Below are 60,948 nucleotides of genomic sequence, written 5' to 3' on the forward strand. Positions count from 1 at the left end.
TGTTATTGTTGTTTTAGTTGTTTAGTATTGTTTATTGTTCCAGTGTTGTTATTGAGAAATCAAATGATATTTTGATTCAGGGCTAAGAGGAAGGGTGTGGTAGGTGATCTATTTTGTTTTCATTAAAAGATTTTAGGATATTTTACCTATGGTTTTCTAAAATTTCACAATGATATAATTTGGTAAGAGTTTCATTTTTGTTCATGGTGCTGGGCATTTAGTGATCTCTATCCATTTGAAGACTCACATCTTTTCGTTCTGGAAAATATTTTTGTACTATGTCTTTGATAATATTCTTCCCTACCCTTCTGCCTATCTTCTGGAACACTCATTACTTTTTGAACTTCTTGAATTCTCTAATTTTCTTATCTTTTCTCTCCTTATTGTCATCTGTTTTTCTAGTTTCTGAGAAGTCTCCTTGGTTTTATCCTTCAATTCTTTTGTTTGATTTCTTGAATTCTTACGATCAAACTTTAGAGTTTCAAGAGTGTTCCTTTCTTACTCCAAATTGTTTTTTTTATTTTTTATTGTTATGTTAATCACCATACATTACATCATTAGTTCTTGATGTAGTGTTCCATGATTCATTGTTTGTGCATAACACCCAGTGCTCCACACAGAACGTGCCCTCCTTAATACCCATCACCAGGCTAACCCATCCCCCCACCCCCTTCCCCTCTAGAACCCTCAGTTTGTTTTTCAGAGTCCATCGTCTCTCATGGTTCGTCTCCCCCTCCGACTTACTCCCCTTCATTCTTCCCCTCCTGCTATCTTCTTCTTTTTCTTTTTTTTTTCTTAACATATCTTGCATTATTTGTTTCAGAAGTACAGATCTGTGATTCAACAGACTTGCACAATTCACATTGCTCACCATAGCACATACCCTCCCCAATGTCTATCACCCAGCCACCCCATCCCTCCCACCCCCCACCACTCAGCAACACTCAGTTTGTTTCCTGAGATTAAGAATTCCTCATATCAGTGAGGTCATATGATACATGTCTTTCTCTGATTGACTTATTTCACTAAGCATAACACCCTCCAGTTCCATCCACGTCGTTGCAAATGGCAAGATCTCATTCCCTTTGATGGCTGCATAATATTCCATTGTGTATATATACCACATCTTCTTATTCCATTCCTCTGCCAATGGACATCTTGGCTCTTTCCACAGTTTGGCTATTGTGGACATTGCTGCTATAAACATTGGGGTGCACGTACCCCTTCGGATCCCTACATTTGTATCTTTGTGGTAAATACCCAGTAGTGCAATTGCTGGATCGTATGGTAGCTCTGTTTTCAACTGTTTGAGGAACCTCCATACTGTTTTCCAGAGTGGTTGCACCAGCTTGCATTCCCACCAACAGTGTCGGAGGGTTCCCCTTTCTCCACATCCCCGCCAACATCTGTCGTTTCCTAACTTGTTAATTTTAGCCATTCTGACTGGTGTGAGGTGGTATCTCATTGAGGTTTTGATTTGGATTTCCCTGATGCCAAGCGATGTTGAGCACTTTTTCATGTGTCTGTTGGCCATTTGGATGTCTTCTTTGGAAAAATGTCTGTTCATGTCTTCTGCCCATTTCTTGATTGGATTATTTGTTCTTTGGGTGTTGAGTTTGATAAGTTCTTTATAGATTTTGGATACTAGCCCTTTATCTGACATGTCATTTGCAAATATTTTCTCCCATTCTGTCGGTTGTCTTTTGGTTTTGTGGACTGTTTCTTTTGCTGTGCAAAAGCTTTTTATCTTGATGAAATCCCAATAGTTCATTTTTGCCCTTGCTTCCCTTGCTTTTGGCGATGTTTCTAGGAAGAAGTTGCTGCGGCTGAGGTCGAAGAGGTTGCTACCTGTGTTCTCCTTTAGGATTTTGATGGACTCCTGTCTCACGTTTAGGTCTTTCAACCATTTGAAGTCTATTTTTGTGTGTGGTGTAAGGAAATGGTTCAGTTTCATTCTTCTGCATGTGGCTGTCCAATTTTCCCAACACCATTTGTTGAAGAGACTGTCTTTTTTCCACTGGACATTCTTTCCTGCTTTGTCAGAGATGAGTTGACCATAGAGTTGAGGGTCCATTTCTGGGCTCTCGATTCTGTTCCATTGATCTATGTGTCTGTTTTTGTGCCACTACCATACTGTCTTGATGATGACAGCTTTGTAATAGAGCTGGAAGTCTGGAACTGTGATGCCGTCAGCTTTGCTTTTCTTTTTCAATATTCCTCTGGCTATTCGGGGTCTCTTCTGGTTCCATACAAATTTTAGGATTATTTGTTCCATTTCTTTGAAAAAAGTGGATGGTGTTTTGATGGGGATTGCATTGAATGTGTAGATTGTTCTAGGTAGCATTGACGTCTTCACAATGTTTGTTCTTCCAATCCATGAGCATGGAACGTTTTTCCATTTCTTTGTGTCTTCTTCAATTTGTTCCATGAGTATTTTATAGTTTTCTGAGTACAGATCCTTTGCCTCTTTGGTTAAATTTATTCCTAGGTATTTTATGGTTTTGGGTGCAATTGTAAATGGGATTGACTCCTTAATTTCTCTCTCTTCTGTCTTGTTGTTGGTGTATAGGAATGCCACTGATTTCTGTGCATTGATTTTCTATCCTGCTACTTTACTGAATTCCTGTATGAGTTCTAGCAGTTTTGGGGTGGAGTCTTTTGGGTTTTCCACATACAGTATCATACCATCTGCAAAGAGTGAGAGTTTGACTTCCTCTTTGCCGATTTGGATGCCTTCGATTTCTTTTTGTTGTCTGATCGCTGTGGCTAGGACTTCTAATACTATGTTGAATAGCAGTGGTGAGAGTGGACATCCCTGCCGCGTTCCTGACCTTAGGGGAAAAGCTCTCAGCTTTTCCCCATTGAGAATGATATTGGCTGTAGGTTTTTCATAGATGGCTTTTATGATATTGAGGTATGTACCCTCTATCCCTCTACTCTGAAGACTTTTGATCAAGAAAGGATGCTGTACTTTGTCAAATGCTTTTTCTGCATCTATTGAGAGGATCATATGATTCTTGTTCTTTCTTTTGTTAATGTATTGTATCACGTTGATTGATTTGCGGATGTTGAACCAGCCTTGCAGCCCAGGGATAGATCCCACTTGGTCATGGTGAATAATCCTTTTAATGTACTGTTGGACCCTGTTGGCTAGTATTTTGGTGAGAATTTTTGCATCCATGTTCATCAAGGATATTGGTCTGTAATTCTCCTTTTTGATGGGGTCTTTGTCTGGTTTTGGGATCAAGGTAATGGTGGCCTCATAAAATGAGTTTGGAAGTTTTCCTTCCATTTCTATTTTTTGGAACAGTTTCAGGAGAATAGGTATTAATTCTTCTTTAAATGTCTGATAGAATTCCCCTGGGAAGCCATCTGGCCCTGGGCTTTTGTTTCTTGGGAGGTTTTTGATGACTGCTTCAATTTCCTTAGTGGTTATAGGTCTGTTCAGGTTTTCTATTTCTTCCTGGTTCAATTTTGGTAGTTGATACATCTCTAGGAATGCACCCATTTCTTCCAGGTTATCTAATTTGCTGGCATAGAGTTGCTCATAATATGTTCTTATAATTGTTTGTGGTTCTTTGGTGTTGGTTGTGATCTCTCCTCTTTCATTCATGATTTTGTTGATTTGGGTCATTTCTCTTTTCTTTTTGATCAGTCTGGCCAGGGGTTTATCAATCTTGTTAATTCTTTCAAAGAACCAGCTCCTAGTTTCGTTGATCTGTTCTACTGTTCTTTGGGTTTCTAGTTCATTGATTTCTGCTCTGATCTTTATTATTTCTCTTCTCCTGCTGGGTTTAGGCTTTGTTTGCTGTTCTTTCTCCAGCTCCTTTAGGTGTAGGGTTAGGTTGTGTATTTGAGACCTTTCTTGTTTCTTGAGAAAGGCTTGTATTGCTATATACTTTCCTCTCAGGACTGCCTTTGCTGTATCCCAAAGATTTGGAACAGTTGTGTTTTCATTTTCATTGGTTTCCATGAATTTTTTTAATTCTTCTTTAATTTCCTGGTTGACCCATTCATTCCTTAGTAGGATGCTCTTTAGCCTCCATGTATTTGAGTTCTTTCCGACTTTCCTCTTGTGATTGAGTTCTAGTTTCAAAGCATTGTGGTCTGAAAATATGCAGGGAATAATCCCAATCTTTTGGTACCGGTTGAGACCTGATTTGTGACCTAGGATGTGATCAATTCTGGAGAATGTTCCATGGGCACTAGAGAAGAATGTGTATTCCGTTGCTTTGGGATGGAATGTTCTGAATATGTCTGTGAAGTCCATTTGGTCCAGTGTATCATTTAAAGTCTTTATTTCCTTGTTGATCTTTTGCTTAGATGATCTGTCCATTTCAGTCAGGGGGATGTTAAAGTCCCCCACTATTATTGTATTGCTGTCAATGTGTTTCTTCGCTTTTGTTATTAATTGCCTTATGTAATTGGCTGCTCCCATGTTCGGGGCATAGATATTTACAATTGTTAGATCTTCTTGGTGGATAGACCCTTTAAGCAGGATATAGTGTCCTTCCTCATCTCTTATTACAGTCTTTGGTTTAAAATCTAATTTGTCTGATATAAGGATTGCCACCCCAGCTTTCTTTTGGTGTCCATTAGCATGGTAAATGGTTTTCCACCCCCTCACTTTCAATCTGGGGGTGTCTTTGGGTCTAAAATGAGTCTCTTGCAGACAGCATATGGATGGGTCTTGTTTTTTAATCCAATCTGATAGCCTGTGTCTTTTGATTGGGGCATTTATCCCATTTACATTCAGGGTAACTATTGAAAGGCATGAATTTAGTGCCATTGTATTGCCTGTAAGGTGACTGTTACTGTATATTGTCTCTGTTCCTTTCTGATCTGTGCTGCTTTTAGGCTCTCTCTTTGCTTAGAGGACCCCTTTCAATATTTCTTGGAGGGCTGGTTTTGTGTTTGCAAACTCCTTTAGTTTTTGTTTGTCCTGGAAGCTTTTTATCTCTCCTTCAATTTTCAATGAGAGCCTAACTGGATATAGTATTCTTGGCTGCATATTTTTCTCGTTTAGTGCTCTGAAGATATCATGCCAGTCCTTTCTGGCCTGCCAGGTCTCTGTGGATAGGTCTGTTGCCAATCTAATATTTCTACCATTGTAGGTTACATATCTCTTCTCCCGAGCTGCTTTCAGGATTTTCTCTTTGTCTCTGAGACTTGTAAGTTTTACTATTAGATGTCGGGGTGTTGACCTATTTTTATTGATTTTGAGAGGGGTTCTCTGTGCCTCCTGGATTTTGATCCCTGTTTCCTTCCTCACATTAGGGAAGTTCTCTGCTATTATTTGCTCCAATATACGTTCTGCCCCTCTCTCTCTTTCTTCTTCTTCTGGGATCCCAATTATTCTAATGTTGTTTTGTCTTATCGTATCGCTTATCTCTCAAATTCTGCCCTCGTGATCTTGTAGTTGTTTCTCTCTCTTTTTCTCAGCCTCTTTATTTTCCATCATTTGGTCTTCTATATCGCTGATTCTTTCTTCTGCGTTATTTATCCTAGCAGTTAGTTCCCCCATTTTTGATTGCACCTCATTAATAGCCTTTTTGATTTCGACTTGGTTAGATTTTAGTTCTTTTATTTCTCCAGAAAGGGTTTCTCTAATAACTTCCACGCTTTTTTGAAGCCCAGCTAGTATCTTTAAAGTCATGATTCTGAACTCTAGGTCCCACATCATACTAATGTCTGTATTGAGTAGGTCCCTGGCTGACGGTACTATCTCTTGTTCTTTCTGCTGAGGTGATTTTTTTCGTCTTGTCATTTTGTCCAGAGGAGAATAGATGAATGAGAGAACAGAATGCTAATAGGTTAACAACGTCCCCAGCAAATATACTCTATACAAATCAGAAAAGACCTGAAACCAGGGGGAAAGAAAGGGAAAGAAAGAGAAAAGAAAGAAAGAAAAAAAAAAGAAAAAGATTAAAAACAAAAACAGAACAATACAAAAAAACCCCGAATATGATCAAATATGATCAGGCTAGTGCATAGATCAGTGCCACACACTAGATTTTGGGCGTATTTTAGTCTGTTAGAAAAAAGTGCCTCCTAAAATTTTAAAGGAAGAAAGACTTATATATGTACAAAATAAGGGTTGATATAATGAAGGGATGGAAGATGACTGTAGAGATGAAAATTATAAAAGATTTTATAATAGGAATTGATACGATAAGAAGTTGTTTGAAAAAATAAAGAAGAAGATTAAAAAAAAGGGGAGAGAATGTGATCAGGCAGGAGACTAGAACAAAGCCATACACTAGTGATTTAGGGTATATTTTGATCTGTTAGAAGAAACTGTATCTCAAAATTTTAAAGAGAGAACAACTTATATATATATGCCAAAAATAAGGGTAACTACTACGAAGGGATAAAATATGACTTTAAAAATGAAAAATAAAAAATGTTTTTTTAAAAAAAGGGATTGATAAGATGTTGGTTGAAAAAGGGAAAAAGAGAAATTAAAAAAACAGTTAAAAAAATTAACTTTGAAAAAACTAATGAATCATGGTAAAAAAAAGCCATGAATTCTATGTGCAGTATTCCCCCAGCGCTGGAGTTCTCCCGTTCTCCTTGATCGGTAAACTTGGTCTTGGCTTGCCGGCTGTTCGTGCTGATCTTCTGGGGGAGGGGCCTGTTGCTGTGGTTCCCAAATATCTTTGCTGGAGGCGGAATTGCCCCGCCCTTGTTCGTCGGGGCTAAGCAAGCTGCTCGGGTTTGCTCTCAGGAGCTTTCCTTCCCTGTAAGCTTTCCGTATGGCTTTGGAGGACGACAGTGAAAATGGCGGCCTCCCAATCTCCGCCCCAGAGGAGGCAAGAACTTGGGGCTCTGCTCCTCAGTGCGCCCCCAGAGAAAAGCAGTCAATCACTCCCGTCTCCCTGGTCTCCGGCCGCACTCCGTGCTCACCCGGCCTGTGACGGAGCGTTTCTATCTCTGGCACCTGACCCCGTGTGGAGTCTCCAAACCCAGCAGATCCCTGCGGTGCGCTCCCGCGCCGCTCCTCCCTGGGGAGGAAGGGGAGTCTCCCCGGCTCTGCCGCCTGTTGGGTCCCTGCTGGAGGAGCAGTAGCCCGACTGGGCCGCGGATCACGGTTTATGGCAACCCCGAGCTGAGAGCCCGCGCCTCGGCTCCATCTCTGCAGCCGGCTTCCCCGCTCCGATACCTGGGAGCTCTGCCGCACTCAGGCACCCCCGGTCTTTCTGTGACCCCGAGGGTCCTGAGACCACACTGTCCCGTGAGGGTTCCACCCCCCGCTTAGCCACTGGAGCGACGTCCCTCCGCCGAGCCGACTTCTAAAAGTTCCGACTTTGTGCTCCGCGGCTCTATCACTTGCCAGAAGCGGCCGACGGAAGCCCCCTCCCCCGCCGTCTATCCTCCCGAATAACCCCTCGGATTCACTTCTCCGCACCTCCTACCTTCCAGTAAGTGGTCGCTTCTCTGTTCAGAGTTGTTGCTATTCTTATCTTCGATCTCCTGTTGAGTTCGTAGGTGTTCAGAATGGTTTGATCCCTATTCAGCTGAATTCCTGAGACCAGACGAAATCCAGGTCTCCTACTCCGCCATCTTGCCTCCATATTGTTTTATATATACACCGTGCACACATGTCGGCTCTCCTTTTTTCCTATTTACTTGTTTCAGTCTCCCTCTTTTTTTTTTTTTTAAGATTTTATTTATTTATTTGACAGAGAGAGACACAGCGAGAGAGGGAACACAAGCAGGGGGAGTGGGAGAGGGAGAAGCAGGCTCCCCACTGAGCAGGGAGCCCCATGTGGGGCTCGACCCTGGGATCATGACCTGAGCCGAAGGCAGACGCTTAACGACTGAGCCACCCAGGCGCCCCAGTCTCCCTCTTTCTTTTTCTTCTTTTTTTTAAGATTTTATTTATTTATTTGACAGAGAGAGACACAGCGAGAGAGGGAACTCAAGTAGGGAGAGTGGGAGAAGGAGAAGCAGGCTTCCCGCCGAGCAGGGAGCCCGATGCGGGGCTCGATCCCAGGGTCCTGGGATCATGACCTGAGCCAAAGGCAGACGCTTAACTACTGAGCCACCCAGGCGCCCCAGTCTCCCTCTTTCTTTTTGGACATTTTCCTTAAACATCTGGCAGTCCTTGACCGTCCATTCATATTTATGAGTAGGTACTAAAAAGCTGATTGGAAGCAGCCTATAGAAGGGCAGGACTTGACTGTAGAGAGAACTGGCTACAATTCTTTTGCTTTTTGTCAAATCAAAATTTTCCAGAGCTTCTACCTTCTGTGTCAGCCTCCACCACTCAGGTACTTAGTACCCTGTTTCAGAGTCTTTCATAGGTTGTGTGAAGGAATTCAGCTTGTTTTGGGTGCCCTTCTGGGACTCTGCGAGTCTGCCAAGTCATTCATTGACTTCTCACTTCCACTTTCTCTCTTCTACTTTTCCCACTTTCTACTTCACTGTATATGCCTCAGATGTCTCCTAAGTTTTATCAACGATTGATTTTGTATGGGGTCTTCGTTCTTGTGTTTTTTGAGATGACAATGGGACAGAAATGTCTATACACTGCCATCTGAAAACCAGAAGTCTTCTAGAACCATGCTTGTTTGGAAAGGTTTGATGAATATTTGTGATTTTAATCTGAAAAGTTGAAGACAATTTGGTTAATTTCTAAATAGAATTTTATAATTATTGGGTTGGTAAGGAGTGTTATGTCAGGAAATTTTGCTTCATATTAAATTTGCATGATGGCCGTAAGTGCCATATATGGGTACCATTCCCAACACACTTATACAGCGAGGGTTCAGGGTATAAATGAACTTATACCAATTAAATGTACTGATGGCCTAATAAAACAAACTATAAAACTTTCTGCTATAGACAACCACTCCTAAACATCTATTATCAGCAGCAAAATAGCTACAGAGTAATGTCCACAATGAATGTCTCTGACCAATTGCCAGTGGAGATGATCCAGTTCTTCTTTCCCATTTCAATAGTACTTGCTGGGCATGCTTAGTTACTTATGATTGGCATACTGGAAATTAAGCTGAAGGAGATGGAAGATTAGGATAATCAAAACGAGGACATCAAAATGACAGTATCAAATGTCAATATATTGAATATGCAATCATCAGTGTGTATTTACTGAGCAATCTCTGTGCCTGTGCTACCAGTTCAAAAAAAAAGAAGGCATGACACATTTTCTCCTGGAGGTTTCCATTCACTTAGAAGAACCACAACATACACATGAGCCACAATGATCAAATAAGACAGAAGACAGAAGTGTGGCAAAGTGCATCTTCTTGACACTTTGCAGTGTGTAGTGCTGGCAAAATTTGGGGTTGCCAGTATCCAGTCTCTAGCTTCTTGAGTGTTGAGAAACAATTGCAGCAGTGGCAGCCCAATACCACAATTCAGTGACAAGGCAATTGTGGTCGTGGCTACTATGACTTCCCAGTCCCAGTTCTGTGACCCCTGAATGGCAGCTTAGGCAGTATGCTGGAATTTTTTTGTCTCAGTAGTTCAGGTTCTGGCTTCCTGATCTCCACTTTCCTGATTGTGGCAGAGGAAGCAACATTCCTGATAGATCAGTTCCGCAATGTTCTGGAAGTCACACCAAGAGGTATGCCTTGAGTTCACACCTCCATTGCTTCCAACAGTTGTTAAAGTATCTAATCTCCTATATTTAACCCCCCTTTCTGCTTAAGACACCTAGAGTATGTCAGTTTCCTACATTGAACCCTGCCTAATATAGGACTAAAGTTAGGAATTTGAAGGGTTTGAGAGAACCAGTTATATTAAATATGTAATTACTTTAAATGTTTAGTGGAACTTGAACTACTTAATATGCCAAATGTTGAGGATTTAATCTTTTAAATGTAAGTATTAATTGAACATTAATCATAGAATAAGTAAAAGTAATGGATCTTATCTTTATACAATATACGATAGGATTAATAATTACGAAGATGTTTAAGTTGATCTTAAAGACTTAAGAGAAACCAGATTTTAAAAACTTAAGAATTTTAATATATTGAATATCAATTAAAACATAAGTAAGTATAAATAGTAACCCCCTCCAACAGAAATCTCCCCCTAGACATTAAAAAAATACAACTGGAATTTAGCACTATCTCTTCAGTCCCTCAGACAGAATCTAATATTGGAGAATACTCAATGAAATTTGTTGAGTGGATAAATGAGCAACAATACCATGAGAAAGATTTATCATAACAATTTTAATGATGAAGAAAGTGAAGTTCAACTGCGTCTCTTCCTCTCTGGGCTCAGACCTAGTTTGCAGGGCCATGGCTAAACACACCAAGAAGGTTGGAATCATTGGTAAATAGGGGACACGTTCTGGTGCCTCCCTCAGAAAAATGGTGAAGAAGATTGAAATAAGCCACCATGCCAAGTACACTTGCTCCTTCTGTGGCAAAACCAAGATGAAAAGATGAGCTACGGGGATCTGGCATTGTGGTGCCTGGACCCACAACACCACTTCTACCCTTACAGCAAAGTCAGCCACCAGAAGACTAAAGGAGTTGAAAGACCAGTAGAAGCTCCACCATTTGAAACACTGCTAGCCTATAGTAAATGGGTTGTCATGTAACAACAATAACAAAACAGAAAGAAAGTGAAGTTCAAAACAACTTACCACTAGATCAGTGGCCTTTAAAATTGGGTGTATGCCCCCAGGGAGTATGTGATAAAATACCGTATGTTTTTGTTTGTTTCTTGGTTGGTTTTTTTTGAGAGAGAGAGAGTGGGTGGGGAGGGGCAGAAGGAGAGAGAGACAGAGAATCTTAAGCAGGCTCCACGCTCAGCGGGGAGCCCAACATGGGGCCCAACATGGGGCTTAATCCCACAACCCTGAGATCATGACTTGAGCCGAAATCAAGAGTCAGATGCTTAACAGACTGAGCCACCCAGTCACCCCTAAAATACCATGCTTTTTAATCAAATATCTTATTATGTACACAATATAATAGTGTACAAGTCACGTACATAATATATAAAAATGTACACACATGAGAGGTTTGTGTTCAAAAATGTTTTAATGATGGTATGAGTGGTCAGGAAACTTTGTACGTTACCGTGGTGGACCAAAGGCAAACTGTCCTCGGTGGGTGTCATGTTTCCTTATGTTTGTACACCTGAAGTCCAGCCTACAGCTTGGCATAGCAAGACTGTTCGCTAAATGTTCAGAATGAGAATGAATAGACCAACAGATGAGTCGATGAATACAAAGACATTCATTTAGATGTCCCGGATAATATAATGAGCATGTGAAGGTGTCAGGATTCAAATTCAGATCTGCTTACCTCCAAAGTCTGTACTGTTAAAATAACAAAGGTTGTTGCACAGCACAAGAGCACATGAGACAGATCAGCAATGAGGAACCTGAGATGTTTTTCCAAGTTTTTTAAACACACACACACAGAGATAAGCCCTGAGCAACAGAGAAAAGCATTACATTAATCAGGGGGTTTTTATCATCCTGTCAGCCTTTCCACAAGGAAGACATTCTTCAGAAACATAGAAAGGTAAAAGAGCTACATCACATTTCCTCCAATTATATATTTGGGTGGCACTAGAGGATGCGTCCTGCATCCTCCTAGAGGCCAGGGACATTTTTCTTTCTCTATGTGATCCGTGGAGGGAATTTCTCAACTTCTTTTCTTTTTTTTTTCAGCATAGGCCACATCTCCCCCCTGAAAATGAACAAAAAAAATTAAGAACTTCAACCTACTTTCTACTAAGCTATAACCCCACAATATCAAGTTAGTCCTAAGACAAAGTTGAGTTTCATTTATTCCTCCCTCCAAAGAATAGTAAAGTGGACCCACATCTGAAGCACAAATGTTGATAATCCAAGGGCACAGGTGCTCAGAGCCTGAATAAGAAGCAGTGTGAAATTACTGAGAACTTCTGTGTGCAGGGCACTCTACTACTAGTTGATTTCTACATGTTAACGCATATAATCTTTACAACAGCCCTAAAAGCACCATTCTTATCCCCATTTTATAGATGAAGAAACAGAGGCTTAAGCAAGTTAAGGAACTTGTGCAAAATCACACAGCTAGTAAGTGGTATAGGGGATTTAAACAAAAGCCCATCACACCAGACCAGAGTTCTGGATTCCAGAATCAGATATGGAGAGGAGTGTCTCGCCCCACCCGTGGTTGCCATTAGATAACAGGTAACAAGTAAACCTTTTGTGAAGCCACTGAAATTTGTGGGTTTGTTTTATTATTGTAGGCTTACCTAAGAGAAGTTGGTTGATATAGGGAGTTTTTTACTGTTTATAGCGGTGTAAACTTTGGAAACCACTTTAATAACTTGGGACAATGCAAATCATGCTTAGTGAGAGCCTCTATTGCTTTATTCCCAACCAAGTCCTTCCTCTGATTTAGGACAAAGGCTCAAAAATGATAATCACTCTGCAGACAAGACTGAATCTGTGGGGGTGTGGCTTTGGCATTCAGATAGTTGAATACAAATTGCTGCATCAACATCTAGAGAGAGAGGGATGCCTGGGTGCCTCAGTCAGTTAAGCGGCTGCCCTCAGCTCAGGTCATGATCCCAGTGTCCTGGGATCAAGCCCAGCATTGGGCTCCAGCCCCGCATCGGGCTCCCTGCTCAGCGGAGAGCCTGCTTCTCCCTCTCCCTCTGCCTGCCGCTCCCCCTGCTGTGCTCTCTCTCTCTATGTCAAATAAATAAATCTTTAACAACAACAACAAAAACATCTAGAGAGAGAGATTTTCTTAAGGGGCCATCAGAGTATTTGAAGAGTACGTTGTCAGATGGAATTGTAACTACAGCCCCAGATATTTGTATGTATACTTGCAAACTAAGAGTTTATAAGAAACTTTCTGGAACTGTGACTTGAATCATTATTAAAAGACATGCCTATAATTTGTTTTAAATCTGTATTTAGTTGAATCTAAAAAAAAATGTTGAGTGATAACCAGTTATTGTATCCATAAAGGTAAAAGATCTGAATAATCCTTTAGACTGTTTCTTTTGTGTTAAGAAGCCTACCTAATGGGGCTTTCTAGTTGCACAAATTTAAAGCAACACCCACTTGCTCATTCTGAGAAAAACTATAAAGCTTTTTTCTAACTGCAGATATTTTAGACTGAGAAGCTGAATATATTACTTAGGCATATAAATTGTGCTTGGTGAATACATGCTATGCCACTGTAAAAAATTTTTTTTTCAAGATTTTATTTATTTATTTGAGCGAGAGAGGGAAAGGCAGCATGAGCAGGGGGGATGGGCAGGGAGGAGGGTCAGGGGGAGGGACAAAAGGAGAAATGATTCCCCGATTCCCCCGAAGAGCAGAGAGCCTAAAGCGAGGCTCATGCAAGGTTCTCGCGACGCTCTGATCCCAGGCCCCTGGGATCATGACCTGAGCCAATGCGTAACCAACTGAGCCACCCAGGCCCCCCAGCACTGTAAAATTATTAAGGGGACTTAGGAATGTACAGATAGAAATATTTCTTATCTCATTACTGATGTAGATATGTTTTTGTGGGGATAAGTATGTTATTTAAGAGGTGGCTTCCACTGTATCAGAAACTGAGATCCAAAGACTACATAAAGGATATCCAGACTTGTTTTTTTTTTAATTTTTTTAAAAGATTTTATTTATTCATCTGAGACGCAGAGATACAGAGAGAGAGAGCATGAGCAGGGAAAGAGGCAGAGGGAGAGGGAAAAGCAGGCTCCTCGCTGAGCCGGGAGCCCGATGTGGGGCTCGATCCCAGGACCCTGGGATCATGACCTGAGCCGAAGGCAGATGCTTAACCATCTGAGCCACCCAGGCGCCCCTCCAGACTTGTTTTTCATCTCTTACTAGAGGAACTGGAACTGGAAAAGGAAAAATGTACTGGACTATGTTTGGCTGGCAAGGTTCATCCTTGACTATGTACTGAGAATGTTCTACATGTGGTGCTAATTGTGAACAATCCAGACTTCAGAAAATATATCCACGTTGGCTCATTAAGACCTGATGAAATTGTTCTGATGGAGGTGGAGGGAGAGGTTATATTCCTGCAGAAAAGAGAGGAAGTTCCTCTAAAGGCAAACATTCTCACTCTCAATCATCTTATATAAAGATAGATCCCAAGATGGGAAATGGAGACTTTGAGGCAAAGGAAAGAATTTTTTCTCCCCTGGAGGCTGGAGTCCACAAAGAGTAGAAAATAACTTGGAAGGAATTACGGCTGGTGAGGCAGAACGGCTCCTAGCCACATGGAAGCAGGTGCAAGCCCACCCAGGGGCATGGGTCTAGATTGTCAACTACACAGCCATCACCTCTGGGGCCAGCATGGTGGTGCCAGCACCAGCCTGAAGGCTGGTGGGATCCAGAACGGTAGAATATAATCTGCAAATTTTGGAAATTTCATCAGCAAATTCCACAGTGAATGGGCAGTAATAGATATTTACTTAGAACAAAACCTGTTATGAACTCTGCATGCCACAATTACTTCAATGCAAGAACAGTCACAAACCTGCACTCTTGACTGGCAATTCTGAGTCAACTAGACTATGAAAGAATGCAACCCAACGGAGCAGAGCTGAGGAACACCTCCTCTTCAAAGCTGTTCCCACTGGTAGGGCAGTTGGTTTCCACCAGTCCTTGGTACCCTATCGCTAAATTGTAGTAATGGCTGATGAAGCATGTGTAAAAAAAAAAGGTATTAATTTTTAAAAGTGTATTACTTATGGTGATAAATATTAACAATGTAGAATATTACCTATGACAAAAAACACCTGGGGGGGGGAATGGGAGAGAGGGAGAGAGAGAGGCCATGACAACAACTGAATTTTTGAATTCAGTTTAAGTAAAACTCACAAAAGCCCATCATTTTCCTCTTGGTCAGAGATTGGTAAACTTCTTCCGTAAAGTAAGTAAGTAAATATTTTAGGCTTGTGGGCCATGTAGTCTATGTTGCAATGACTCTGCTCTGCAAGTAAATCTAGAAAAGTAATTCTGAGAGTTTTCAGCTAATCTGGGATACCTTTTAAAGCAATAGAGAAAAAAACAGTGATGCTTTCAAAACCTCAAATAAAAAATTTTATTGAAATCATTTCTAACATACTTGGTAGCATTATTAACCTCTAATACCAGTATTACTACTAATAAACCTAGCTAACACTTATATAGGATTCATGCTATAAGATTTGTCAAAAATGGTTAGCATTTTTGGCAAATAAAACATCTGCCATGTTTTTTATAAAATTCCTTAAAGAGCCATTTACTCCAATTAGGAAATGTACAACATGAATTGCAGTTTTAATTTTTTTTTTAAAGATTTTATTTATTTTCTGACAGAGAGAGACAGTGAGAGAGGGAACACAAGCAGGGGGAGTGGGAGAGAGAGAAGCAGGCTTCCCATTGAGCAGGGAGCCCGATGCAGGGCTCGATCCCACCGCCCTGGGATCATGACCTGAGCGGAAGGCAGATGCTTAACGAATGAGCCACCCAGGTGCCCCTGCAGTTTCTAATTTTTAAGGGGAAGAACTAAGCAGAAAGAGGGAGTCATAATATTAATAGGAAGAGGAAGATGTGGTGAAAATACATCTCTTTGTAACAGATCATTTTAAGAGCTGGTTTCTGGCAAAATCATATCCTATTGTTATTAATGATGGGAAGAATTAGCCAAAAACAAAACAAGAGCAGTCAAAGAATAAGGGAAGCCAGTCCTCCAATAAGATTACCAAGACTATATCATTAGAGGACTTACTTGGGCCTGTAAAGTGGCCATCATTTTTATATTGTGAAATGAAAACATTCCTTGCACCCATTGTGTCTATCCACTGGTAGCAACATGATGAGGTTTCCATAGAAACAACATTCTGCTCATCTAACGGCCCACCTCTTGCAAAAAGCAGTCAGTAAATTGTCAATAATATTCATTTTAACAGAGATTTTACTGGTAATAAAGAAGTTACAGCAGAAATATGTCCTCCATATAGTTTACTAGAGATGAGACAAATAGAAATGAAATAAAAAGATATATACTGTTTCTTCCTTTTTCAGAGACTGTTTAGCACTAAAACAAGCAGAACAAGGGAACAGAGTCATGCAAATCAACTGTTCCCGGAGGGAACTACTGTACACAGTAGAATCAAGTACTCCTAATCTTTGTGACTCTTCACCCAGTAAAAATAACAGTTATCCCCAAGGAAGACAGTAGGGATTGAATTACACATTTATATGGAAAACAGAATTTCCAGATTTGGAAAGTCATATTTCAGTGCAAATTAATCTACAATATTCCCTATCCACAATAATGCCTTTAGAGAAATGGTACTGGAGAGTGATTTTGCTGATTTTATAAATAATTTTCCCCAGTCATTTTGAAAAATAATTTTATTGAGTTATAATTTACATACTATACAGTTCACTCGCTTTGTGTACAATTCAATGATTTTTCAGTATATTTACAGAGTTCCATAACTATCACCACAGGTTTAGAGAATTTAAGTGTTTGGCAAATAACTGAAAAACTGGGTTGTGTGACTTCAACCCTTTTTTCTTCCTCAAGTAAATATTTCCAGGGTAAAATATAGTGCTGACACTAGTATATACTTACTAGATTAAATTGAAAGCATTTACAATTTTTTGAGGAAGTAACTTTTTATAAACAGCAACAAGTGTTGAAAATAAGGCAACTTTTGAGGATTAAGCTAGTAAAATATATACTTCATAAATTATCTGGCTGTGGGAAAAATCCCTAAAACTGCCAGTGATTGTGTAACTGAGGAGTTGACCGACACTCTGAACCCCTAATTAAGATGAGAATGTAATCTCAGGAGGCAAACTGGAAGGGGCTGGAAATCAGTTAGCAGAAATCTAATCAATTGCCTAGTATGCTGTTTATGTGAAGATCAGCCTACAGGAAGAGAATTGCCAGGGCTCATTGGGTTGAGCATCTGACTCTTGATCTCATCTCAGGTCTTGATCTCAGGGTCCTGAGTTCAGGCCCTGTGCTGGGCTCCTTGCTGGACATTGAGCCTACTTTAAAAAAAAAAAAAAAAAAAAAAAAAGAATTGCCAATCTTTACCCAGTATCATTATCCAGGGAACAGACACACAAAATCCAGGGGGTTATGAATTTTCCTGTCTTCGAATAGGTATACTCTGAGGCAGGGTGGGGGTCATTTTTTCAGGTCTCACCACTGTCTGAATGAGATCTCTCAAAACAATTTGCCTCATTTTGCTTCGATTCCTCATTTACTAAGCAACTGCCTGATTTGTTTTCCAGACCTGCCAAAACAGTTATTTTGGCGTGCACAATCTGAGCATCCTGGTTACCAAAAATGAATCTGATTCCCACCACCCAATAAATGAACAAATGGTTTGGTTTACTTGCTTTCTGTTTTTTTACTCTTGTGACTAAAATATGTTAATCGACTCTAGGATAATGATATTAAGATCACACCCTCAGGACATCTGGGTGGGTAAGTCTGGTTAAGCTTCCGACTCCTGGTTTCAGCTCAGGTCATGACCTCAGGGTCCAGAGATCAAGGCCTGTGATGAGCTCCGTGCTCAGCGGGGAGTCTGCTTGAGACTCTCCCTCTCCTTCCTCTGCCCCTCACCCCTACACTCTCGCTCTTCTCTCTCAAATAAATAAAACAAAAAAATCACAACCTTAACTGTAATAATCACCAAACTAATGTCATCCTGGGAGACCGTGATAAACAGCCATTCAGACTTTTCCTGCTACAGCCTGACCTCATCATGGACCCCAGAATCTATAATTTGGTTACATTCAAATACAATCAGTCAATAGAGGAACAAGAATGTCCTATTCATTCCATATTAAATTCTACTTGTATTCCTCTGAACTGAACATCAGAATGTAGTGATTGCCTGAAATTGGACAGGAATAAAAATCAAAGCAAAATCACAAGTTTCTTATTTTTCCAGAACGAGAATGTCTTGAAATTAAAAGCACCTATGTTTAAATCACTTCAGTTATCATTAGCTTAACATTAATCAACAGAAGATGAGCCTAAATAACTCTTAAGTGGATGGATAAAATAAAAGAAAGTGTGCTCACTGAACAACTGTCAAATGAAAGAATCAATACATGATATGCATGCAATTTTAAAAAAAAACCTCCTACTTTTCTCCTGCTAACTGAATAGGACAGTGAGAGAAACTGAATAAATTTGTTGAAATAGTGTCTTTTTTGGTCAGCTTCCCATTTTAAAAATTATCAGCTTTTTTTTATTAAAAGCTCTGTTTCAAAAATATCACTGAAGGATAATCAATGAAGGATGGTCTAAAAGATAGACAATCTGGTCTCCCCTCTAAAATTTTCAGAGGTTCTCTTCCCTTTGGGAATCTACAGACCCCTTTAAGAATCTGATTAAAATTTCTTTTTTTTTTAAAGATTTCATTTATGTATTTGAGAGACAGAAAATGAGAGAGATAGAGAGCATGAGAGGGAAGAGGGTCAGAGGGAGAAGCAGACTCCCTGCTGAGCAGGGAGCCTGATGTGGGACTTGATCCGGGGACTCCAGGATCATGACCTGAGCCGAAGGCAGTAGCTTTAACCAACTGAGCCACCCAGGCGCCCAAGAATCTGATTAAAATTTCAAATCCTCTTTGCAGAAAAAGTACATGCACATATATGCATAATTTTGGAAACCATCACAGAGAGTTCAAGGACTACCAAAGATCCTCTATGAATCTGTTCAGGATCAAAGTGAATTTGTTATTGTGGGATCACGCAGAGACATTTGTAAAATGCACTCAATCAACTTTCAGAACTAAGAAAACATGGCCTTCTCCTAAACAACCTATTTATTTTTTTAATCTCAAAGGCACTTAGGATTTTTTTTTTTTTTTAATTTTTATTTATTTATTTGAGAGGAGAGCGAGAGAGCAGGAGAGGGGGCAGGGGAGAGGCAGAGGGAGAAGCGGTCTCCCTGCTGAGCAGGTATCGGAGGGGCTTGATACCAGGACCTGAGATCATGACCTGAGCCAAAGGCAGACGCTCAACCAACTGAGCCACCCAGGCGCCCGGGGAACTTAGAATTTTGAATATACTTGTGTTCCCTTCTTTACTATGACTTCTGGGATGACTGGAGTCAAATTTGCAGTCCATCTTTAGTAATTGGCCAGGCAATTACTGCAGGCATTTTGTATAGTAATCTTACCCATGACTTCATCTTAATTCCTCTCCCCTTATTTTCCCATTTTCCCTGAGATCTTAGTCCAGTTTTAATGTTTTAGGGTATCTCTGCCTCACTTCCTTGGGGACTGTTGCAAACAAACACATACATAATACGAAAAAAATCCTCCTTAAGCTCAGGGTACAGATGTTTTAGCATATTTATGATTGCAGGGTTTTCTTAAAATTGAATGCATTACTAATATTTTATTTTTATTATTTCTTTAAAGATTTTATTTATTTGACAGAGAGAGAGAGCACAAGTAGGCAGAGTAGCAGGTAAAGGGAGAGGGAGAAGCAAGCTCTCCGCGGAGCAGGGAGCCCAACACGGGGCTTGATCCCAGAACCCTGGGATCATGACCTGAGAAGGCAGCCGCTTGACTGAGCCACCCACGCACCCCTCATTACTAATATTTTAACATCCCAACATTTCACATAAAAATCCAGATTTCTTATGTCTCTGGAAAAAATGTAACAAGTTCTTATCTCCCTGGGCCAGCATGCAAGTGGGATCAGTCCTGAGCAGCAACTGTGTTCTCCAAGGGTCACAGTTCTCACACAACCACTTTGCTCGTCTATTACCTGAGAGGCCTGGGGATGAGTTCAGAAAGAAAAACAAACCTCAGGATTCTGCAAACACACACACACTTTTTCTTTATCTATGAATCACTGGACCTCGCCTCTGCGCTAGGCCTAGTGGTAGGCGATTAAAGAGAAGCTGAGGTCAGTCCTGGCTGACTCATCAGGGCTCGAACCACCGCCACTAGATCAAGCCACAACCTCAACTGAACTATACAAAGTTAAGTTTTGAACCGACGGTGGAACGGTACTTGGTGTAGAGTATTTACTAAGGAATCTAAGCTAGGTTGCTCTAAATTAAACACTTGTCTAAGCAAACCACGGCCTGCGCAGAGGAGAAAGGGCAGGAAGACAAAGTCACGCCTGAGCTCTGACTTGAATCATAAGCAGCGGCGCTCCCAGACCAGCTGCACTCTCCGAGGATGTTCGCGTTTCCGGAGCAACCGCCAGGTCCCTCCCCCCTCAGCTCCGCCCCCAGCAGTCTTTCCCGCCAAAGGCCGTTAAGCCGCAGAGCATTGTGGGACAAGGCTCAAGGCTAGGTTTCAACCAATGCTTTCAAGGCGCGGACTTGTTCTAAGAGACTCATTCCTGGAAAATCGACTATCTCTTAAGACTCGTCAGGGATTAGTAACCCCTTTAACGAGGAATCTGTGTTTAATTTTTACCAAACGGCTGGTCATTTCACTTGCAAACCACTCCGTAAATCGGGAACGCGAGGAACTTTTTTTCTCCCTTCTCGCGGAGGGTCACGTCGCGCATGCGTGAGCGTACCTTTCGCAGCACCCGTTACGCTCTTGCGCGTGCGTACTGAGATCGAATAGCCGCTTCCTCCCGCTTCTCTTCCTCCCTCCCCCCATATCCGTGCGCCGAGCTGATAAAGGCGCCATTTTGGAGGGGCCGCGGGAGACGTGGTGTCGCTGCGGGCTCGCTCTGCCGTGCGCTAGGCTTGGTGGGAAGGCCTGTTCTCGAGTCCGCGCTTTTCGTCGCCGCCATGTCGGGAGGTGGTGTGATTCGTGGCCCGGCAGGGAACAACGATTGCCGCATCTACGTGGGTAACTTACCTCCAGACATCCGAACCAAGGACATTGAGGACGTGTTCTACAAATACGGTGCTATCCGCGACATCGATCTCAAGAATCGCCGCGGAGGACCGCCCTTCGCCTTCGTTGAGTTCGAGGACCCTCGGTGAGGGGCCCGGGGCTTGCCGCCTTGAGGCAATAAGTTGTAGTAGTTGGGGAAGGCCTTGATACAGAGAATGGGGAGGTGGGCTCTTAGGTTGGGGGTAAGACGCTATCGCCCATGCAGGAACCGAGTAAGGAGCCGAGTCGCTGTGGCTTCTCTGGTGGTTGGGCCCACGGACGTCCCCAGAGTGGACTCTCTCCGAGCGGGAAACTGAGGCGCCGAGGGCTGGTGTAGTGGTCGGGAGCCTGGCGTGCTTCTGGGTGGGGGAGGGGCCGTTCCTATTATGCGGCGCATGTGGGCTCTTCCACGCTGGTTGCGCATGTGCGGGGGCCGTTAGTTCCTGACTGAGTTAGCTGCCCCTCCCCGGCCTTATTCTTACACTTTTTGCTTTCTGTGATCACGCAGAGACGCGGAAGACGCGGTATATGGTCGCGACGGCTATGATTACGATGGATACCGTCTGCGGGTGGAGTTTCCTCGAAGCGGCCGTGGTACAGGCCGAGGCGGCGGCGGGGGTGGAGGTGGCGGGGCTCCCCGAGGCCGCTATGGCCCCCCATCCAGACGTTCTGAAAACAGAGTGGTTGTCTCCGGTGAGTTTACTGTTCGTGAGGGTTGTTGAGAAGGGACAGGAACCACTTTTAAGTTTTTCCTTGAGTGACCAGTTGTGACAAATGCAAGTTTTTGCGGTAGGTCTTAAATTACTTAAATTTCTTGGGTGAGTCTAGTAAACAAGGATTAATGTAGTGGAGGTATACCAATACACTACTTACTTACCGTTAAGTTGGATACCTAGAACATGAAGATCTTTGCAGATAATTTTGGACTTTGGATTCCAGAATTTTAATGAACGGCTCTTTACCTAGGGTCTTGAATCTAATCATTTATTTCAAAGTAGTTTTTGTTCTAGTGTAAATTTTAAGTTTAATGTGAAATTTAGGGTGATTGGTATTGAAAAAATACTTTTTTAGGACTGCCTCCAAGTGGAAGCTGGCAGGATTTAAAGGATCACATGCGTGAAGCAGGTGATGTATGTTATGCTGATGTTTACCGAGATGGCACTGGTGTCGTGGAGTTTGTACGGAAAGAAGATATGACCTATGCAGTTCGAAAACTGGATAACACTAAGTTTAGATCTCATGAGGTAGGTTTTACACTTACTCTTTTCTTTGGCCAGAATTGGATACAGTGGTCTTAACAGTGGAATTTGAAGGTAAGATTCAGGCAAGGGTGTCCAAGTAAAGTACCAGATTCCTGGTTTTAGTTACGTTGTATTCGTTCAGCATGCCTGAAGACAGGTGAAAGCTTAGATCTTTCAATCGAAAGTTCTGTCTATTCAATAGGGAGAAACTGCCTACATCCGGGTTAAAGTTGATGGGCCCAGAAGTCCAAGTTATGGAAGATCACGATCTCGAAGCCGTAGTCGTAGCAGAAGCCGTAGCAGAAGCAACAGCAGGAGTCGCAGTTACTCCCCAAGGAGAAGCAGAGGATCACCACGCTATTCTCCCCGTCATAGCAGATCTCGCTCTCGTACATAAGATGATTGGTGACACTTTTTGTAGAACCCATGTTGTATACAGTTTTCCTTTACTCAGTACAATCTTTTCATTTTTTAATTCAAACTGTTTTGTTCAGAATGGGCTAAAGTGTTGAATTGCATTCTTGTGTAATATCCCCTTGCTCCTAACATCTACATTCCCCTCATGTCTGATAAATTGTATTTTAAGTGATGTCATAGACAGGATTGTTTAAATTTAGTTAACTCTCCATGCTCTTCAGACTGTGATATTGTGTAAATGTCTATTCTGCTCTGGTTTGTGTGAACTGGGATGTTGGGGGTGTTTGTGGTTATCTTACCTGGGGAAGTTCTTATGTTTATCTTGCTTTTCATGTGTCTTTCTGTAGACATATCTGAAGAGATGGATTAAGAATGCTTTGGATTAAGGATTGTGGAGCACATTTCAATCATTTTAGGATTGTCAAAAGGAGGATTGAGGAGGATCAGATCAATAATGGAGGCAATGGTATGACTCCAAGTGCTATTGTCACAGATGAAATTGGCAGTATTGACCTTATACTAAAAGGCAAGGGTTAAAAGTGATTATATATATATATATACATCTACCTTAAAACACTTGCAAACATCTTATGCAGTTATCTTTAGCTGCAATTGCTTTGCTCTTTAAACCTTGGCAATTGTGGCAAAATTACATTGCCCATTTTGTAACAATTTATTTTGCTCCCTTCCCCCCTTTTTTGTTTTAATAGGGACTAATGTGGGAAGAACTGGCTAATTTGTCACAGTGCTTAGTTACAACTGTTAATGTGTGACCTGCTGTTGGTGTACATGTGGGTACAGGGTGTCTTTAATTCCAACCAGATAGAGTATAATATCAATACTGCTAAATCTGCATGTCCTCTGTGTGACTGATATAGCGTTGCTATTTCATTTTTTTAAGACAAAATGAAAGCAAAATAGAATTCCAGTGTATTGGTGTAGATAATCTAGTTGGGAATACTTTTAAGTCTCACCTTCCCCTTTAAACTAATACTCATAATTGACTCATGTTTAAAACACTTTAATTTACAAATTAAATTGCAGATGGGAGCACTAGGTTTAGTTTAGACTTAGGGTGGGTAGCAATACCAGTAAACTTCTCAACTACATAACTTTTTGCAACCACAAAACCTGTAATACGCTGTACAGTAACAAGTGTTGGCATTATCAGTTGAACTGTAAATATAAAATGCTTCTTCCAATTAGTCTCTATGATGATTAAGTTTCTAAAATTTATCTGAACACCATTCAGAAACTTGTTTTGGGGAATTTGATAGTTATTGATGTACATCTGTTAAACTGATGACAGACATAACTCATCATTCCCCAGAAACCTTTTTTGATTACAGTATCTAACATTTTGCCTCCTCTTTTTTGGTTTTGCTGGTTATAAAGGTTTGGATTGGAGAGGGCTCACTGGATCCCAATCCTTGGAGCTGGATCATTGGATTCAAATCATAATGTGGATAGGATAGGGAGGATGAATTACAAGGATTCATGGAGCGGGATCAGATTACCAGGAACATAGGAGTGGATTCCTGCCCCAACCAAACCGCATTCGTGTGGATTTTTTTTTTTTATTCAACTTAATTGGCTATTCCAAAGATTTTTTTTTTTCCTATTTTTGACGATTGGAGCCCTTAAGATGCACGATGGAATTGTGTTTTGCATTTTTTGGTAAAAGGAGCAAAGCGAGGACCTGGAGATAATACGCTGGAGCAATCTCCTTGGAAGGATTCAGCACGAGTAGATGGTAAACATTTAAAGGGGAAAGGGGGGGTTTGTTTAAAATAGTAAATCAGTAAGTCACTTCTAAATTTAAAGAACAAAATTGGAGTTGAAGAATAAGTAGGTTTCCAATTGGCTATTGCCGTTTTTCTTTGAAAAAAATAAACATTTTTTAAAAAACTATGCATGGTTGTCCTTTTTCCTCTTCATGTAAAATTTTAATTGGGTGACTAGTTTATCAGTTAATACTTTGATAAGATTCTGTTATGTGTTAGTAAATTAAAGGTTCTTGAAAGGTAATTTCTAATAAATGGCCATCTTATTAATTATAAGTCTTTTGGGGGAGATAAGGTAAAAATAAGGCAATTGTGTATATAATATGGTAAATGGGGGGTGATCTAGTTTCTGAAAGATAATCTCCCGTACTTTGATAAAAGTGATTAAATTTTATAGATGTTTATTTTTTGGTGATCATCTAGACAACATAGGCTTTTGTGCAGAATTGGGTAGTGACTAGTTAATGTTAACTTGGGGATAGCCTTTGAGATTTTCAAGCTTTTCTCAAAAATTGGTAAGTATTAAATGTTATAATTCACAGATTAGAGCTCTTAACACAAATGACATTTTTTCTGAAATGTGAATAATACACTAGAATTTTAACTGCTTATTTATTGTTAATAAAAAGCTGGGCTTTCTTTAGAATTTTGCCTTGCAAATCCTCAACCATAAGATTATTCTGTATCCAAAACATACCAAAGCAGTGATTTATATCTTAGTCTGCTAGTTCTTGTATCTTTTTATTTGATAGCCCCTCGGTGCTAAATTTTCAATGAGTTGGGGGAGGAGATTTTTACTTAAAATCCCTAATCTTTTTCTTTTGATTTCCTCATAGCTAGTCAAAACCATCAAAACACTTTTTTCTGCACTCAAAAGAAATAACTAAGTCTTAACATTTGCCTTGGATGCTAATCAGAGCTGGAAGCTGAATTTAAGACCACTATGCAGGTGACATAATTTGAAACCTAGGGAAAACTAGACATAATCTTGGGAATAGAAGAAATGGGCCCCAGTAGATAAGGGCACATTTGCATAAGGGCACCCAATCAAAACATTTTGATGGACCTTGTGGAATGTAAGGAGGAAGAGAAGGGACATTTAAGTTCAAAACTAAGATTCCACTTACAAGTAAAGAACTGGTTTAGATAAGGAAGTTTGTAGTTTTTATGCAAGAATTGAAAATACAATGTTCAAGAAGTGGAAAGATTTTTACTAACTAAAGCCGTTTCATGTATAGAATATAAGTACTTTTTAAACTAATTTTGGAAAGGTTAATGTGAGCTAGACTTAAGCTTGTGTTCATTTTGCCTTCACTGAAGATTGAGAGCATTTAAGCTAAGTTGAAAGCTGTGTTCTACTAAAAACTTAGTAGTCCAAATCTCAGAATTGAAGTGAGTTAGAAAATATCTGATAATAGGCTGTCTGAAGATTAGAGGACTTGGCTACATATTTATAGAAGGTAGATGGGCACTGGACCAGACAGCAAAAAGCTGTGAGGGCAGATGCAGACTTTTTTCAGTCTTAGGAAATGGGCCTTAAACCTCTATCCATTTTGGCAGCTGTTAGAAGGGTGTTGCACTGTTTTGGAACCAAAAAAGTAGCCCTGAATTGTTCCCTTTTTCTCCCTATTTATGTCCCCTTAGAATAGTGTAGGGAGCCTATAATTAGCTTGTTATTTTCTAACCAAGGAAAAACTTTTAAGAAGCAATTATTTTTCATAACGTCAGATTGAATAACCCATCTTGCTGTTCAGCCCACATCCTTCTGGAAACAAAAGGTAAGAAACCCATTTTCTGATTCCTAATTGTTTGGGATCTGAATTTTATTTTTAAAATTTGTTTAATTTTTTTAAAATACTGTATGAACAGATTTTCCTTGTTAAAAATGTTTTTCCCCTTAAGTTTAATATCTTCATAAATTGAGTGCTCCTGTGTCCACTTATTGTAGTGTTTTAAGTTTGGTATGATTCTAGAATTTCAGCTTTCTCCATTTTATCTTTGAAACCTCTTGCTCATTAGGACTGATGTGTGTTTTCAAGTTTCTGTGCAGATGAATTTCTCAATGTGTCTTTTCACTTTGTATATGAAGTTGTACTGAAATACAAATTAAGTTCTATGTATGTATTTACCGTAAATAGTATTAAAAAGAGACTATTAGGCTGAAGTTCTGTTGTAACAACCAGTCTGGTTTCATTTAGTTCCATCCCAGTATGAAGATTTCAAAGGCAGAAAACCGGTTCACAATCTCTTATCCAAAAAATTCTGAGAACTTTGTTGTTGAATGGGAAACCTGACCAGAATTGATGCCCTCATTTTGCACTTATTGGGACTGCACAGTCTTCTGCAGAAATACTGAGGTTTCGTTACCCCCTTGCCATAGGCTTTGCTGGGGGTGTTAGATGATAGAGTCTATATATATACACCATACTTTATTTTATTATATGAAGTGTGAATGGCTCTGAATTTCAAATACACCTGCCCCCTTGAGTTTGGATAAGAGATTATAGAACTCTTACAGAATATAGGGCTAAGGTTCATGTGAGTGAAAACCTGTTAAGTGTGGATCTTTTCTTAATGGAGATCTAAGTTTCCGGTCTTTTTAGGCTGAAGCAGCCACGAGAAAAAAGGTATGACCCACATTTCTTTATATTCTATTGCTATAGTGGACTCACAGTTGTACTCCACTGAAGGAAATACTCTTACCATTCTAGTGTATGTAGTGGTATATTCAATTCTTGGGGGTAATTTTTTTTCAATACTTTACAGGAATATTGATCAATATAAGAGAAACTGAGATTGGCATGAATTGATGCAATTATAAGGGAACATCCTGAGTAAATAATCCTGGCAAAAATTTGCTTTTTAAATAGAGGCCCAAGAAGTTGCAGTTATACTTAAACCAGCACTTATTCCTGTGATTGAGGACTTTGGGGATGCATCTTGATAACTTCAAAAGCTATACCTGAAGGTGGTGGTGATTTTTGTAGGAATCAGGGAATTTTTCTATTAAATCACTTGGTGCTTCTGTAGTACCCCCCAAAAAATAGCCTTTTCATGTAGAAGTTAATAGGCAGAAATAACCTCATAGTAAACATTTTAATAAGTTCCTTCAGCTGGATTATTGGGGAGAGAAAATTTATGCATAGCCTTTGCATAAGGAGTTGCTGTTTTAGACAGGTGTACAAAACAACAGATGAAATAATATTTAAGATCTTGAGTTCAGATTCTGGGTGTCTTTATCTCGTAAGTACAAAGGAGTTAACATTGAACCAAGTTAAATGTCTTAACTCCTGCTACCTTGTGACTTAGTCTATCAACTGTTGATAGAACTATCAACGTGAAGGTAGTAGAAATTGAGAACCTCTAGAATGCTGTACTCTTCACCAAATACAAGCAAGACAACTTAAAGGGATGCCAAATGGCTAGTAAGTTTTGTTTTTGCTTTTTCAACCATGGTCTGTTCTCCCCTGTTGGATTAAATGCTAGGGAAAACCTTGTAGCCACTAGAGGGAGCTATTATATAAAGTAAACCAGGAGAGTATCTCTATTGCAAAGAATCCCTAAAAGGAAGGTGGAAACCAACTATCCTAGTTCTGTCAGCTCCAAAGTTAGGTGGGGTTTTTAGGGTGGGTAAGTTTTCTTCCTGTAATTTAACCTGTGCCTTCTCATCTGTTGAGTAAGGATCCATTTAGGTCTTGAACAGAGCTTTATTAGCACTGAACCTCTAAAGAAAAATAAGTTCAGGGACATAGGAGAAAATACTGAAGACGTGAATCTGCTTGTTCTTCTGCCTCCCCTGTACACCTACAGGTATGGATCAGTGAGGCCAGAAGTGTAAGAATTGGGTACAGGAGTACATGTGTGCTGCAAATGGCAATCTAGGCATAAAATTGATCTCAGGAAAAACAAACATACTTTCAGAGATCTTTGTCATTTTTATGGCATGAAACATTTCTGGAATCTTCTCAGCATTACTAAAATACTTAATGAGTGTTAGTTAAAACCCTGCTTAAGTTGACTGTGTTTGTATTTTTGTTTTCTAGGCCTTGCATAACTAGGCACAGTATCTTGTGATCAGAAAGCCCATGCGCATAGTTCTCTTGTCATGTTAATGTCATTTTATATTAAGACTGAAATTTTGGGGGAATTAACACGAGCATTTGTCACTTCCATCATCCCCTTCCCTATGACCTTACATTGGCAAAAAATGTAAAGGACAGAAACTTCCCTCCTGTTTAAGAATACCATTGAAGTTTCTTAGGCCCACTTGATCTAATTTCATCAAGAAAATGGTATGGTAGTGTTTCTTCCTAAAACATTAATGTTAGAAACTTGGCTGCTTTGAAGAATAAGATACTAAAAGCAAATAAAAGTATTTTCCGGGAGAAGAAAATCAAGGTCACACAGTAGAGCTTGTCAGCCCGCTTGACATTTTCTGTGGCAAGTGAGGCCACAGAAGGTGGTTGCTGACTAGCAGGCTTGGTGCAAGTTGGATTGAGAATGCTCTAGACTGGTAATTTCCTATCCTTAATCCTAGGAATGTTAGCTATGAGGTCTCCTTAATTTAACTTGTGAAGAGACACTCTATAAAAGCAAAATTGGACAATTGAAAATCCAGCATTCCCTTTGTAAGAGAAAAAGGCTAAACTTGGAGATGTAAAGTGCCAGGGGCATGGCAGAATTGTGTCCTGAGTTGCTGAATATTAGGGGAGCCTTAACAACTGAAGTTTGGGATAAGCTTTCAAATTGCAGCAATAATGGTTTAAAACAGGAAGAGACTGCTGCATCTGGTAAACAGAAAACCTACAGCCTCTAAATACGACTTGGAAGTCCTGGGCTGAATCTCTTCTGCCCTTAAAGTGGCTGGCTTAGAAATGGGAATTCTACCATCTACTATATGGTCAGTGAATGCCAAGTGTGGTTAGAAATTCATTAATATCTTCATCCCAAACCCCAGCTGTCCACCAGCTAACTGTTGACTAGGGTAATTTTTTTTTTTTTAATGAAAAATTACGTTCTCACTTTCTACTATAGTTACTTGAAACCTCAATGCTTGGAGGTTATTCTTAAAAATATGGCAGCTGAGCCCTTTAGTAACCTAGCCCCTAGCCTACTTCTGTAATCTCATTTCTAGCCCTCCCCCTGATAAACTTCATATCCCAGGACTTGACATTCTCCAGCATTTCTTATATTTGGTCCTACTGTTTCTTTCTCCTGCAATGCTTCTGTCTGCTCATTTAGAGAAGTATAACTTGAACACTGGATAGTACCTCAAAAATCACCTCCTGGAAACTTAATACCTATCATACAGACAGAATCATTACTTTGTGTGTGGACATAGACTCGTGTATTTTCCTCTAGTATAGCCATGTCACTTAGCTTGCTTACACTATCCAGCCATCTACTTCAGCTTTCTTGCATCATGAATTTTTATTTTCTGAGGAACCAAAACAGTGTCTGGCACAATAGTCACTATAAGAACTCACTTAAGAGAAAAAGCACTATTGGTTCTTCCTCTGTTCGCAGAGTATTGCTACTGTATTTTAAAACTGCCATTCTGCCTTGATTACCAGTGAGTTGTTATGTATCTGTCTTTTCTAACAGGTCGTAATCTTTCTTCCTCCCCCTTCCAGGTACATAGCACAAAATAGCTATGCACTGAATAGACACTCAAGATAATTATTCAATTGCTATGGAAGAGAAACCTAGAGATTTGAATTATTTCCCGTTCTGAATATCTTGAATAAGTAACCAGTAAATATAGGTCTAAATTTCTTTTGTGTCTAAGTTGGGAATAAATCTTTAATTGATATTTGTTGTGTAGTAGTAGAAGTTAAATATTTGTATGTAACATTAAAATATCATTTTCCATTCTCTGACCTCCTGGAGTGTTTCTAGTTATTTTTGGAGACTTTTTTTTTTTTAAAGGAATTTGAATTAATAAATCGAGTGACGTCCACCTTTTAAGATGTGAAATGTTGATTAGCAGTACAGCAAGCACACTACAACAAAGAAAACTAAAAATGGCTCCTTTGTCCTCTAAAACTAGGTACTGAACTTGCACCAAGGTCATAGTTAAGTTCTATGACTTTATTTTTTTAAGACTTTATTTGACAGACACAGAGAGGGAATGCAAGCAGGGGGAGTGGGAGAGGGAGAAGCAGGCTTCCCGCGGAGCAGGGAGTCCAATGCGGAGCTCGATCCCAGGATCCCGGGATCATGACCCGAGCCGAAGGCAGATGCTTAATAACTGAACCACCCAGGCACCCCCTAAGTTCTATGATTTTCTGTAACCAGTTCTTAGCCACAGTACCATACATTGTATCTATGACTTGAACTATAGTTTTATTTGCCACATCGAAATGCTGTTTAGTTTTGTGTTCCATCTCCATTTGCCATACCAGCATACTTACCTGTGTACCCAGATTCATTACTGAAGTGGTTTCACAGACTCTAATATCCATCCTGGCCATCAAGTCTGATCTTCTTAAAACATTATGTCAACTCCCCTAATACAAATCAACAATGGGTTATAGTCTGCCTTTCCAACTTACCACTATTCTCAATCACATCTTCCCTTGCTCTGGTTGGTCTGGTAAATACTGACCATGCTTGTTTTTGCTTCTGTGTGTTTATAGACATTTCTCTTTCTGTCCTCTCACTTAGCAGTTACCCTGAAGCTTCAAATCCTGATCAACTTCAGTTAAGCTTAATTCCTGAAACTAAAAAGTAAACTTCTAAGCCCGTATAACAGCTCTCTTCTCTGAGGCATTTAATTTCAGAATCTTTATTACTGTTGAAAGTTTTGTGTTAGTTTTTCCTGCCCAGTGAGGTTTGTGTAGTATTTGTATCTCCCATTCAGCCAAATGCAGCGCTGACAGTTTAATAAATGTGAAGAGATGGAAAGAACTTTTACTCCTTAAAAGCATCACAATAGGACCCTGTTCCACAAACTTCTGGGTAACTGGGTGGATTATTGGAGAAAACAATGGTAATCTTAATACTGCATCAAATAATCCCTCCTCAGATGTGATGCTAGGAAATCAAGTTTAAATGCCAGCCTAAGGGTGCCTGGGTGGCTTAAGTCTGGTTGAGTGGTTGAGCATCCGACTCTTGGTTTCAGCTCAGGTCGTGATACCTGGGTTGTGAGGTTGGGCTCTGTGCTCAGCCCAGAGTCCACTTGGGATTCTTTCCCCCTCCTCCGCTGCCCTCTCAAAAGAAATGCTAGCATAAGCCATGTATAATGGGGGAAGTAAATGTCCCAAAGATCAGTCTTGGAAAGTCAAGAAGAAAGTTGGTCTTTTGCAAGCTGTGCATACTTTTTGAGTATTGATCACCAAGAATTGGTGCTGTTAGGTCTAAGAGTAGAGTGGTTCCCTCTTGCTTCCTCCTGTGTGTCCTATTTACATCATTCTTAAGCATGATTCTCAACAGAAGAATCCTTAAATTACTTCCAAATCTAGTGGTCATACCTCTGAGAATTCCTGCAGATTTGGGGGTTGGATTATTTTGGTTCTTTATTAGTGAAGACATGGGACACTCTGGTGGCATCATAGGTGAAGGCATTGATAGGTGAAGATTAATACAGAGTTTAGAAAAGGGGTAGTGTATTTCCTTGGTTTGGGAGTCAGTGAATGTGACTCCAGGACTCTGACCCTGGTTACTTAATTGTCTCAAAGCCAAGAGACTCAACAGACCTTCCCCCACACACATACCCTACAAGCATCCCCATTTCTTTTGTCTCTAATTCTTCCACCCCTTCATGGTCAGCTAAAGGCTTAAACATTCTTGGACTAATTGCACTATATTTCTGATTTGCTTTTCTTCATGTTTATATAGGGTCGTGTATAATGTATGTATTTGCATATTGTATAGTTTTCATGTATATGTGTTTTGCTTCCCCTGGGTACATGGTAAACTCTGAGAACAAGCACTGTGTTAACTTTTTGACACTTATTCCAAGATGGCTGGTATGCTAATGTATACCTTAATGTTTATGAATAAATATGTTCATGAAATCTTAGGTGCATTGCATAGCCTAGATAAAATAATATGGTCCTCCAAACATTGGGCTTATTTCCAAAGTCGTGGCTTCAAGGGTTCATGCCCTTGCTACTTCTTTTTATGGAAAGTTTTAAGGGAAAAACGCAAGGGCATAAGACAAATACCTTATTCTCAAGGAAAGTGGTAGCCAACGTCCATGAAATAACATTCATTTTAATGCTCGGCTGGTATTAGCCTCACTTTGCAGTTTGAGGAAATAGGTTCAAAGATGTGAAGGTGACGGGCCCAGAACTTGAATCCTTGTGACAGATTTATTACTGTTCTTTTTTAAAAGCCAACCTTTTACAGCAGGGCGGTTTATAGGGGCAAGTTAAATCTTTGACTCGTGAACATCACCTGTAATATCCACCTGATGCCACCAGGGTGTCCCATGGTGCTGTCTTTTATCGTGTTCCTACCCCGGTTGTTGGGGGCTGTTCTGAAGGAGTTCATTTAGACTCAGTGGCTGAGGCCCAGAGCTCAGCAGCAAGAAAGTGGGGTGTTCAGCTCCCTGACTTTCTAGTATGCAGTACCGAGCCAGCATCAGAGATGCCCTTGCCCTCTTTTAACCCCTCCAGCCAGGCTGGCCTCACAGGACAGCAGGGCCTGGCTAGCAACTCTTAAGTAGGCAACAGCCCCACAAAGGAGAGTAGCTTAGAAAAGACCCCATATACGGGTAAATGTCTATAAACATATGCATTTGTTCCAGTAGCTGAGTACACACAAATTTATAGTAGTAAAATAGATCCACGAGAAAGATTGAATTGTTTTTACTTACCACTCTAAGTAGAAGAATTTTAAAAGACAATGTGTGAATTCCCACTCTTCAGTTTGCAGTAAAAATCTGCGTTACACTTAGTCCTGAGTGTACAACCCCTTAGGCTTGAGTTTTGATACTCAGCAATCCTACATGATAATCTTTGGTGTCAAAACTGTCACGTGGGAACTAATGAGGTGAAGTCTCCTACTTAGTATTAAAGAGCACAATACCCTCTTAAATTTTTTTTTTCTTCCAGCGCTCTTTAAGCACTTTGTCTTAACTAGTCTATAATTCTCAAGTTTTGGTTTCTCTACTTGAAGAGATCCTTAAAGTATTCCCAGTGACTAGTACGGTTCCAGGCATTTTAATACAGGTGTTCAATAAATACTTGCATACTGAAATAGTGAAGCCTGCACAATAGTTACAGGATAGTTAAACATGAAGCATTTCTGTAAGGAAAAGAGTCTACATTAGGGATAGGGAGGTCTTTGATTTGTCCTTAAGATGATTAGAAGCCATTATGAACTGGGGAAGTAGTCCCTGGGGTGTCCTGACTGGCCTTTCGAAATCTGAAATACGTTTTTCTGGGTTGGAATTAGCACAGCCTGAATTTGACTTTACCCATGCAATATCTAAGACTGGGTGTTCACCAGGGCTCTTAAGAGCCACCAGGATAGACTTACTAAATTAGAGTAAATGTTACTGATGGGAGATGTTGGATTGGTGGTGCCCTTTCCCCTTTCTGCTCCCTGCCTACACAGGTGTGTTGCCCTTCTCAAATTCCCGTGGTTTTTCAGGAAGTAACTGGAATAAATCCTAAACCTACCTATAGTAGTCCAGCATCCTTTTCAATTTTCTCATCTCTTTAGTGAGAGAGCTAATCACAGATTATAGTACCAATTTAGACCCTTCCATGTGCTTTGCTTAAGTGATTAGAGTAACTATCTGAGCTAAATTAAATCTATCAAACGGGGGCTTTCTCAGCCTTCATGAATTTTGCTGAGTGTACTATGTAAGGGACTGGATGAATGACGGTAGGAATAAAGGTTATCAGTTCCAATGCAGATGGTTCTAATGTCCTTGCGAAGCATCACTGAGGGATTTTTTCATCCCATATTATGAATCTAGTTCTAATAGATTGGTCTGAAGACCCTCTTCCATATGTGAAGAGTAAGTATATTATGCCTTTACTATCTAAAGTGCAAACTACTAAAGGCAGAAATAATGTGTATCTTAGAATGCCTGTTTCTGGGATTACCTTACACCCAGTGCTCAGGCAGCATTTTCACGGTTTGGATTGACTACTTGCCATCTGCTCCCCTGAGTATTCACTGCTGAATGACAGGAGAGAAAGTGAAAGGAAAGGTGCAGTGGGAGAGGAAGCTGGAAAAATAAGAGGAAACAACTGGGAGCTGAGGGGGGCCACTTAATGTTAGGTCAGTAAAACAAAAAGCAGAGGACAGGGTCAGGCTTTGGGGGTAGAGGGCTAATGTATTTCTGTGAACTAGTTGAGGAGAGCCTTGTATGCTTTGTTTAAAAGACTAAAGTTACTTCAGAAGAAAAGTCTAGAATCTGACCCATCGTCCCTGTTTACCATAGTAAATCGTTCAAGTCAAAATCAACACTGTCCTCTAGGAATTCTGGTCTTTGTTCTTCAATTCTAGGAAAGAGCTTCCTGCCGCTGCTCCCGCAGTCAAGGGTGCGATGCTTCCAGTAGTGTTTGTGGATAGCTGGTAAGCTTGATGTTTTATTCACAGCTTCAGGGGTAAATGCTGAGTACAGCTGTTGTCCCTATGTTGAGCTTTAACAGCTTGTCAGGTTCCTGCACCTGCTTTTATGCCTGGGCCCAATGACTGAACTTTAGGCAGTGTCTAGTTCAGAGACTTCTCAGGGTCAAGAAACATCTTTAAAGGAGTGAATTCCCTCCCCTGTGTAGCCTTAGTCAGATTTTATGCGGTTCTGGCCTTGTGTTGCCATCTTTTGGCATTGCTTTCTAGAACAGAGCAGCCTTCCTAAAGCTTAGTCTAGATAGTCTTGTGATGTCTTATCTGTGTCTTCGGTCATCACTGCTCACTTCCGTCACACGGGGAACATAATGCATCAGTTCCTCAACACCTGTTTCGTTATTCTGTTCCCTTTCTTACTAGGAATGGAGGGATCCTCAGCAGAACATCAAATTGAGCTAATGAGCCTTTTCCTTAATTCTAGGCCCATGAAAGGGAGAGGGAGGATTAATAACTCAGAAAGAGGGAACCATAAAATCCGCATATACTAATACGCCAACTCTTAGATTTTAAGAAACAAAATCCTTCCTGAACTCTGGACTACCCCTAAATCTGGTGTGAAGAAATTACTAAAGAGGTGTATCTATTGGGGTTTGGGTAGAGAATATTCACTTGATTTATGTTTTTGCTCTGCCCCTCCTCTTCACAACATTTGGATGGGCACTAACAAGTAGTAATCTTTGCAAATGAATGGTTTTTCTGATAATGCAGATGGGTAGCACAATTCTGTTCAGTGTCATTACATCCTTTCAACCAGAGGAATGTGCTTGGGGTGGAGGCTAGAGCCACTGAAAAAGAGGTTTATCTCTGTACCAGAATAACTTCACGTAAGGATTTAATTTATGTTTTTAATATTAGCATGATGTAACTGAGCTAAGCTTTTTAGTCTGGTTCAGGCCCACCAAGTTTGTGTGACTTGTTAGGTATCAATTTTTTTTCAAGCTTAGCCATTACCCTGAGCTTGGGGCATCTGAGGGCAGGGAGGAACAGGTGGCTAAAGGAGAAATGTTGGTGCCTGAGAGTACGTTTTCCAGTTGTATTGAATTTCTTACTTGGTGTATTTTTGACCTGTCTTAGTTTCTTTCCTTCTGTGTCCTATGCTATTTTGCTTGCTATTTGTTAGATGTCCTCTGTCAGCCATTCAGGAGTTTATAAAATGGAAATTAGTATTTCTACTCAAATGCTTTGTGGATAGAACCGATAGGTTTAGCATTGATTTCTGGTAGCTTCTTTCTAGTAGAGGAGTTAAAGTGATAAATGCGTTTCCATGGCTTTGGACTTGTTTTTGGCACCTTAGGTATGTGACCCTTCTTAGAAGCTGTTTTAGGGGTGCCTGGGTAGCTCAGTTGGTTGAACCTACTTGAAAGAAAGAGAAAAAGGGAAAGAATTGTGTTTTAAACCCTCAACTACTAGTTGAACTAAATGTCTACCAGGAAGATGGGTAGATTTGCTTCCTGTACTTTTGTTCTCTGTGACTGTCCAGCTGTCAAGGAACTTAAATAGGTATTCAGAAAAAAAATTCTCCATTGTTTCCCCTTCCTCACCTTACCAGTTAAAGCAGAAATAACTAGTGATGACACTTTAGGTGGTAGAATTGAAACACAAACCCAACATCTGACCACATGGGCCACAGGTAATTGGTTTAAGCCCTTAGTGTGGTTATGAAGTTGGGGTGGACTGCAGGGGGGGTGAGGAGATTACTTCTGCTTTCCTCCCAGAAGCTTCCCTGGGTGGTGGTGTTTTTGTTTTGATTGGGGGGACAGGGGGGTGTTCCCTTTGGTAAAATGTACTTCCTTTCCTCCCCGATTGCATTGAGGCTGGTAATGAAGGGTAACATTTCTCTCTGGTCGTTGTTTTTTTTTTCCTTTTTTTTTTTTTTGTATTTGCAAATATTGCATTCTTGGTTTTTACTAGTAGATTGGTTCATTGTCAGTTCTAGCTTTTTTTGCATGAAGATTTAGTCCATTAACTTGCCAGATTTGAAGGCTCTTCTAACTTCTTTGAAGTAGATCTTCCCTGCTGAAAGTTTTGGATTTGATTTGTTTTCAGTTTGTTGAGGAGTCTTGCTTGGGGACAGGTAATTGACAACAGCAGAGATGTTTTCTGTTCCTAGGATTCTAAATCTAATTATAATCCTTAGTACTCACAGATTTTAAAATCCTCTCCAAAATAGGAAGGAAATATCCTGTTGCTTTCTAATGTTTGCTAAAACTTGCCTTTGAAGAGCTGATCATTTTTTTTTTAAGTATTTAAGTAATCTCTACACACAATGTGGGGCTTGAACTCACGACCCCAAGATTAATAAGAGTCGCATGTTCTTGGACTGAGTCTGCCAGGCACCCCTAGAAGAGCTGATCTTAACAGGCATCGTCCTTTGTCTTATTAACCTTCTGACCATTTACCTTAGGGCTCTTTGGAAGAGGTGTGGGGGTGGGGGATGCTTTGGTGGCTCAGTGGGTTGTTTGACTCTTGGTTTCTGCTCAGGTCATTGTTTCCAGGTCTTGGGATAGAGCCCCATCAGCTCCCTTCTCAGAGGGGAGTATGCTCAGGATTCTCCATCTCCCCAACCCCACCCCCCACCAACCCCCACACAGGGCTCCTGCACACGGTGACTCTCTAAATCTTTAAAAAAAAAAAAAAGCGGAGGGGGGGGATGAGGCATGGTAAAAAATACTGGTCACTTTGAAAGAGAGAGGAATAATTAACTGGCTCAGTTATGCGCCGTTCCCAGCCCCAAAGTTAATCTAGAACCACTAAATAGCACCAAAAAATATTTACTTAGCACTTGTTATATTACAGGAAATGTTCTAAGCATTTTACATACATTACTCATTTAATTCACAAGTCACCCCTGTGAGATAGGTACTTATTTTGTCCTCATTTTCCAGATGAGGAAATGAGACCCTGAGGTTAAGTGACAGGTTATACAAGCTGGGGCAGAGGAGATGGGAAAGAGGAACCTGAACAAGATGGGGAGGGGATCTGAGTTTTATTTGGGTGGATATAGGCACACTTTTTTTTTTTCTTAGGCACCAGATTTTCAGTTCTCATATCCGAAGGTAACACCATTGATTCAACCACTGAAAGTTGTTTACAATAATCAGGATGAATTTACTGTCTTTAGACATCACTAGTCTTTTGACTGGACCCCAGTATGGTCTATGGAAGCTGGCTTGTGAAGGGACTCATTTGTTTGTAGTTAAGGATATTGACTGTCCTAAGGGTAGAAATGCCCCTTCTAAGGCTGGAGTCTTTGATCTTACTGGTTTCATTATATTCCTCAGAACATTTGGAGCTGATTATTTTTGAGTAATTGTTCCAAACTTTTAGATATTTTCCCATTGGAAAGTATCCTAAGGTTTAAAATTCCATCTAAATTTAAAAGTTACTAAATTTTCTTTTTAAGAGAGAGTTTGGGGAACAATCAGGAATTCTGGTTTCCTTTCATGGATAGAGAGAAAATTAGCCATTTTCCTCAAGAAAAGTGACACTTCTGAATCCCAGCTCTGGACTGTTTTCACTTGACCTCTACTTCCTGTTAGTGGGAAAACCCCTCTCCAGAGGTGCTGGGAGAAGATTGCTGGAGAAGGGTTTCTAGATCCCAGAATAAGAAGTTCAAGAGAGTCCAATTGTCATTAGGATAATGGTCTTCATAAGTACTAGTTTTCATTATCCTTAAGCTTCATTTTCAACACAATTTGAAAGGCAGCAAAGTAGGAGAGGCTAAACTGGGGAGGAAGAAAACTTGGTAGTTGAATTACATAGACCTTGAAGTGAATGTGTGTGCAAGAAGCAGAGACTTGGATTCACTGAATGAAAATGAAATAACAGGCAGTGTCCAAGGTCGGAACAAAGGTTTTAGTTTACCTAGTTAATTCCTTAGTTTTACATCTTAGTTCACTCCTTATCTTGCATGTGCATATAAACCTAAAACATTTTTTCTCCCCAAAGAGAGGAATGGACATTTTTATCGGAGACCTAGGGGCCACTGTAGCAGCTTAGCTGAGGGATGTGTGAGAAACACATTTCATCATTTTCTGTCCCCTCCTGTCTTAGGCTGACCTGGTCCTTGATGTGCTACCTGCTTCTGCTACTGATCCATACTGCAGAACTCCTCATTCATCCCCAAGGCCTCCAAGCAATGTCCAATAGGGAATCGACTCTAAAAGGAACCAGACCAACGTTTCCAGCCCCTTCATTCTGGTGACTGAGGGAAGGAAACAGTGGGAGGGGTTATACATGTGTAGTGGATAGAAGGGAAACACAGACTGTCAGATTACTATATCTCTTTAGTTTCTTTTACGAATAGAATTCTGCAACCGTATTATTTCTATTGTGTAAGTATAGGGGAAGTTCAAGATGGTGACCTTGATTAGAATGTGTCCGGAGAGGAATAAATGGAGTGTCTGAGATAAGAGACAGTTGGTTATGAAAGATGTTGAAGTCTTGAAATAATGTGACCATCTGAGGAATTTTTTTAAGCCAGGGTTTATAAAAATATCACTGATACAGCCTGCCCCCTCATTTCCCGCCACAGGAGACTTCTTGGACTTGAGACACTTGTTTAATAATAGCTTGTCTCTGATATTCCCAGTAGCTACCTCCCTGTGAGGAAAGGATAGCAAACGTTCAGGACATCATCATACAAAGTTCCAGTAGCAGTGACACCTACGCGGAAGACTTGGAACTGCAAACAGAGGCTGGGGTCACCTCAGTGACATCTGACGCCGTCCAACCACAAGTTTGATTTTTGTTTTGTGGGGTGAGGGAGCAGACTGTACTAAAGGACTAAAATGATTTCTTGTCTATACTTTCTCGCTTGTTTTTATTTTTTAAATTTTTTTGGCGGGAGAGAGGGATGTTCGGGTAAAATTTCATATCCTATCTGGAGTTAAGGGGAGGATGGGAAAGCTCAGCCCTTCACCCAAGAATAAGCCAGTAATGACATCTCGACGCGTGGGAAGTGTTTCCCTCAGCTGGGAGGATCTGAGGCTGCACCCCAGTGGGATTCCTTGCTAGAGTTGGAAGGCCACTCAGAGGTAGACGCATATTGTAGCAGGAGTGCGGAGAGTTTGGCTGGCTGGGGATGAAATATCAGAGGGGAGGGACATGCGAAGTCCTAGGGGCTTCCCCCAATTTGGAGGCGCGGGCTGTGCTGTGCATATGGGACTGAGGAGCCGGGTGACCGCCGTGGCCTGTGCCTTCCGCCGAGGGTCTGACAGGAACGCGACGCTGCTGGGCACCGCGTTTGAGTCCCGGGAGAGGGCCCAGCCATGCCCAGCGAGCCCGCGCCAGACCCTGGCGTCCTCCATCTTCTCTCCTGCGCTCCCCCTGCTCCAGCTGCCTGAGCCGCGGACCGCAGCACCACACACCCCCGCGGGGGGGGACGCCGCGCCCCATCCCCGCCCCCGGCCCCACCCCAGCCCCCCCGCGGGGGCCCTGACCCCACCGCCGGCGGGCACTGGCTGAGCTCCGAGGCGGCGAACCTGCGGCGGGGACGCCCAGAAGGGGTCCGGGCGGCTGGGGGCGGCGGCGGCCGGGTCGGGGCTCCCCCCCCCGCCCGCGCTCGCCGCGGCGGTGGTGCGTCCCGGAGGTTACCGGAAGTGGCCGCGCTCGGCGCTGCCATGTTGAGCCGCCGCTGCCGCTGCCGCCGCCGCCGCCGCCGCTTTGTTGTCGCCTCCTCCGGCTGAGGAGGCTCCCCGAGCGGGGGGAGTGGGGAGGAGGGGGGTCGGCCGCCGCAGCCATGGAGGCCAACTGGACCGCGTTCCTGTTCCAGGTACTGGGGGCCCCCCCCGGGGGGGCACGGGGGGACAGGGGGGCCGGGCCCCGGGCTGGCGGGCGGGCGGGCGGGCGCTCCTCCTCCCCTCCCTCCCGGCTCCGCTCTCCGGCCCGGCCTTAATCCCCCTTTGTTTTTCCGCCCGCCCGCCCCGGCGGAGCGGGGCTGCTGAGGTGAAAGGAGGCGGCCTCACGGGGTGCGGGGGAGAAAGCAGGCCTCAGGGTGAACCCCGGGCCCCCCCAGCACACTCACGCACACACCCTTCCCTCCCGCCCTGAAGGGGAAGGGAGGAGGCCGGTCGCTGTCACCACCCGCGGCCCAGAGAAAGGAGGGCGCCGGGCCGCTGGATAGCGCGGGCCGCTTGGCCACAGCGCGCCCGCCCCGGGCCCGCATCGTGGGGCGAGGGGGGTCCCCAGGTCCTACTCTGAGACCCCCCCCACACAGACGCACTTCATCCATCTTTCGCTCGCTCTCCTTCCTTTTCACCTCCCTCTCCCCTTTTTGTGTGTGTGTGTGTGTGTGTGTGTGTGTGTGTGTGTTGACTTTCTGACCCCCCCCATCCCTGCGAATAGCGGGTATCCCTGGGTTCCCCGCCACTCCCCCTTCCCGCCGCCCCCCCGTGTGTTTACCCTGTTGGGGGGTGTTGTGAGTGAGTATCCCCTCCCAAACTTTTTTACTGGATTTACATTTTTTCTCTCGTAAGCCTTTGCCGAGCCTTGGCAGCTGACACCCTCTCCCTCTGTCCAGCTCTCCCGCCGTCCCATTCAGCCCGGGGAATCCCCCAGCCGGGCCGGGCCGGGGGGAGCGGTGGGGGCCGGGACTCCAGGAGGCCCGACCTTCTCCCGGAGCGCTTTTCCCTCTCGTCCCACCTCGAACGTTTCCTCCAGCCAAGTGGGGGAGACGGAAAGTGGAGAGAGCAAACAAAGTCGGCTTACAAAGCCCCCAGATGAGTCATTCGTTGGGGTGTTGGTCTACACTTTTTGCAAGAAACTTGAAAGTGCCTGTAGCCGATACGTTGGCAGTCTTCTTGCCCGCCCGTTTTAGGTGGGGGACCCCTGTTGGGAAGACCGAGGCTTATTTTTTCCCTGCTTCATTTCTATTTGCAAACGAAGCACTTAGTGGGCAGTAGTGATGAGCTCACGGGGAAACTTCGGAACCGGAGGAGGTTAGGAAGCTTGTCACTTTAAATGCGTTCTTCCCGCCTCTCTGGGTTATTTTCCTTCTTTGAATAACTTCGTGAAATCCCAGACGCGTTGCTTGGGCGCTTGAGACCTTTTGAAACTAACCAGAAATGGATGCAGAATTTTCAAAAAATCCTCCCAGTCACTGGACCCATCCCAGTGGAGTTAATACAGGAATTGGATAATTCAAACATTACCTATTGTGTAGAGCTGATTTATTGTTTTAAGACATATTTTCTTTCAAATGTGAGTAATTTGATTTTTAAGTAGTTAATTGAAATATTCTGGCTTCTTAAAATTGAAAATACGCAAAATTATGGAACTCACAAACTTCTTTTTGTCATTCTGATCTGGTATTGTTTTATCATGCTTTAAGTCAACTTAAAAATGCATTGGGAAAGATACGATATATAACTAGTTGGCATCCAGATTGGTGTAAAGGTGGCAAATGCCCTCTCTAGAAAAAGCTTTCAAATGGTCATTTAAAAATGGGATTAACGGGCCACCTAAGTGATTTTCATGTGAGGAATGATTTAGATTTACCGTATTAGTTACCATGTTAAACCTGCTGTCCGTAAACTTCATGGAGATTGAAAAAAAAGAGAGTTCTTTATGTAAAGAAAAAAAAACCTATAACTAATTTTTGGAAAGTTAGTTGAACAATCTTTTGGAATACTTTTATTCTTTTTCTGGATAAGACAAATGCCAAGCATTTATTGATCAACTTGTTAATTCGATTTTATATTATTTAATTTTTTTCAGCAATTAAAATCTTTTTTTCCACCTGATGGAGAAGTGTGAAAGCTAATAATTGATCCTGGGCTTGGCAATGTGTGCAGTGAAAATTGTTGGAAAAATAATTTAGAGCCAAGGACAGTTGAATGGGTAAAGAGAATATTTCAGTCTTTTCTATGGAAAGGTATGAATAGACTTACTCAGTTTCAGTTTTAAGTAATTTTTACTGGGGAAATGGGAGAGTTAAACTCTCTTGTTTGTTTCCTAGAGCATACTATTGAATTTATATTTTAAAACAATTTAATACCTGCTTGCTTTCCAGATAACCTGGTGGAAAGTGAAAGCCATAGCTGTTAAGATGTTTGATGGATGATTCTCCTAACAGGACATTCAAGATATGACTCACTGATGCTAATTTGTTTCAGTACAAAATTTTTTGCCCTCTGGCACTGGAGATTTCATGGTGCTATATCCTACTACCCTGGGTGATGAAATAACATTTCTGTTTTGTTTTTTTGCCAACCCCAGAATAAGGAAAGCTTGGGCAGGGTTAAAAAAGCCTAAAGTTGAAAGAGATGGGAGATAAAATAAAAGCTTTGGTTTGATGATACTAGTCAAATAAAAGTCTACCCAGAAGTTCTTTTTTTTTTTTTTTTTTAATCACTTAACTGAAGGCAGGCCATGGTTGTTATTTTACTCTGTCTCTCCCTCAGAGAACAAGTTGGGGAAACCCAGTTCCCCTCTTAGAAGGCTTCATGTAGAAGTGTGGGGATCCTAGGAATCCTCAGAGAGTGATTCCCGTAGTGGTCGAGGCATTCTACAGCATTTCACCCAAGAAGCAGGGACCTGGTGTGACCCTCGTGTGAGAGTGAGCTTCAGCAATGCTGTAAAAATACTTTATGTTGCCACAGACATCTGAATTGGTAAAATGGCAGTAAGTGCTTTTAGTACTCCATCGAACTAATGGTTGTTTAGAATTGAAAAATGCCTCTAAACACTATAAGTCTGAACTTTGTCCAGAAGATTTGCATTCCCTATTATCTGATCTGTTAGCCTTTGAAATTGTATATCTTGAGCTATCTTCAGCTATTAACTGTTTGTATACTGTATGGAAACTTGGGTATCCTACAGCCAGGTTGGAAAGGGGGTAAGATTTGCATCCAAATTCTGTGAAGTTTCCACTCATGTCTCACGGGCAGACAGATTTACAGGAGCTCCATAAATTAAATTAAAAGTGGACTGTAATTCGGTATAATCCCTGAGTCCAGAAAGATACTCATAGGCAAGCACACAATTTCTGTGAGTACTTCCAGGACTCAAAGGGGGATTCAACCAAAATTATTAAATTGGAACTGGTAACTTTGAATATTACACCTCCTAAAGATTTGGAGGAGACTTGGTTCCAGGCTTAGCTGTTGTACTGCCATCAAGTAAATATGGAGCTGTGTGGTAGATATTCTTATCCATTAGGGGAGAAGAAGCTCTGTGTGAATGTGTGTGTCTGTCTCCTTGTTTTAATCAAGTTAACTGTAGGACTTGTGATTATAGAATGAGAAGGCTAAATAAGTGACTAGAGTGTCTTTAAGATGATAGGATGGGACCCTCCTAGGATGTTGTGTGCTTAAAATATTTGGAACTCTTACATCTGGGTGCATGTATCCTTTTAGGATTACAGAACTCAAGCATAGGGGCTTGGGCTCACTGTCAAAAAAGTTTCAAAAATAACGTTGGTAAAGTACAACGTATCAGGAAGAACTATTTCAGGAATTTTTTCCATCATTTCCTAAATGTTTTATCAGTCTGGAGAATTTTGAAAGAATCAAAATCAAGAGAGTAACTATTCATAAATACCAAGAACCTGATCCACAATGAAATTTTGGTTTCAGTGCAGCTAAAGAAAATTTCCAGACAGTGTCCAGTTCTGGAGTGGAGAAGGACATTATAACAGCAAATGTCTAATACTTTAATGAAACATATAAGTGCTGGAAGAAGATGAAGATGAAAGGAATTTTAATTATTTACAGTTTGTTTTCTCTTGCTAGTCTGTCTTTGAGAGTTTAGGGTTTGAACAACTAGTGTTGTTTTAAAAGGATGCAGATTTCTAGTGTAAGATTAAATGAACTGAGAAACAACTGACGGGTGTTTTGCTGTAGGCTACCTTCACAGATGCCTTCCAGGCTGATTAATAGCAGGTTTCATTTCAATCAAATCTTTTAGTAGGAAAGTTAAGTGAAAACTTTAAAAGTAAACTTAACAAATAGTGCATATATTCAGAGAGCTAAGTTTCTTTTATCACCTAGCAACAGCCTCCTTCCTTAGTCACTAAGTGACCTTTCTAATGGAAAGGGACGATGATTACGTGTATGTGTGTGAGTGTATAGTGTGTGCATTACTGCAGTAAGGTACTGGCAAATACTTAAGTCTGGAGTGTAATTTTTTTGACAAGTTATTTAAACTTGGTTTCAGCACTCACAGACTAATGCAAACTGACTTCATCAGCTGGTATGTCCCTTCTGAACCAGGATGGTGTGTAGTCAGCTGTTTGAAAGCAAGATCACTGTGAGCAACTTAGTCATAAAAGTTTTGTTGTGTGCACAGTGATTTTATTTGTATTGGGAGCTCTGAGGGTAACTAGGTGGTTGCTGGATTTCTACTGCAGGGAGTAGCTTATGGGCTCTTTGATTGTTTCTTCTGGTCTCTGTTGTCTGGAGCATGTTGAATTTTGAAGGCCGTTTTGCGAGGCTGAGTTTCTGAAGTGTAAATGTTTGGTTTTAGGCCCATGAAGCCTCCCATCACCAACAGCAGGCAGCACAGAACAGCTTGCTGCCCCTCCTGAGCTCTGCTGTGGAGCCCCCTGATCAGAAACCATTGCTTCCAATACCAATAACTCAGAAACCTCAAGCAGCGCCAGAAACATTAAAAGATGCCATTGGGATTAAAAAAGAAAAACCCAAAACTTCATTTGTGTGCACTTACTGCAGTAAAGCTTTCAGGGACAGCTATCACCTGAGGCGCCACGAGTCCTGCCACACAGGGATCAAGTTGGTGTCCCGGTCAAAGAAAACCCCCACCACGGTGGTTCCCCTCATCTCCACCATCGCTGGGGACAGCAGCAGAACTTCGTTGGTCTCGACCATTGCTGGCATCTTATCAACAGTCACTACATCTTCCTCGGGCACCAACCCCAGCAGCAGTGCCAGCACCACAGCTATGCCCGTGACCCAGTCTGTCAAGAAACCCAGTAAGCCTGTCAAGAAGAACCATGCTTGTGAGATGTGTGGGAAGGCTTTCCGAGATGTGTACCACCTCAATCGGCACAAGCTCTCCCATTCGGACGAAAAGCCCTTCGAGTGTCCTGTTTGTAATCAGCGTTTCAAGAGGAAGGACCGGATGACTTACCATGTGAGGTCTCATGAAGGAGGCATCACCAAACCCTATACTTGCAGTGTTTGTGGGAAGGGCTTCTCGAGGTACTGCATTTTGCTTTGCTTTTTGTTTTCATTAGGTATCAGTGAACTTCAGTTTTGTCTCTTTGTGACCTAGAAGGTTTATAGGAGAATAGCTGTGGGCAGGCCTGCGTTATTAGAGGAGATTGCTGATAGATAAAGTATTACACTTCCAGGTCTAATTCCAGTTTGGTGTGGTTGACAAGTGGTGACAGTGATTCGCCTAATATTTCAGTTAAGAAGTGCCTTGGTGTACTCAGGCCTTCATTTGGCACATTTATAATTCTTACCACTGCAAAACCACCGGTTTCCAATTTAGTCGGGTGACTAGACATGAGGTTCACTGTGCAAATCAAAGAAACTTACTTGGAAGTTGGGATGACCTTGAATACTGTTAGTATAACTTAGGAGGACGCTTTTCTATTTTTCTGTGGTTACTAACATTTCACTAATTTTCATTTTTAAAGGCTTTTAAAGAAAAGTTAATATAGTAGTAGCTTTCTCTGGCAGGTGTTAGGACTAAAACTTTGGGTATTTTATAATTTAAAGAACCAAGGCCTAACATGATTTGATGTTGACTAGGAGAGAAAAATTAGCAGGTAAACGACTAAGATTTTTGTTTATGGTAAGAGAGGTAAGGAGGCTTGCACTGGGGGGAGGGGGAGTTGGTAGTTCTGCTAGCTTTCTTTAAAATGCCCTCCACCCAAAGCTGCCAAGCATGTAAACATCACCGTGAGTAGCATTTCTCAATGTGTGTTCCATTACATCTTCTGTTGAAACTCTCTCTTTCACAGGCCTGACCACTTAAGCTGTCACGTAAAACATGTCCATTCAACAGAAAGACCCTTCAAATGCCAAGTAAGAGTTAAAATGACTTATCCTTAGTGTAGCACTTAATGCACATTATCCAGAAGGTCTGAGCCAGTCAAATCTCACCGTTCTTGAATAGTCTTAAAATCACTGACTTGAGTAAATGTGGTCCATTTGAATTCTGGTTTTATACAATATAAATGACAGCTTCTATTTCTGTGAGGCAAGAGCATTTAAAAATATAAATGTGTTGTTTTTGTTAAGCTACATTTCCCTTTCCTTAGGCAACAGTATTTATCGTTACAGGAAAAAGATTTAGAGTCTTGCAAAGGTCATTATGTATTTGAAATGAATAAATGAATAAAATGCTTTAAATTATTTTCTGGGTTGATGATTTTAACTGTAATAGAAGAAAATAGGAATTTTCTCCCAAATGTTACCACTTATTGGATGTTTGTCTGCCAAATTGGAGCATTTTCTAGTTGTTTGAAAATCTGTTGATTTTATTTGTCCTAAGTTGTGATAACGAAAAGGTTAAGAATTTTGCTAAATCAAATGACTTTTTTAGACATCAGTAATTTTAGTTTATTGCTGGAAGTCTTTCTGTGCTCCTTTCAGTTAAATGTGTTAATGACTGACTTTATTAAGTAAGTGATTTGAATCCTAAGAAAAATCCAATCTGAGGAAGGAAGCTAGGGTCATTTGAGCGAGTGCCTGCTATGTGCGAGGCCTTGGGCCAGACTCTTAATCCCACCAATAATTTTGGGAGGTAGGTATTTTTATCCTCATTTTACAGATGAAGAAACAAATTCAGATAGGTTAATTTGCTCAGTGTTACACTGTTTTCATGAATCAAGGAGCTGGATTTAAATCCAGGTTTAACTGACTCTATACCTCACATCTTTTCAGTACTCTGTGTTGATATTTATTCTTCCCCCAAAATGTAAGGGTCTAAAATTCACCAAATGTTTTGTTATGATTATGATTCTAGGTAACACATGCAATTAAAATTCAACTAACTCAGTCTGCTTGTGGACACGGATAGGGTAATGCCTAGAATATAACGTACTTTAAAATGAGTAGAACAGGATAGTCTATATTTAAAAAAAGTTTTCCTCCCTCATGCAGACGTGCACTGCTGCCTTTGCCACCAAAGACAGACTGCGGACACACATGGTGCGCCACGAAGGCAAGGTATCGTGTAACATCTGTGGGAAGCTTCTGAGTGCAGCGTACATCACCAGCCACTTAAAGACACATGGGCAGAGCCAAAGTATCAACTGTAATACATGTAAACAAGGCATCAGTAAAAGTAGGTGACACTTCAGATTGTATTTCTGTTGCATTTCAGATTAAGGAAATCTGGATGTTTTTATAATGTACTGAAGGTATTTTCAGTATGCTCTCGGCACTGTATTCATATTCATCTTACGTTTTCTCCTATCACTAAAGCGTGTAAACACACGTCACTGGAGAGTATATACTGGTGTTGGAAATATACCTCACCTGCGTGGATACAAACAGACTGACAAGCCCTCCACGAATTTTGCTTTCAGTCCTGTGCTTGTCTACTAATAACACCCAAGTTAGAAAAGCAGAATTTCCCTGTAACTATTTTTCAACGTGTCCCTTCTTCTATGGAGTTCCAATAAAAAGCTCTAGTATTTCAGAATTGTGGCAGCAGGAGCCGCACTAGGAAGCTGCAGCTGCTGCGAGGCAATTTTCATTGTTTTTATTTAATGTTAAGAAGATTCTTAAGCATTGGTGTCTCCTAACTCCTGTTTGAGTTAATAGCATGCCCTTAATAACCTTAAAGATGAAAGCGGCATCATTAAGTTTGCTTTTCAAACCCAAATCTGTGGAGTTGGGATATCATATCCATCCGAAGATGTAAGTGCTCTACTTACTTTAAATTCAGAATTGAAGATAGACTGTTTCAGGGACTCGTGGACGGAATTCAGTACTCACATTTACCCCAGCTTTGTCTTTGAGATTGCCCTAGCCACCAGAAGAAAGTCTATTCCTAATTCCGTATTCTATTCTATATGTACTATATGCAGCAGAAACATCAAATTCTCAGAATAGGTGGCCAAAAGTGAGTGGGGAAAGAACGTTTAAAGTGTTCTAATCTCATCCAGTTTTGCTTCTTTGTCAGTACATTGGGTTTATTATCTAGCACGCCAAACTTTGTTAACTTTACAAAAATTTCCTTTTAGTGTACCTTGTTGTGGTCAAGTGACCAACTTTATCATATTTTGATGAGCAGAAATGAGTCCATGCTGATTTTACCCAAGTTCCGTTCTAAAAGACACCCGCTTTTTAATATAGCAAAGAATTCTTTTCTCTTTTATATTGGTTTTCCCCAGCTCTCTCGATTTTTCTTTTATTAATTTGTCTATTTTGACCAGTATAGACAGAAGCAGCAAAGGAAGATGCTCTGTAGTAAAAACTGTGTCAAGACAAATGATAAAGTTCAGAGAAGCACGAGGAGCCAGAGTATCTAAGTTTCAGATTTTGAGCACCTGGCTGCACGTTTTCAAGGTAACGTAGCGTGTGTGGTTTGTCTTTGGGGCAGCGTGCATGAGCGAGGAGGCCGGCAGCCAGAAGCAGCAGCAGCAGCATGTAACGAGCTGGCCAGGGAAGCAGGTGGAGACGCTGAGACTGTGGGAAGAAGCTGTCAAGGCAAGAAAGAAAGGTAAGGGGAGGTGGCCAGAGCTCCCAGGACGGCTGGACCGGGGTGCTCATGAGTGTGCCCGGCTCTGAGTGAGGCAGCCACAGCTTAGGGGGTCTAGCTTTGTGGAAACTTGGAAACACTATGTCGGCAACAAATTTCCAAGCTTCCAGATAAGTCTTTTTACTTTAACAGATAAAAATCCTTAGTACTTCTTTTCGTGTTCTTTTGATTTTCCTTTTGTTACAAATTTGGAGCCAGATTTGGTCCTTCCCTCTGTATGTTTAGAGCTCATTTTTATGTCAACCTCCATGCATTATGGGCTCCTCTTTTTCCTTTCTAAAACATTCCCACTTTTGGGGGTGGATGAAATATTCTTATGGTACATAAGTTTATTTTCTTACAACTTTGCTACTTTCTGCTCTTCAGTGTATTATTTATTACATGTTTCTGGCTCTACAAGCATGGTATCTTTTGGTCTCACCCTTAATCTCATTCAGTCTGTCACTGGGGCTGGCATTTGCTTAAGTATGTACTTAAGTTGTTAGGGACTTTACTGTAATTGTTACTAAAATTGAGAATGGTTGGCTTTTCTCTCATATATCGTATAAAGAATCTGTTGGAGTATCCGTCTTCCACACAGCTTTTTAACTTAATACTTAGAGCTTTGGCTTCTGGACTGTTGTGCGGGCATTTCAAATCAATGATTTTGTCAGCGTACCATCAGCCACGGGAGAGATTCTTAAATTCCTTCTTCCCTTCCAGACCTCTTTGTCTTACTGTTTTATTTTAAATTCATAAGGAACCCTCTGCCTGTAGGCTCCTCTGTAATTCCTTTGCTGTGTAGTTTCTTCACTCCTTTGCTTTCATGTAGTACGGCTATTCCCTTCCACAGATCCCTTCTAAACACCCTGTACTTGGATAAAGATAAAAGGAATAGCGTCTGTTTTCATACATCTACTGGCATTGCAGCCAGATAGGCCTTCTATCTTTCCTCAACGGCTGCTTCCTCCTCTCTTCCAAATGAAGATTTGTCATTATTTAATAAAATGTTTTATCGTTAGGAGAAGAGGTAAGGGTGGGGGGGCGGGCAGGAAACGTATATATGCTAGGACAGTCGCATAGTGGGTGAAAGCATGTTACGAAGGATGTTTCAGTAGAGAAGGAGTAAGAGTAAAATTATTTAAGTCCTAGAAAAGGATGATGTTAGACTGAAAGGAAAAAGTGCAGGACGGCGGCAGGGGTGGTGATGGCACATGTGAGAGTGAAAGCCCCTTCTTTGGTGTAAAAAAGAATACCCTTAACAGTGCTACCATCACCTCAAAAGTGAGTTGGTTTTCTCTTTCTTTCTGCACTTTTCTATTTGGTGTTGTATTTCATTTTGCTTGCACAATAAGACTCAATTGTTTAGCTCATCTTCTGACCTCCATGAAACAAAATGCTTTTGTATTCCCATTTGTAGCATGAATCTCTCTGGAAACGACCACTGATGTTAGAAACTTCTGTATTCATGTTAGTAAAATGTCACATTTCGGGGGAAAGGAGACTTCTGCCCTGAAAACCTAAACTTGAGTCAGCAGGTCTCTTTTTTTAAATAAGGTAATGTAAGTTCCCAAACCTGAGTGACATTCAGATCGCCATCTTGGGAACTTTTTAAAAATACACATTTCCAAAGTTCATCTAAATCTCACTATTGAATTTCCTGGGAAGCCATTTAAAAAAAAAAAAAAAAAAAAAAGCTCCCTAGTTAAATTATTTTGATCATCAGCCAGGTTTGGGAATTCCTGACATAGAGTTTGCCAGAGTTTCATCATATTGATCAAGGGAGAGCTGCTTATTGACTCCAGGGTCAGCATGAGGTGATTTGACCCATATGTGTGGGATGTGTGCAGACCTTTATCTTTGTTTAGTCTCAAATGTATTTCTCCATTTTGACAGCCAAGTTACACACAACTAGCCCACTCATCTGTCTTCTTACTGCTGTTTCCTGACACACCAGCAGGTGGTGCTGAATTTTGTTGAGGGGTGGGGTGGGGGTGTCACCTCTGAGGGAAGTTTTCTTAAAGAAGTGCCCAGGCTTTGCTGGGTAACAAGGACCAGGGTCCCCCACATCACTGCAGGGTCTTCTTGCTTAATTAGTCCTCCTTGGTATGGTTGGTGATGTGTATAATATGTGCAGTTAGATGACACTAGGCATAGAGTAGGTGATTCTGTCAGCATCAGAAAGTGAAGAAGAAATGGGAATGGAGAGGAGAATACAAACCCACTGAGAGAGATTTTGTCTTTTTTAACTTAGGAAACCTAACCAGAAACAACAGGATTGTTTTGTTTTGTTTTAAAGATTTTATTTATTTGACAGAAAGAGACACAGTAGGAGAGGGAACACGAGCAGGGGGAGTGGGAGAGGAAGAAGCAGGCTTCCCACGGAGCAGGGAGCCCGATGCGGGGCTTGATCCCAGGACCCTGGGATCATGACCTGAGCCGAAGGCAGATGCTTAACGACTGAGCCACCCAGGCGCCCCACAACAGGATTGTTTAAACGATTTTTCTAAGACTGAAATAAACAGATATGAAAATAGCTTGTCAGTCCCTACTTAACAGATCTGTAACACCTTAACAGAATGTAGCTTTACCTCTGAGGCTTTAGAGTACATAGCATTGAGGACACACAACTCTCTCCGCTAGTTACAGTGTGCCTTACCAGAAGATTTTTCTGATTATCTGTTCTTGTGTGACCATCGGCCCAGCTCTTTGTAAACAAGCTCTTTCTCCTGGTCTGCCGATGGTTGGCTCTGCCTGCATGAAGTGGTAGTGAGAATACTAAGCCCTGCTTGATATCTCTGCCCCCCAGAGTGCCTTGCGGAAGTTAACTGGTCTTCCAGCATCACTGTGAGGTAGGTAAGTAAATCTAAATTTGAAACCAAAAGTGCCAGGCTAAACAAGTTGCCCAAGGCCTTGTGGGAGGTATAGTGTCAGAAAAGAGATTCACATACCCCCAGTCCTGTGCTCAGAAAGAGCCTCCCTTCCTGTTGACTGCTTGGTAGAGAACTATAATTTCATTCATTAAATGTTTGTCCTTTTTAATTAAAAAAAAGTTGATTCAGAAGCTGTTTGTGAATTTTGTTCATTGTTTGGGGAGTCTAAAGGCCATTTTGTCTTCTTATTTTAGAAGCTGCTAACCTGTGCCAAACCTCCACGGCTGCTACGACACCCGTGACTCTCACTACTCCATTCAATATCACGTCCTCTGTGTCGTCTGGGACGATGTCAAACCCAGTCACAGTGGCAGCTGCAATGAGCATGAGAAGTCCAGTCAATGTTTCAAGTGCAGTTAACATAACCAGCCCAATGAACATAGGGCACCCTGTAACTATAACCAGTCCATTATCCATGACCTCTCCTTTAACACTTACTACCCCAGTCAACCTCCCCACCCCTGTGACTGCTCCAGTGAATATAGCACACCCCGTCACCATCACGTCTCCCATGAACCTGCCCACACCTATGACGTTAGCTGCCCCTCTCAATATAGCAATGAGGCCTGTAGAGAGCATGCCTTTCTTACCCCAAGCTTTGCCTACATCACCACCTTGGTAAACAGTATTATAAAATCAAAATATGGGTTAAAGTAAATATTTACCAGCAACTTACTTTTAGTTTATTAAAGCAAAAAGTAAACCATGAAATTGGGAGATTTTATTACATTAGTTAATAATAGTGTAGTAGCATTTTTCTCCAATTTGGCTGGGATTGTTCAAAGTAGGGTGTGTATGTAACTTATCACTGGACCACTTTAGTTTAATCAGAAATTCCTTTTAGCTGACAGCATTGCTTAAACAAGATAGTAGTTGGCAAGGTAAAATGCCAGAATTAAAACCAATCATAAAAAAGCAAAACCCATTTCAAAATAAAAAAACGGCATTACTGTTTCTAATCCCAAGAAATCATTTTATTCTAAACACTAGCAGAACTCTTCTCCCTATAAAAGGTGGATGGCTGATTTTAACCTGAAGTTCTAAATCCACAGAGAGCTAGTGTAGCATTGTCTGTGTTTATTGTTTTTATGAGTAAATACATGCATTGTCATAATAAAATGCATTTCAGAGAATATGCATTTTACCTTTGGGAATATGTTAATTTCAGGCAGCATTCCCTATGGGAAAGGTGATACCAGCTCTGATATGCAAAGCATATGATAATTTATCATTCTAACTTCAACATATAATAGGGATTGTGACCTGATATTTGGAGATGTAAATATTGCTCAGCATATTAATCCTGATGGAATATAGCATTGTAGTTGACTTTTTAAAAAAATAAAAAATAAATAAAAAAAACCAAAATATACAAATTGTGTTTTGGTAAGAAAAGGCCTCAACTGACGGAGGAGAAGTCAAGCGTGTGGACAGGCAGACTCCTAACAAATAGAGGCCAGTGGGACTCCTATTCAGGAGCCAAGGAGTACTTGGAACAGTTAAAATATATTGCTTTAAATTGGAAGATGCTGGAGGCACTGGGATGTGATATGCCCCTCTCTCTCCCAATCAGAGCCTGTTGATGTTACAACAGGGAAATATGTGTTAGTTGCTCACTAGAGTTTATGTCTTATATTAAATTGTATACAGTTTTTATTCTAACCACTAACTAGGTAGTATGCCCCTTCAGAACAAGCAGAGTGTATCTTTTTTTTTTTAATTTTTCCTTCCGTTTCTTAATCAAGTATTGTGCAGATTTTTTCAACTTTGTAAATATGGACATCACTTTTTCTTTTTCTTTGAGAAAACACTTGTATCAGCTTTGTGGTGTTTTCAGGGAGACGCTCTCTGTACTCCCTGTAGAAACCCAGCAATGATTGTGCACGTTAAGACATGTGCTTTTTATTTCTTAGCAGGATGTTTTATCTCTGTACATAAAGTAGAAACCAAAAGTTAGGGAAACAGATACTCTTTACACCATCATGCCACACATTAATGTTTTTAAAGCATTGTGGTTTTTTTAAAAAAAGGTTACTAAAACCAAGACGCTGTGATTTTTTTTTTAAGTTGCAATATGTTTTTGGGTTTTTTTTTTCTTTTTTAATCTTGCAGTTAAGAGAAATGGAATTTAGTTGTATTAATCTTGCAGAATGTTTGCAGGACTGACTATCAAACTGGATGACTTCCGTTTATACCCCACTGTGTCAGTTCAAGCATCAAATACCTTACATCCGAGGCAGACTTCCTACATCAGGGACAGGTATCTGTGTGTCATTATACAAAACAGTTCGAGGGGGTTGAACTACATAGTAAAAAATAAAATAGTACTTAGTGTAAAATAATTTTATAAATGATCTTTTGTACTTTAGGACATTAAATTGTACAACTTTTGTATATATAAAAGCTTAGGAACTTTCTGTTTAGCAGGAAGGCAACACATTCCTACACTTTTAATGTATATGTTTGTTATAATGTCCATGTAAACATGCCCTATGTTTGTGCCTTTTAATTAGTTTGTCTCAATAAACAAAATGTAGAGAAAAATATGTAGCTATGACTTTGTTACAACTGTTCCTATCCACAGTACAAAGATGGTTTGTTTTTAATCTGTAGAGCATTATGTGTGGACTACTGGAAGGACTTGTGTAGGGAAGGCCCATACATGGCCCTGCTGAGGCCTGGATTGAGCAGGTAGTGGCCACATTTGAAGGAAGCCCACATTTCCTGGCATGCAGCCCCAGGACTGGGTTCTGGCTCTGCCTGCTGGGACCTGTCATCTCTCTGGCTGGGCTGGCAGTCACCATCCACCATGATTCAGACAGCCCAGGCTTCCTCCACAGTGGCCTAAGGAGCAGTCCTCAGTGGGGGCAGGTGTGGACCTTACCCCCAGGCTAGAGTGTGGTCGTCAGAACCCTGAAAGTATTAGTTCTTAAAAAAAATATATATATATATATATATACTAGAAATGATTGTTTTATCAATTCATTGTATAATAAACAGGAGTGAGACTTCATTGTATGACTTCAGTTAAAATGCTATTTTGTATGCATTCTTTATTCACTTAAGAAGCTTGTCTGCAATAATAAAGCCACGTCGTGTCTTCTTTTGGGAGGGAGAGAATTGGCAGGAAGGGGGTGGTAGCAGGCCACTGAAAGGGGGGCCGAATAGGTTGTATGGTGAGATTCTCCTGTGTCTTGGAACTGGAATTGAGTTTTGATGCTGATGAACTGATTCAACCAAGTGTTGAAGGCACGACGGCCACCGCGCTACGAAAAAGCAGAGTTGGTTTCTCCCTTTCTGGTTGTAACCTGGTTGAGAGCTTCCCTTTATCAGATGGGCAGCTAAACAGTTGTATTAGATAATCCTCAAGTCTGACATCCAGCCTGTTATGCTCTAAGGCTTGCTGCTTGGCCTGCATTTGCCTTTTATTGTGTATCCACTTCCCTCCTAAGGTGTGCTCCTAAATGAAGGTTTCTATGTAAGCAGATGATGATTTTTCCTGTCAATACCAGCACTGTATTACTAACATGCAAAATACTGCAGATTTATTTTGACAAATTAAAGTTAACCGGTCACAAATGTTATGATGGATTGCTTAATATCTCAGAAGCTTCACCAGTTCACTCTGATGGTAGAGAACGCACTGCTTCTCCAGGTGTACCCGTCTCGGTATGGGGCTGGAGAAAGGGGGAGGGATGCTGTCAGGCTGGTTGGTATTGAGCCCCTACCCAGAGGGGTGGAAACACACCAGACTGACTGCAGGAGACTCCTGCCTGTCAGCTTGAGGAAAAGCCAGGAAGCCAGGCCTTGGGTAGTGGCCACAGGCATAAGCCCCTGTTCTACCCAAAAGAGAAAATGGGTTTAGAATATTTCTCATGCTCTAGAACCCAGTTTCTTTACTCGTAAAGGGCTTTAGCCTAGATCTCCTACCCATTTGTGTTCAGCTAGATTCATCAGATGTCCTTTGGGTACCAACAATGTGCTGGGCACTGTTGGGCACTAAGGGGCCCGTAAAGGCGATTCCGGTGTGGTTGCTAACTCCAAGGAGGCTGTTAGGAGAAACACGATGAGTACTCAAGTGACAGCAGATCAAGATGAATCTGACGCTTCATTTCGTGAAAAAGTTTGGATACCTACATCTGTTTTCTATAGAATCGAGACTTCCCAAACTTTTTCTGATAATTGCTTTAGTCTCTATTGACTCAGTGAAAACAGCTGGAGGAAAAGTTTCTAGTGTTGCTTTTGCCTGGAAACGGGAAGTGTTATTTCACTGAGTTGCTAGCTAAACTTTACAGTCCTGGCTGTCCAGGTCTCTGCTCTTTTCAAGGGGTCCTGCATTTTGGTCCACTCTAAAGAGACCTGGGTTTGGGACGTAGAGGGGATAGTGAAGGTTTTCCCTGAGGTGTCCTCAAGGATCCCTGGACAAAAAGTCCAGTGTGTTCACGGGATGTAATCACTTCCCCCTCCCTGCTCTAATAAATCTGGCCCTCAGTCCTGCACTCTTTCTATTTCCTCCTTAAGGAGTCTTGTAGCCTGAATGAATGCCATTTGTCCCCATTTGAGCCTATAAATCCCCACAGACCCTAGCAGATTACTGGATAATCTCCCCCTGGTCTTGTAAAAATGGGGGTGGGGGCAGGTCAGTGTGGGGTGGTTCAGGACTCAATACTTATTGACTTTGTGCATTGATCTGGATTCCAGCTTGTCCTGGTTTCCCACTTTTGGGCACTCAGACCCATTTAGTTCCCAAGGAGGGAATGGAGAGACGGTCAGAGGCTTTGCTTTGGGTTTTTGTGTAATCTAGCTGTCTCCTTGGGGCAACCTGTCGGGGGCCGGCTAGTTAACTTTTCCCTTTCTGAAAGAGGCATTTGACCCAGATCTTGGCCCTGGACTGTGAGGGTCAAGTGTACCTCACTTTACAAAAACTGCCATGTCATGGTAAGAGAAGGGATTTTCACACTTTAGATTCTGTATCACCACTCGCATCATCCTTTCAGAAATTTTCTTCATCCTTGATTATCTTAAATTGACAACCCATCTCCTTCCCAATCCCTAAATATCTGTTGGAAGAGTGCAAAAAATAAGAACTTAAACTCACTATTCTTACTGGAATGACTCCTTTCTGGGTATGTAACTGCCAGCCATGCAGGAGGAATTCTCTGGAGTGTTTTTGTAAATTTATGTTCTTGATGGATTTTTCTCAAAGTGAGGTTCATCTGAATTTGGCTGCATCAGCCCTGTTACCTCTACGTCACTTTTTCCTAAACACATTTATAAAGAACCTGGAGCAAGAACTACCAGGCTAAAGATGGACATTTGAGGCCAACATTGTGTCCTGCCAGTGAGCTATTCCTTGGGCGTGGCAAATGGAGAGGACAAGGGGACCAAGGGGCAATAGAAGGGAGATGCCTTCCCAGTGACTGTTCCATCAGCTCTGAAAGTCAGTGCCCAGGCAAGACTGGGAGCAGATGTACCAACTCTAGAGGCTGCTCATGGAGAGGGGAGCCAGCCTCAGGGACTGGAATACAAAGTTAAATCTTTTGTCAATCTTCGGGGCAATCAGGGGAGCCACTAAAGCCACAGTCACCTTAATTCACTGAGAGATCTGACGTGAAGGAGCCTAGATACCCAAGGCCCTTGCTCATAAGCCAAGAAATTCCTAGCTTTGTTAATGGTGGGAAAAGAGCCAGAGACATCAACTTCGCTTAATGGGGAGGAGGGGGAGTGGGAGGAGGGAAATGGGGGACTTGGAGATTAGGAAGAGGCCCGGGAAGGGGAGAGAGATTTTAGAGAAAATGTCCTTGTGCTTCCTGTGGTGTAACCGTCACCCTGATCCCCTCCCCTCTCCGTTCATCTGCCTTGGACTGGACATGATTGCTCCGAGGACTCTGAGACAGGCTGCTAGTCCAAGTCAGCTGTGATCATTTCCGCTTCAGTCAATGAGCAGAAAAGAGGTGTTCTTTGGCCATTAAAAAGGACAGCATCAGTAGATGAAGAAACAGGCAAGATTCAAGTGATTAGTATGGAATCCTCCAAGGTGGGGACCCATGAGCCACTTTCAGCTGAAGAGGTGGGGGTCCCCCTTCCTGGAATCCCAGAGCTTCATCCCAAGACAGTAGGCCCCGACTCACAGTGGCCTGTCCAACACAAGAGAAGTTCTGGCACTTTGTCAACACCAGAAGCTCTGTTTCTGTCAAGGATCTCCGAAGGAGGAGGAATGGGGCAAGGGTGGAGTTGGGGACAGAAAGCAAAGGAGACAGAGCCTTTCTATATGCTGTTTCCAGACCTAGAATGTCCTCCCCAGGGGCGCCAGCGTGGCTCAGTCGGTTAAGCATCTGCCTTTGACTCAGGCCATGATCCCAGGGTCCTGGGATTTAGTCCCGCATCGGGACTCTTCTCCCTCTCCCTCTGCCCCTACCCGCCCCCCGTGCTTTATCTCGCTCTTGCTCCATCGCAGATAAAATCTTAAAAAAAAAAAAAAAATGTTCTCCCAACAAGCAACACTTCAACACATTTGCTCCACTGTGAACCCCTAGATATCCCGCAAAACCAATTTAAATGTTGCTCCTTCTGAAACCTTCCCTGTGACGTTAGGCAGTTGGCTGATTCCTCCTCAGTATAACAGGAGTTGGGAGATGCCCAAATAAAATGGATGTAGTCTAGCACCCTCTGGTTTCTAAGTTCAACTGTTGGTCCCACACCCCTTAAATCTCTGGTTCCAAGTTAGTGGGGCCATGGCACCTGGGGTTTTGCTGAGTTTCCCTTGTATGCATGAATCCCTGTGTCTGGGAAGCCTGAACCACAGCAAAGAACCAAGTGCCAAGGCCAGAAACAGCAGCGACAGGTAAGTGAGGCCCCCAGAGGATCCCAAGCAGGGTGAGAATCGCTATAAGGTCCCTGTAATACAGGGTTGCAACCTACAGAGCAGAGGGTTGGGAATCGGACAAGCCTGGGTATAAATCCAGGCTGTGCCACCTGAAGCTGTGTGATCTTGGGCAAGATACATAACCTCTCTGGCCTCCATTTGCTCAGCTATAAAAAAGAATGATGACAAGAATGAACCCCACCTCCACCTGGTCCCATTTCCTATCTCAGTAACAGCGACATCAGTTCTCTCAGAGGCACTAACCCCTTCTCTGTAAGACTTACAAAGGAGCTGAATGCTTTCCTGCATGGCTTCCCCACCTCAGACTCTCAGGTTTTGAGGACTGGCGTCCAGCCTAGTAACCAGAGCCTCATCTAAGAATGAGAAAGTTAGATGGGAGACCCATCTCCCGAAAAGCATCTAACTGAAGGCTGGCCAGAGATGTGGCAGAGAGGATTCAGGTTAGACCCAGGGAAGAACCACCAGGCTGGGAGACCTGGAAAAGCTGCCATGCCACGTTCCCGTGTGGGGATGGTGCATCCTGCTTCAGAGAAGTCCTTCCATCTCGCCTCCTTCCCTCACATGCATCACATCCGGACAAGACGCCTGCACCGCTCGCTCTTCTCCGCGGTCCCGCCATCCTGACAATCAGAGTTAGTTCTTCTTAAAGCTGGCTGCAAGCCTGGCACAGGCCTGACCGCCTGCCTTCCCAAGAGGAAGGGAAGCGCCGCCTCCTACCCAGGCAGGATGGGGGAGAGAAGCCTGACAGCCTTCTCACACCTGCTTGCTCCTGAGTCAGTCCTCGCCCGCTTCACCTGCTCTCCCGAAGAAAGGCGTCCTGGACTCGCGCCCTCGGAGAGGGGAGCCCCGCGGAGAGCGTGGCAAACGTAGCTTTTTTTGCCAGGGCTGCATCGGTCAAGCTACTGTGGTGCCCAGACTGCCAAGACTAGCGTCCTCCACCCGTTTGGCCCGATCTCCCTCGCCGGCCTCTTCTCGGCGATCCCGCCCCTCCCGGGCCAGGGCCCACTGGAGTTACTGCCGGGCTGCGGGGAGCCGCGGCGAGCCTCCCACCCGGGGCGTGTCGGTCCCGCCCCGACTAGAGCATTGCCGAGCCGGGATTGGGTGAAATCTCCTTCCTGCGTTCTGATTGGCTGGGCCAGGGTGCTCATTCACCCAGAGCAGTCCTGCGGCTGAAGTTTCTCCAGCGCCGCTTCGCTTTCTTCTCCCAGCACAATCGTTGTACGCCTTCTTTTTTTTTTTTTACAAGTTTTTTTGTTAAGATTTTATTTATTTATTCATGAGAGACAGAGGGAGAGAGAGAGAAGCAGAGGCAGAAGCAAGCGCCCAAGGAGCAGGGAGCCCGATGGGGACTCGATCCCAGGACCCTCGGATCATGACCTGAGCCGAAGGCAGACGCTTAACCATCTGAGCCACCCAGGCGCCCCGTTGTACGCCTTCTATGTAAATAGATAAAATGCGGTTCTATGCTTCCACACGTGAGGTGCCGCCGAATACAGGGTTGGCCCCTGAAGGATGGCCGAATCTGTCAGTTTATTGTATCCTGCACCCAAATCACACAGGTGCGGCGAATAGGGAGAAGCTTGTGGGAAGCTGGGGGGAGGACGGCGTTTCGCGTC

General features: G+C 42.0%; 2 protein-coding genes across 9 annotated transcripts; both read left to right on the forward strand.

The window, feature by feature from the left end:
* Nucleotides 1-20,592: 20,592 nt before the first annotated feature.
* Nucleotides 20,593-39,662, forward strand: SRSF1 (serine and arginine rich splicing factor 1). Of its 4 annotated transcripts, none has more exons than XM_027624796.2 (7): nt 20,593-20,929; nt 21,332-21,516; nt 21,895-22,067; nt 22,267-22,453; nt 22,829-34,801; nt 38,909-39,055; nt 39,447-39,662. In XM_027624796.2, exons 1-5 carry the CDS (start codon nt 20,736-20,738, stop codon nt 22,849-22,851), a joined length of 762 nt encoding a protein of 253 aa, XP_027480597.1. In that variant the 5' UTR covers nt 20,593-20,735; the 3' UTR covers nt 22,852-34,801; nt 38,909-39,055; nt 39,447-39,662. The 4 variants fall into 4 exon arrangements, with proteins under 4 accessions (XP_027480597.1, XP_027480598.1, XP_027480599.1 ...); XM_027624797.2 differs by having other exon boundaries at nt 39,450-39,662; XM_027624798.2 differs by having other exon boundaries at nt 22,829-22,947; nt 23,877-34,801; nt 38,909-39,662.
* Nucleotides 39,663-40,302: 640 nt separating this feature from the next.
* Nucleotides 40,303-54,990, forward strand: VEZF1 (vascular endothelial zinc finger 1). 5 transcript variants are annotated; one of them, XM_027625789.2, is made up of 7 exons: nt 40,308-40,628; nt 43,258-43,478; nt 45,320-46,014; nt 46,785-46,848; nt 47,911-48,112; nt 49,376-49,495; nt 52,641-54,990. In XM_027625789.2, exons 2-7 carry the CDS (start codon nt 43,473-43,475, stop codon nt 53,066-53,068), a joined length of 1,515 nt encoding a protein of 504 aa, XP_027481590.1. In that variant the 5' UTR covers nt 40,308-40,628; nt 43,258-43,472; the 3' UTR covers nt 53,069-54,990. The 5 variants fall into 5 exon arrangements, with proteins under 5 accessions (XP_027481592.1, XP_027481590.1, XP_027481587.1 ...); XM_027625790.2 differs by having other exon boundaries at nt 40,310-40,628; nt 47,929-48,112; XM_027625786.2 differs by lacking the exon at nt 43,258-43,478.
* The last annotated feature ends 5,958 nt before the right edge of the window (nt 54,991-60,948 follow it).

The sequence above is a fragment of the Zalophus californianus genome, chromosome 16 (genome assembly GCF_009762305.2).
Source record: "Zalophus californianus isolate mZalCal1 chromosome 16, mZalCal1.pri.v2, whole genome shotgun sequence".
NCBI lineage: Eukaryota > Metazoa > Chordata > Mammalia > Carnivora > Otariidae > Zalophus > Zalophus californianus.

Coding starts and splice junctions, on each gene's coding strand:
- SRSF1 (XM_027624795.2), top strand. CDS start 20,736: ATGTCGGGAGGTGGTGTGATTCGTGGCCCGGCAGGGAACAACGATTGC. Junction 20,930..21,331: donor GTTGAGTTCGAGGACCCTCG/GTGAGGGGCCCG, acceptor GTGATCACGCAG/AGACGCGGAAGACGCGGTAT. Junction 21,517..21,894: donor AAACAGAGTGGTTGTCTCCG/GTGAGTTTACTG, acceptor ATACTTTTTTAG/GACTGCCTCCAAGTGGAAGC.
- VEZF1 (XM_027625786.2), top strand. CDS start 40,596: ATGGAGGCCAACTGGACCGCGTTCCTGTTCCAG. Junction 46,015..46,784: donor TGTGGGAAGGGCTTCTCGAG/GTACTGCATTTT, acceptor TCTCTTTCACAG/GCCTGACCACTTAAGCTGTC. Junction 46,849..47,910: donor AAAGACCCTTCAAATGCCAA/GTAAGAGTTAAA, acceptor ATTTAAAAAAAG/TTTTCCTCCCTCATGCAGAC.